This window comes from Phyllobates terribilis, unplaced genomic scaffold (assembly GCF_046119375.1).
Source record: "Phyllobates terribilis strain yellow unplaced genomic scaffold, ASM4611937v1 Scaffold_13__5_contigs__length_258822181, whole genome shotgun sequence".
Lineage (NCBI taxonomy): Eukaryota > Metazoa > Chordata > Amphibia > Anura > Dendrobatidae > Phyllobates > Phyllobates terribilis.
Genome location: NW_027362773.1, coordinates 110445648 through 110502440, shown reverse-complemented (window position 1 = coordinate 110502440; position 56793 = coordinate 110445648). Strand labels below are relative to the sequence as shown.

At 48.0% G+C, this 56793-nt stretch overlaps 1 protein-coding gene across 2 annotated transcripts; it reads right to left on the bottom strand.

Annotated features, from left to right (window-relative positions):
- Positions 1-1038: 1038 nt before the first annotated feature.
- Positions 1039-15454, bottom strand: FIBP (FGF1 intracellular binding protein). Of its 2 annotated transcripts, none has more exons than XM_073659488.1 (11): positions 15276-15346; positions 12472-12568; positions 8970-9168; positions 8339-8465; positions 8138-8238; positions 6439-6572; positions 6072-6177; positions 5341-5404; positions 5169-5255; positions 3119-3216; positions 1039-1223 (listed from the first exon to the last, which is right to left on the bottom strand). In XM_073659488.1, exons 2-11 carry the CDS (start codon positions 12554-12556, stop codon positions 1154-1156), a joined length of 1071 nt encoding a protein of 356 aa, XP_073515589.1. In that variant the 5' UTR covers positions 12557-12568; positions 15276-15346; the 3' UTR covers positions 1039-1153. The 2 variants fall into 2 exon arrangements, with proteins under 2 accessions (XP_073515589.1, XP_073515588.1); XM_073659487.1 differs by having other exon boundaries at positions 1044-1223; positions 15334-15454.
- Between the last annotated feature and the right edge of the window lie 41339 nt (positions 15455-56793).

Sequence of the window (56793 nt, the reverse complement as noted above, 5' to 3'; positions counted from 1 at the left end):
ACCTGAATTACGCTGCGATGTAGCAGCACAGAGCAATATTTGGCCGAGCGACACAGAGCTGAAGTCTGGAGAATTTTATGGTAATATTTAATAGAACTTCAGCATTGCTCCCATAAGTCGGTGACCATTTTCCACATACTGATCTACGTCAATTGAAAAAAAAAAAAAAAAAAACTAAAACTTTTCCATTAATATTTAATCTAAATATTACCATAAAATTATGCAGGCTCCAGCTCCGCAGACTCTTCTGTGACCATCTTTCTGCTTCAGGTGATAGCCCATATTAATACATGATATACAGACTGTTGATTGAATGAATGATAAATTCTACAGGAGCGTCCAGATCTGGTGATGATTAGTGATGAGCGATCGTGTTCGCCACTCGATCGTGTTCACGTAAGCTTCGAGTATCGCGGGTGCTCGAGTCCTCGCCCCGCATGTTTCTCGGCTGTTAGAGAGCCAATAAGCATGCAGGGATTGCCTGCCATACACGGTAATACTGTAGCCATATTTATTGACTAACAGCCACGAAACATGCGGGGCGAGGACTCGAGCACCCGCGATAGTTGATGCACGCTCGCTCATCACTAGTGATATCTGTGCACCACTATACCTGTTAGTACTCCCTATAGACATGTGTCTCGGCCAAACGTGCAGGTTTATTTCAGTGTAGATACAGAGACACGCTTCTGGAAGTAGATGGTCTCCAGGGAAAAAAAAAATGGATTAAGATGTTAAATATCCAACTTACTCAATCTTCATTTCTCCCACATCTCAAGGTGCAATCAGACGAATGTATTTTTGGTCTGTATGGAGAACGTACCCAATGTTCACATAGGCTATTATTCACATCGACCTCAGCAAAGCATGTACATAGTAGGTATTTACAAATTGCAGATGTGTCTGGTCCTTTAAATGCAGCGGACCATGTGAATTTAGAGCAAATAGTAGTCAGTGCCCACAGAGGTGAAGACTGATTGTGCACCAGTCAATTTTTTAATTATACACAGATGTAATAACTTTATTAGAAAGATGCTATCTTTATACACTCCATATGTACATATATACAGAAAGTATTGCAGGACGACGACCTCAGCGCTCTCATACATGACGCAGAGCGGCCTCCAGCTTGACCGTGCAATAGGGACAGCAATCAGTTGTGATACATTTTCAGTAGACAATTTCGTAAGGTGACCATGTATCTCTCCCAAAGAGACTGCTGCCTGTAAAGAAGCAGACAGTCAATATGGTCGCTTGTGATACCATGTATACATTTCAGAACGAGATTAAGCTTTGTAGATAAATCGGAGCGCTCTGATACGCTGATGAAACTCGGATCGGAAATCGAAACTGGCAAAATTCTTTTTCGGTTGTTTTGCATAAGTGAAAACTCACAAACATCTGAATGAGGCCGAACATGGCGGATGCGGAAAGCATACAAGGTAGCACAGCTCTGTGCAAAATACACATCAAATTGGATGGGAAGTCTTCCAGTGCGTTTGCCAGTGTTAGACACTTGCCTTGGTTGAAATAGAAGTTACTGGAGTGCGAATGTGATTTCATTTGTGTTTTTAATCGCATTTTTTCTTTTGCAGTTTTTGTCTCTTTTTGATATGTCATGTTTTAAATTACACTGCTTTGGTTTGGAAGCTTCCTGTTATTTCGCATTTATCTATAAAGTTTTATCAAAGTTATGTCCTGATTACATGTGTTTTTAGCGAGTTTCCACTGCAGAAACGTGCTGAAAACGCATATACTTTGTTTTCCTCATCTCCTTCAAGTCTAAGGGGAGAATTCGCAAATAAAATGCATATTCACAAATATGTATCACACATACACACACACTAGGGATGAGATTTCAATAAATTCCATCAATTTTACTGGAACTGCACGATGCGCAGTGAAAAAACGCAGCATCAAAATCTCACCAAATACTCATTGTGGGAACTTAGCCAAAGTCCAATTACAGACTGCAATGTCTGAACGGTACGCAGGTCTCCTGACCCAAACCCAACAACCCTTGTTGAGATTGTCAGGAGATCTGCGCCTGGTCCAAACACCACAGTCTGAACTCGGTTGCTGAAAGTCGGACACGTAAAACTGTCCCAAAGACCGGGGTCAGAACATATATAAAATCATTTGTTATTCTTTCAGAAAAGACAGATGATTTTTGTTAACCAAATGGTCATCTGTCTGCCAGCCGTATGCAGTCTGTATGTCCATTTTTTACATCGTATGGCATCAGATTTTATACATTAATCAAAAAATATTAGAAGCCAAAATACAGTTAAAAAGGGCTTTTTTGTGGGGTTATGTAAATAGGTTATACATGGGCACTGCCCTTGTAAGATCGGGAGACATACAGGATCCGTTAGACATTGATGCCATATGGATGGCTTCCATAGAACATTAATTTTTGTAATGCGCTTGTTGAGTTTAATAATAGGCTGATCGTGCTTCAAATGAGCACTGAACAATCAGTGATAGATCGTTCAGCCTATTTTCTCGACAGCACAGGTGCTGTTTGCGAATGACGATGTGCTGCCGAGAACGATGATCTTTTGTGCAAACCAATAGATCATTTTACCCGACAAACGAGAGTTTTGCTTATGTCAGATGATCGGCGGCCGGTTTAGACTGCATGATTAATTGGAAAATGAGCGTTTCTAGGATAATCATGCAGTGTAAATGAACTTTAATGTGTGACTTACCTCCAGGATTTCTTGCCTCTAAACCATAGCGTATCCTGTAAAGTTCATAGCATGTCCTCTGTGCTTCTGTGAAGCCCATAGAGCATGACTATGGATCTGATTTTTGGGATCCAGTCGCCTGGATTTGGCTTTATTTAGGAGATACTGCAGATGATTGCTGACTTGACTCACCATACCCACATTCACTACTTGAATAGTCCTATTAAATATGACCCATCAATGAAATGCGACGCAGGAAAATTGACGAGAATTTTCTACGTAATAAAGTCCAGGAATTTGCTGAAGAATTTAAGGGAAGGGAAGAAGCGATAGTAGGAAAGAGATGAAAATGTGCCGGAGGGTGAAATATGCTTAAGACAGGACAGGATGTGCTGCGGTTACATCAGCGAGACCTATAAAACACTCACTTGAAGGCATCGAGAGCGCGAGCAGATGCTGTGTACTGAGTGAGGAATAGTTGAACGTCCGAAGACGACCAGTTAGAAGCTTTACAAGGTTCTATAAACTGGAAGAGAAAAAAAAGAAATAAACGGCATCTGTTACTTATTACATGGCACCGTCATTAACGCCTTCCCATCCTAATAAAAGACAAATCCAAGTTTGATGTGTGACTATGATTTCATCGCTCTTGTGGTGGCCACGAGTCCAAAGATTTAGTCTCAACCCAAAAAAGAAAACCTGAACATGGAAACATCATTGGTAGGATCTGAAGGGATGCAGACACCCTAATATCCCTACAAGCCGCAGGTGCTTCTATTGCTGTCTGTACTCTATACCATGTCACATGGAGTTGAGCAAAAAGATTTGCATGATCCTGGTTCAGTGGTCACGTCAGTAGTCTGTGGCCACCGGAACAGAAGACTGCTAACCTTGTATTCGTTGCAGCATTATGTATCGTGCGGAAATAAAATGATGACATAGCAGCTTACTAATCAGAAGAGTATGTAATACGTAGGAGGCTCGCAGTGCTCTGGTCCGGGGGCCACGGAATACCAATGGGTCCGCTGGACCAGGGTCTGCAAATCTTTTTGCTCAACTCTATCAATAAGGAATATTCTTGAGCCTTTCTGTGGAAGGAGTTGTCAGCATCGTTGTGTTACTTAGAATTGCCAGTAATCACTAATTTAATTAAACCCTAAAATAGTTTTTGTCATGCGTCTGGGTTCGAACCCTTGAGTCTGTGCTTTGGGGTTGGCTCATCTGTCCGCCGAGCCACAGCAGATACACCTTTTCTCTGGCTGTTTAGTTTCGGTTAGCGTTGCTTCAGTTTTTTGAGGGTAACATGTGTTTTCATTTACTCATTTGTCTGCCCCATCACCTTTTGGGTGCGGCTGTATATACTGATGATGGTCTCATTTGGATGTCCAGCCATACTTCTGTAGTCAGTCAGTGAAAGACCAGCTAGGGTTTATCTCTCTGCTGTTTATGTTCTTTACCCTGCACCTATCTTCTGTTTCTTTGGGAAGTATGTGGCATATTCTCTAACAGTATATACTTAATCCTTTATTTTGTATTTCATGGTTTGCTTTACTCACTTTGGGATCTTTTTCTATTTCAGCACACTTTCCTTTCTGTAGGTAATTTACACTCTGCTCTGCCCTCTGGTTCTTTAGGAGGAACATGAAGCGCTCAACGGCCTTTCAGGCAGCATAGGTCCGAGTTGCCAATGCCTAGTCAGTGGTTAGGGCTATCTCAGTTCACGCAGGAACCACTAGGGACTGCGAGGTCAGGACCTTTAGGCTGTACGGGAACTGGCAAGGTCAGTTGCAGTTTTTAGTGTGTTATCTATTTTCCCGAGTGAGTTGCTACACAACCATAAAAGTTTTCTATAGATTTCCTGTTATTCAACATGCTTTAAGGGGTATGTTCACACTGCATCTTTTTCCGACCGTCAAAATCATCTGTTTTTCATGCAGAATCGCTTCTTTTCTCTTCAATTTTGTAAACCTGGAGCTTTTTTTTTTAAAATTCTGCCGGATGAAATAGGGCAGTGTGAACTGTGAAGTCTGCATATTTTATTTTTGCATTGGGATTATATGAGTGCAGTTGAAATGCAGGGAATGCCAAATTCAGGTCATTAATGGGGCTAATTCTGATAATACCATAAGATTAGGGGATCTGCTATGAAAGCAGATCTCTGGACCTTCACCTCCTGTCCCTGTAAGGTCCATCTCACATGTCCGATTCTTTCGTACACGTTACATGTCTTTCACATGTGCTACATGCATCCATTATAGTCTATGATGAGGCCGCTCACATGTTCCATTTTGTTTGTTGCTGACCAAGCAAACAAAATAAGGTCATGTCTGTTTTTGATCCTGGCCACGGATCAAACTCACCAATGCAAGTCTACTGATGGTAAAAACACTGATAGAAATGACTGGAAGTGTGAAATCGATCTAATAAATATAGAAGTCAGTAAATGACTGATTACAAACACTAAACAGGAATGAATACCTTTTCGACAAGATCGATGAAAAAGTCCCGCAAGTCTTTGTTATGGGTAAGGCTTGTTCCAATATTCACCAAGGCCCTAGAGAGTGTCTGTATGGAGGCAATAGTGTCTGTGAGCTCATATACAAGCGCAGGGTCATACATTTGTGCCATATAGATATAACATTGGACAAACCTTAAAATTAGCTTCCATCTCTTGGAACACAGCGATTTTTCCTCTAAGTGATGTACAGACCAAACTAGAAAAAGAAAAAACGCAACCACTTATCTAAAATAGCCTGACACTAAGAGGTCATTCAATGATTAAGGACGCAGCTCAGAAACGCGTTTACGACTTTTAACTCCTGCATGATTTATTCAGAGTTGTTTTACTGATCTACGATAAAGACATCGCAGTTTTAACAGAAAATTAATCCTACTACTGGATCTTATCTCTTCCTACGGTTTCCTTTGATCACGCTTCTGTCATAGATCATAGCAATCAAAGGGTTAACCGCCAGGTTCGGAGCCTTCTCCGATCCCAGATGTAGCGCGGAACTGTAGTAAAAGTTCATTTTTTAGAGCACAAACATTCGGGGAGCTGTGAACTCGCCCTCCTTCGGTGACACCAAAAAGACGTCACTAGAAATGGAGGATCAGTACCATCCGCCATCAAAAGATAGTGGGCAGTAATTTAGCGGTTAAGTATTTTCCCGGCCATTATGTCCAGCCCTATCAGTGACGCAGCACCTGAAGGTACAACATTTTGGAAGCAGTCAGCTCTGCAGCCAAAGGTGTGAATCATTACTGGAAGCGGTGATGGACCAGAACTATTGTACCAGCAAATCAACTGTAACCCATCAGTCCTGTTGAAGGATGACCGGCCATATGTACTCATCTCACATACAACAGGTTCACATTTCTCACCTCTTATGTTGGTCGAGAAGGTCTTTATCTGTTATCAGAATTTTCAGTTCCTTCAGATCCTGTAGGAATTCTTTATCCAAATCCATGTCCATGTCATCTGCTACATCTGCGGGAAACAGTCTTGGAAATAAGAACTGCCACGTGACTGAGGCCTTGTCCAACTGTAGATGGATATTATATTTTTTCTCCTTTATAATCCCATTCTCCTCCTTATTATTGAATGAATGCAGATGGTATCACCTGCGAGCCTGCTCTCTGACATCCATATGCCCATACAGGCAGGGCTTGTCCTCTCTGAGACAAGTGCATTAAATTTGTCATTCCTTTCATCACCTATGGTAGCACTGTATGTACCACGTCTACTCACCCACTGCCCCCAACGTCCAGTTCTGGATTAGATGTTCTGCACAAATTGCAAAATCCTCAAATGTCAAGTACTGGAGCTTCCTCTTGCCCGTTTCAAAGCGACTGTTTGCAAAAAAAACTATTGCAGCGTAATCTCTAAAATGCAAACACACAATAATTGTTTAGAAAATATGAAATAAGAAATGTACTTCGACCATATTCACTATGAAAAGGAGATTGTACAAGATAAGGAAAACATGTTTGCTGTCCACAGATTGTGCGTGGCAATAAAGGTGTTTCGATTTATTTTTTTATTTTGCTGGGTTTTTATATTTTCATAGATCAGACACTTACAGATGTGACAATACCAAAATATTACATTTTTTTTTATTTCATTGGAAAAAGGAGGGGGTAAAAAAATTCATATATATAAAAAAGAAATTTAAGTTAGGCTATGTGCCCACGATGCAGAAATTATGCAGAAATTTTCATGAGCGTTTAAGCATCTCCTTGGCAGAAAAAAAGTATGCGGATTTTACATGCGTTTTTCTGCCAGGGATAAGCGTTTTTGCATGCATTTTTCAAGCGCTTTTCCAAGCGATTTTCAGCATCACTTGGAAAAGTGCTTGACAAGTTGGTCACACAATATAAATCCATGCAACTGGCATAGATTTATATTGTGTGACCAACTAATGCTGCTTTAAATGCAGCATCAATAGTAAAAAAAAAGGAATTAAAAAATAAAAAAAAAACATTATACTTACCTCTCCGGTGGCCCCCGGTCTCCTCTCCGGTGGCGTGCTCTGTCCTCGGCGTCCTGCGGTGTTCTGAAAGGACCTGCGGTGACATCATTTAGTCAGCTGACAGGTCACGCAACCGCCGACGTCAGCGGTCGCGTGAACATCAGATGACTAAATGACGTCACCGCAGGTCCTTTCAGAACACCGCAGGACGCCGAGGACAGAGCACGCCACAATAATCCGCAGCGGAAATTTCCGCAACATGTGCACAGCACATGCGGATTATCATTGGGGAACATTACAGACCTTGCACCAAGCGTTTCCGCGGCAGAAATAATGCAGCAGAAATGCATAAAAACCGCATCGTGGGCACACAGCCTTAGGCTTTATTTTTTTTTGTGTCCCTAGACAATTTTAACCTGCGATTATTTGATCACTTATACTATATACTGTAACACTTCAGTATGGTAGTATATGGTAAAAATGACAATACTCTCTTATGGCAGCACAAAGATGGCAGCAAAAGTTACCCGCTGTCAAGGTAACCCATCGGCTCCTTGTGGGTGCTCAAACAGATTGCAACCATTTAGAAATAAATTGACAGCAGCAATCGGAGCTAGAAGCAGGAGTGAGTTGTGTAGCACCCGGCCTTTATGGAGTGAGTTTAGACATTCGGGCCATTCGTGCGAATCGGCCCACAGTGCACAGACTGGCCGGCAGCTCTCCCCCACCCGAGCACGACAGCATCAGACAAATACATGAAGCTTGGTCACACTTGGGTCAGCAAACCTGCGGCCAGTCCGTGCACTGCGGTCTGATCTCTGACAGATTTACACAGACGTCTGAATTCGCCCAGAAATTGCCCGCAGTACACAAAGCTATTTTATACGTTTTTTCATAGGAATGAACAAGAACTTTACAATCACTGAGTGATGGAATATATCACTTCTCCCTATTAACATATAAGGTTGGGGGACCTACCTGGCGAGTCTGTCTGACAGAAGGAAATTCTGCTGAATATTTTCAATGAGAGCGCCTCTCATTTCTTCTACTACCTTAAAGACTCGCTTAAAATTGTCAAACTGCAAGGAAGAAAAAAAACATAAAAAAGTGCCAAAAACAGAACATATAAATGAGAGGATGCAAGGTAATAGGACTAGGAAATACAGTACGGTCAGATACCTGTCTCCTGCAGCTCTTTAGGGTCACCCCAGTCTTTGCACTTATATCATCCAGATCTTTCTTAGTTCCTTTAGAGAGTTTCTTTCCAAGGACTTCCCGCACAAAAGCTTCATCAAAAGCATAGTACCTGGAGCAAGACATACCTTAAAGGGATTGTACGGACATGCAATATTGATTATGTATCCCCAGCATAGGTCACTAGTATCTGATCAATGAGGGTCTGACACCCGGCAACCCACCTATCAGGGTCTGTTAGCTCCAGAAGGATGTAAATGTTGAATATAGCTGAACAGCACAGATCTGTTCAATGTGTAGTGTCCGCTGCCGAAAAGAACAAATAATCATCTGTATAAGAAAATAGCAGCTGATCCGCAACGAAAATAGCAGCTGATCTGCCATACTCATACGTGGCTAATGCACATTTAACGGTGTTGTGTCGCTCAGCTCTATTCAATGTTTACGTCCAATAGACAAAGCTAATAGCAGCTGATCATTGAGTGGTGCCTACAAAACATGACTCAGATACCATACGTGCTAAACCTTACTGACCCCCGCACTCTCTCTCTATTTATATATATATATATATATGCCCATGTTGCATGCATATGCAGGATGATGTGAGTAGTAGTACCGCTCAATCAGCATGCTCTGCTTGTAAGGTGGGATCTGAAAAAGTAACTGCTGCACCAGCTTCGGTGGGTAATGGAGAAGCCTTTCGATCATTTGAAATGTTCTGTAATGGTCCATGGTGTCACTCTCCAGGACGTCAGCTCCAGCTCCGGTCTGATCTAATATGCCGCTCTTCAGACGCATATTCACTGCATCGCTCACTGCAAAAAAGCAACAAAATTCCGGGAGAACCCTTACATGAAGACATGAGTGTTTATACGCTTTGACTGATTGTTAGTGTGTATAAAAAAAAATAATAATAATAAAAAATATATATATATATATATATATATATATATATATATATATATTTACACACACACAGGCATTAAAACTATGAATTAACACATGTGAAATTATATACTTAACAAAAAAAAGTGTGAAACAACTGAAAATATGTCTTATATTCTAGGTTCTTCAAAGTAGCCACCTTTTGCTTTGATGACTGTTTTGCACACTCAGCATTCTCTTGATGAGCTTCAAGAGGTAGTCACCGGAAATGGTCTTCACTTCACAGGTGTGCCCTGTCAGGTTTAATAAGTGGGATTTCTTGCCTTATAAATGGGGTTGGGACCATCAGTTGTGTAGTGCAGAAGTCTGGTGGATACACAGCTGATAGTCCTACTGAATAGACTGTTAGAATTTGTATTATGGCAAGAAAAAAGCAGCTAAGTAAAGAAAAACGAGTGGCCATCATTACTTTAAGAAATGAAGGTCAGTCAGTGCGAAAAATTGGGCAAACTTTGAAAGTGTCCCCAAGTGCAGTTGCAAAAACCATCAAGCGCTACAAAGAAACTGGCTCACATGAGGACCGCCCCAGGAAAGGAAGACCAAGAGTCGCCTCTGCTTCTGAAGATAAGTTTATCCGAGTCACCAGCCTCAGAAATGGCAGGTTAACAGCAGCTCAGATTAGAGACCAGGTCAATGCCACACAGAGTTCTAGCAGCAGACACATCTCTACAACAACTGGTAAGAGGAGACTTTGTGCAGCAGGCCTTCATGGTAAAATAGCTGCTAGGAAACCACTGCTAAGGACAGGCAACAAGCAGAAGAGACTTGTTTGGGCTAAAGAACACAAGGAATGGACATTAGACCAGTGGAAATCTGTGCTTTGGTCTGACGAGTCCAAATTTGAGATCTTTGGTTCCAACCACCGTGTCTTTGTGCGACGCAGAAAAGGTGAACGGATGGACTCTGCATGCCTGGTTCCCACCGTGAAGCATGGAGGAGGAGGTGTGATAGTGTGGGGGTGCTTTGCTGGTGACACTGTTGGGGATTTATTCAAAATTGAAGACATACTGAACCAGCATGGCTACCACAGCATCTTGCAGCGGCATGCTATTCCATCCGGTTTGCGTTTAGTTGGACCATCATTTATTTTTCAACAGGACAATGACCCCAAACACACCTCCACGCTGTGTAAGGGCTATTTGACCAAGGAGGAGAGTGATGGGGTGCTACGCCAGATGACCTGGCCTCCACAGTCACCAGACCTGAACCCAATCGAGATGGTTTGGGGTGAGCTGGACCGCAGAGTGAAGGCAAAAGGGCCAACAAGTGCTAAGCATCTCTGGGAACTCCTTCAAGATCGTTGGAAGACCATTTCCGCTGACTACCACTTGAAGCTCATCAAGAGAATGCCAAGAGTGTACAAAGCAGTCATCAAAGCAAAAGGTGGCTACTTTGAAGAACCTAGAATATAAGACATATTTTCAGTTGTTTCACACTTTTTTGTTAAGTATATAATTCCACATGTGTTAATTCATAGTTTTGATGCCTTCAGTGTGAATGTACAATTTTCATAGTCTTGAAAATACAGAAAAATCTTTAAATGAGGTGTGTCCAAACTTTTGGTCTGTACTGTATGTATGTATGTATGTATGTATATATATATATATATATATATATATATATATATATATATATATATATATATATATATATATATATATATATATATATATATATATATATATATATATATATATATATAAGCATGCACCTGATTCTTCCTTTTTTCAGATCTGATTAGCCCATTAAAATTCAATGTGTGTGTTAAAGGAAAAAGATGCATGCAATCTATTTTTCAATGGTCCCATTGCAATTATTGACATAGGAAAGTGTATTTTCCCTTGTATAATTTTTTTTAAGTGATGAAGTATAAAAACAGGATGTCATATCATGATATATGGAGAAAAAAAACTTTTTTTTTCCTGGATGAAACCTGAATAATTGTACATATGCTCCTCTGAGCCCAGCCTGATTTAACTACATACTGATACGTTGCGCTGCGGCATTTCTTAGACAACTCACGCAACTAAAAAACATCGGTGCGACTTGCTGACGCACGATTATTTTAGATCTGCGATTTTGATGTAAAATAATGGCTGAATCGCAGATAAGTTGCACGCATGTTGCAGTCAGCTATGACTTGCAATGAACTCTATGGCAAAGGGAGTCCCGTTTGACAAGCAATCCAATAGTCGAGGAAGAAGGAGGAGGATGAAGGAGGAGGAAGAAGGAGGAGTTCGAGGAAGGAGGAGGAGGAGAAGGAGGTCGAGGGCGAAGGAGGTCGAGGAGGGAGGAGGAAGTCGAGGAAGAATGAGGAGGAGGAGGTCGAGGAAGAAGGAGGAGGAGGTCGAGGAAGAAGGAGGAGGAGGAGGTGGTCGAGGAAAAGGAGGAGGTGGTCGAGGAAGGAGGAGTAGGTCGAGGAAGGAGGAGTAGGTCGAGGAAGGAGGAGTAGGTCGAGGAAGGAGGAGTAGGTCGAGGAAGGAGGAGTAGGTCGAGGAAGGAGGAAGAAGGAGGAGGTCGAGGAAGGAGGAGGTCGTCGAGGAAGAATAAGGAGGAGGAGGTCGAGGAAGAGGAGGTCGAGGAAGAAGAAGGAGGAGGAGGTCGAGGAAGAAGAAGGAGGAGGAGGTCGAGGAAGAAGAAGGAGGAGGAGGTCGAGGAAGAAGAAGGAGGAGGAGGTCGAGGAAGAAGAAGAAGGAGGAGGTCGAGGAAGAAGAAGAAGGAGGAGGAGGTCGAGGAAGAAGAAGGAGGAGGAGGTCGAGGAAGAAGAAGGAGGAGGAGGTCGTTGAGGAAGAAGGAGGAGGAGGTCGTTGAGGAAGAAGGAGGAGGAGGTCGTTGAGGAAGAAGAAGAAGGAGGAGGAGGTCGTTGAGGAAGAAGGAGGAGGAGGTCGAGGAAGGAGGAGGAGGAGATCGAGGAAGAAATAAGTTGAGGAAGGGAACATTTGCGACTCGGTGGTGCAGGAGATTGCAAGTCAGAACGCAACACTGTAGGGAATCAATAGATGAGTTGTCACAAAGCAACAATGATTTTTGTGTCACATGTTGCCCTAAGGCTAACGACATCACATAAAGAAGATCTACTACGCTCATCCATCAGCCCCTTGTCTCGGCAATTTTTTTTTTCACCAAATAAACATGGATGACCGATGAAGGAGTTTTTCATGTGGAATTACTACCTGAATATCCATCTAGCCAGAGCTGATAAACCTCTTCATCGATCAGTGTGGTATTTCCAACAAACACATCCAGTTCATTGGCCATACTGATGGTTTCCTGTAAAAAGAGAACTGTGGATGAGAAATTCAGCTCTTTAAAATCTGATAGCAACAATACAGACATACGTGATACCGCACACTAACACCGCAGACAGGATTTCCCCCTATGCAATAGAAAAGGAGACATCAGCACCAAATCTGCTGCAAAATCTGCAAGTAACGCCTGTAGATATGCTGTGAACAAATCTGCACCAAATGGGCAAAGTATGAACCTGCCGCTTAGGATCACAGTGACAATATTGTGGTGGACTGTTATGAAAGTGAACATATCCCCTAAAGAGATATTCCAGCACAAACAAGTTGTCATTGAACCCACTGGACAGGCGCTGACTGTTAGATTGGTGCTAATGTCAGAACGGGGATGTGGCCACTTTCTTACATAGCCATAAGACCATGGAGTGGCTGGTTGCACATAATGAAGATAGTCGAACGCAGGGAAATATTTAATTGTAAGAACTTTGGAAAGAGGTAGCAGAGGTGGAAGACAGGAAAGATAAAAGCAGAGAATGAAATGAGGCTAAGGTCCTTAATTAAAGGTTATTCCCATTTTCATAGATGGATCTTGTCAGATCATCCTGGTAGATAAAAGCACTTTTGCAATTTACTGCTTTTTAAAATTTGTAGCCGTTCTTGAGATATCGACACTTGTTTACAGCTTGCTGCCTAGGAGACCGACCACCGCTGCTGTCTAGCTTATAAGCACAGCACTGAAGCTGACCGGGTTTAAGAGGAAACAGGGCGCTCCTGTGATCCTGCGCAGCTTCCAAGCTCAATAGAAAAGATCCAGTAAGTAGTGATGATCGAGTATGCCTCATTAACCAACCCTTCCGGAGAGCACACTCGGCTGTTCGCCGAACATTTTGGCGTGCTCGGCATTTCATTCATTGTCACCGCACCTGCAAGAGTCACGGCTGTTAGACAGCTGTGACACATGCACAGATTGCCTGTTCACCAGGCTATCTCTGCATGTGTCACAGCTGTCAAACAGCCGTGACTCTTGCAGGCGCGGCGACAATGAATGAAATGCCGAGCACACCAAAATACTTGATCATCACTACCATTAAGTTCTGCGCATGTTCTGCTGTCTGGCAGCAGTGGTCGGTCTCCAAGGCAATATGATGTAAACAAAAGAAAAATGTTAATATCTCAAGAACCAAATGAAGAACAAAGGAAGAAGGAGGAGGGCAGAGAACAGCAGAAGGAGGAGGAGGACAGAGGAAGAAGGAGGAGGACGAGGAAGAAGGAGTCAGAAGGGGGAAGAAAGAAGAGGGGAGAAAGAAGGGGAGGAAGTAGGCTGAAGGAGGAAGAAGGGGAGAGGAAGAAGGGGAGAGGAAGAAGGGGAGAGGAAGAAGAAGGGGGAAGAAGAAGAAAGGGGGAGGAGGAAGAAGAAGGGGGGAGGAAAAAGGGGGGAGGAAAAAGGGGGGAGGAAAAAGGGGGGAGGAAAAAGGGGGGAGGAAAAAGGGGGGAGGAAAAAGGGGGGAGGAAAAAGGGGGGAGGAAAAAGGGGGGAGGAAAAAGGGGGGAGGAAAAAGGGGGGAGGAAAAAGGGGGGGGAAGGAGGGGGAGGAAAAGGAGGGGGAAAGGGGGGAGGAAAAGGAGGGGAAAGGGGGGGGGAGGAGGGGGAAAGGAGGGGGAAAGGGGGGGGAAGGGGGGGAGGAAAAAGGGGGGGGGAAGGGGGGGAGGAAAAGGAGGGGGAGGAAAAGGAGGGGGAGGAAAAGGAGGGGGAGGAAAAGGAGGGGGAGGAAAAGGAGGGGGAAGGGGGGGGAGGAGGGGGAAAGGGGGGGGAGGGGGAAAGGAGGGGGAAAGGGGGGGGCGGGAGGAAAAAAGAGGGGGGAGGAGGAAGAACAAAGAGGAAGAAGGGGATGAAGTAGGTGGAAGAAGGGGGGAGGAAGAAGGAAGAAGGGGGAGGAGATCGAGTAAGAAAGAGGTCGAGGAAGAAGGAGGAGGAACAAGCAGCAGCTTACCCCTGGAATACGCCCTCATACAGCCCAGCAGAGATGATATCACGATCACTTGACCGCTGCAGACAATCAATGTGCTTAGCGGTCCTGTACTGCGATCGTGGTGTTACCACTGCAGCTTATCAACAAAGACCAGAGGCAGCGACAGATGAGTAGAACTCAGTTTCTTATGCTCACGTCTATTCTATAGAAATAGACACTTTCTGTATGGGGTGAGGGCAGCGCGCGGCACTTGCCATCCTGCTCAGAGCGGTGGGCGACGCGGAGTGTCACCACACAGCAAGGTGAGCGCCCGGCCTCATATCAGGGGCTCATGGCTCCCACATATGGAGGATAATGGGGTCCTTCTATATGGTGAAGATATCAATTTGGTGAAGCTGAAATGTGGAGGGTTAGTAGTTATTGGTGGTGGGCTACTAGTTATTGTTGGGGGGTTAGTAGTTATTTGTGGTGGGCTAGTAGTTATTGTTGGGGGGTTAGTAGTTATTGGTGGGTTAGTAGTTATTGGTGGGTTAGTAGTTATTGCTGGTGCTCCTACATAAATACAATTCACCACATCACTGAGAAATCCGCTGCACACCCCACATAGGGCTACAGGAAAATGGCCGCCAGCACTACATCGCAGGAAGACATTTTGAAATCCATAGTCACTGGTAAGCAGGACGGCGGCTCCGTGATACGGCAGGTACCGACGACTAACAAGGTCATGTATGGACGGTGAGGAAACCCGGAGCTTTCCCCTTCACCTCACAGCCGCGCACAGGGCGAACGTGCGCCGTCTCTGCTCCCTCTGCCGCCACTCACCTTCCCCGCTCTCGCAGCTCCGCTAAAGAAGAGGACCTTGGTGACGTCACCGTCACATGACCCGGCTGTCTATGGCACGTGACCGCTCATTGCGGCATCTAGTCTTGTAATGTGCGCAACTACTGCAAGGCCATGTGCACACGGAGTCATGGAGGCGGACACTTTTTTTAGAGAGTTTTCCTTTGGACTGCTTTTCTCATTATTTATTTCTTGTCTTTTTGCAGATTTCTGGTTGCACAGTGCCTTGTTTGGGACAGTTTCTTTCAAGATCTACTTCAAATAAGTGAAATTCACTATTTTTTTTTCTATCAGTTTTCCAAAAACTTTTCTAAGGGGAAAAAAATAGAAACTGGTGACAAACATTTTTTGTTTTACAAAGTTCTGATATTTTCTTTAAGCCACAATAATAATAATAATACAAATAATAATACAAATTAGACAAGTTTGGTATCACCGTCATCATCCTGACCTAAAGAATCATATTACCAGGTCATCGTTACCGCACAATGAACGCCGTAAAACAAAACCCCCCCAAAAAATGTTGGAATTGTGTTTATTTTTCACTAGTTCCTCCCAATTGGGAATTTTCCCCATTTTTTCAGCACATTATATGGCTCATTTAAAAAAAAAATGGCTCTAGGAGAAAGGGGTGGAGAAAAATGTAAAAGCTTAAAAATGAAAATTCCCTAGTCCTTAAGGGGTTAAAGACAATTTTTATTGTGACATCATAACAATATCATGCAGCCTATAATTTGAAGAAAAAAAAAGTATATATACAGTACAGACCAAAAGTTTGGACACACCTCATTTAAAGATTTTTCTGTATTTTCATGACTATGAAAATTGTGCATTCACACTGAAGGCATCAAAACTATGAATTAACACATGTGGAATTATATACTTAACAAAAAAGTGTGAAACAACTGAAAATATGTCTTATATTCTAGGTTGTTCAAAGTAGCCACCTTTTGCTTTGATGACTGCTTTGCACACCGTTGGCATTCTCTTGATGAGCTTCAAGAGGTAGTCACCGGAAATGGTTTTCACTTCACAGGTGTGCCCTGTCAGGTTTAATAAATGGGATTTCTTGCCTTATAAATGGGGTTGGGACCATCAGTTGTGTTGTGCAGAAGTCTGGTGGATACACAGCTGATAGTCCTACTGAATAGACTGTTAGAATTTGTATTATGGCAAGAAAAAAGCAGCTAAGTAAAGAAAAACGAGTGGCCATCGTTACTTTAAGAAATGAAGGTCAGTCAGTGCGAAAAATTGGGCAAACTTTGAAAGTGTCCCCAAGTGCAGTTGCAAAAACCATCAAGCGCTACAAAGAAACTGGCTCACATGAGGACCGCTCCAGGAAAGGAAGACCAAGAGTCACCTCTGCTTCTAAGGATAAGTTTATCCGAGTCACCAGCCTCAGAAATCGCAGGTTAACAGCAGCTCAGATTAGAGACCAGGTCAATGCCACACAGAGTTCTAGCAGCAGACACATCTCTTCAACAACTGTTAAGAGGAGACTTTGTGCAGCAGGCCTTCATGGTAAAATAGCTGCTAGGAAACCACTGCTAAGGACAGGCAACAAGCAGAAGAGACTTGTTTGGGCTAAAGAACACAAGGAATGGACATTAGACCAGTGGAAATCTGTGATTTGGTCTGATGAGTCCAAATTTGAGATCTTTGGTTCCAACCACCGTGTCTTTGTGTGGCGCAGAAAAGGTGAACGGATGGACTCTACATGCCTGGTTCCCACCGTGAAGCATGGAGGAGGAGGTGTGATGGTGTGGGGGTGCTTTGCTGGTGACACTGTTGGGTATTTATTCAAAATTGAAGTCATACTGAACCAGCATGGCTACCACAGCATCTTGCAGCTGCATGCTATTTCGTCTGGCTTGCGTTTAGTTGGACCATCATTTATTTTTCAACAGGACAATGACCCCAAACACACCTCCAGGCTGTGTAAGGGCTATTTGACCAAGAAGGAGAGTGATGGGGTGCTACGCCAGATGACCGGGCCTCCACAGTCACCAGACCTGAACCCAATCAAGATTGTTTGGGGTGAGCTGGACCGCAGAGTGAAGGCAAAAGGGCCAACAAGTGCTAAGCATCTCTGGGAACTCCTTCAAGATTGTTGGAAGACCATTTCCGGTGACTACCTCTTGAAGCTCATCAAGAGAATGCCAAGAGTGTGCAAAGCAGTCATCAAAGCAAAAGGTGGCTACTTTGAAGAAACTAGAATATAAGACATATTTTCAGTTGTTTCACACTTTTTTGTTAAGTATATAATTCCACATGTGTTAATTCATAGTTTTGATGCCTTCAGTGTGAATGTACAATTTTCATAGTCATGAAAATACAGAAAAATCTTTAAATGAAAAGGTGTGTCCAAACTTTTGGTCTGTACTGTATATATGACCGTAGAACACAGCCAGTAAATAAACACGATAATGCTTGGTAGTTGTAGGGAAACAGATATCCCACATATTCCATGAGTGTCCAGCAGGGGTAGTCTGTATAAGCATTTGAAGGATCTTGTGACTCCTCTTTTTTTAACATTGGCCTCATCCCATGACTAAATCTTCAACTTTCATCTTCCCTTTCCTGTGCACCTGTACGACCAGATGTGAAAAAGTGCTACTAATTCATTGTATCTGTTTTACAGTGGCTTAAATGTAAGCTGGTGAGTTTTTATGCGTGGCCCTTGACCACAAACACGACTCGCTACATGAGAGTGGCACGGGGACGGACACAAAAGCGGCAGTGTTGAACTCAAACAAGTATACACTGATGCCATGCATCATATAGATTACAGTCTCTCAAAGTTGACACAAACTTGACAGTTGTACACTAATAGCAGAGAACTTGATGGTTACACTAGTACTAAGGCACAGAATATGATGGTCACACAACAGCGTTGGTACAGTGCTTGGTGGTTACACTTCAGTACTAAGGCACAGAATATGATGGTCACAACAGTGTTGGTACAGTGCTTAGTGGTTACACTTCAGTACTGAGGCACAGAATATGATGGTCACACAACAGTGTTGGTACAGTACTTAGTGGTTACACTTCAGTACTGAGGCACAGAATATGATGGTCACACAACAGCGTTGGTAAAGTGCTTGGTGGTTACACATCAGTACTGAGGCACAGAATATGATGGTCACACAACAGCGTTGGTAAAGTGCTTGGTGGTTACACCAGTACTGAAGCACAGAATATGATGGTCACACAACAGTGTTGGTACAGAGCTTAGTGGTTACACTACAGTACTGAGGCACAGAATATGATGGTCACACAACAGCGTTGGTAAAGTGCTTGGTGGTTACACTTCAGTACTGAGGCACAGAATATGATGGTCACACAACACGTTGGTACAGTACTTGGTTACACTAGTACTAGTAATGAGGCACAGAATTTGATGGTCACACAACAGCGGTGGTACAGTGCTTGGTGGTTGCACTTCAGTACTAAGGCACAGAATATGATGGTCACACAACAGCGTTGGTACAGTGCTTGGTGGTTACACCAGTACTGAGGCACAGAATGTGATGGTCACACAACAGTGTTGGTACAGTGCTTGGTGGTTACACTAGTAATGAGGCACAGAATATGATGGTCACACAACAGCGTAGGTACAGTGCTTGGTGGTTTCACTTCAGTACTGAGGCACAGAATATGATGGTCACACAACAGCGTTGGTACAGTGCTTGGTGGTTACACTTCAGTACTGAGGCACAGAATATGATGGTCACACAACAGTGTTGGTACAGTGCTTAGTGGTTACACTTCAGTACTAAGGCACAGAATATGATGGTCACACAACAGCGTTGGTACAGTAAATTGGTGGTTACACATCAGTACTGAGATATCAGAACTTGATGGTTACACATAAATGATGATACAAGAGCTTGGCAGTGGCACAAAGCTTGGTGTTGCACTTCAGTACTGAGGCACAAAATGTGAATAATACACAAAAGCGTTGATACAGTGAATTGGAGGTTAAACTTCAGTACTGGGACACAGAGATTGATAGTTACACAACAGCGAAGATACAGAGCTTCGTGGTTCCACACTGTGTTGTGACACAGAGTTTGATGGTTACACAACAGTGTTAATCCAGAACATGGTGGTTATACTTTAGTACTGAGGCATATATATTGATGGTTATACAAAACGACGATACAGAGCATGATGGTTAGACACTGGATAGTGACACAGAGGTTGATGGTTACACAACAAGAATGATATAGTGCTTGGAAGTTACACTGAAGTACTGAGGCACAGAGCTTGATGGTTTACACAACAGTGTTGATATTGAGCTTGGTAGTTGCACATCAGTACTGAGACACAGAACGTGATGGTTACACAACAGTATTGATACAATGAGTTTGGGACTAAGGCACAGAGCTTGATGATTGCACAACAGTGATAATACACAGCTTGATTACACACTGGAAAGTGAAACACAGTTGGGTTACCCGAACAGCATTCGTTGATATAGAGCTTATAAGTTACACTCCAGTATCGAGGCATAGAGCTTGATGCCTAACAAATGATACAGAACTTGGCAGTTAAAAATATATACTGAAGCAATGAGCTTGGCAGTTACAGTAAACAGGAAAGGTCTCTAGCTACAGTAACAAACACAATCCATTAGCTTAGGGTTCAGGGCAATAAATCCCCTTCACAACTTTTATTTTATCACATTCAGAACAGTCCACAGTTTATCATGTGACAGTCTGTAGTGTTACTAATGCAGGTTACAGCAGCTTTCATTGTCTCAAGCTACAGCACCACTTAGCTGTTAACCAACTGTTTTGGCTTCCAGGCCAAGCTCCGCTCCCTTTCCCTATGGCCGCTGCCCTTTTCTGTGATCCACATTGGACTTTACAAATTGCCCAGTGTATCTCTGTCACATATCTCCCAAGGCCCGGTTGGACACACCCCTGGTCAGTTGTGTTTGGACTCTACAAACATCCAGTTTCTTGTGTTGCTGTTGCTTCCTCAGACTTTTGTGATTTCTCTTGTGGATTCTAGAACTTGCAGATGCTCTGGTTAACCCACCGTTTGCCATAAACCTCACAAACTGTACAGTTGGATCACGTTACTTCCATCTGCTGCGGTTTTACCTATTGTGTGCTGGGATCATTAATTATTAATAAAGGCTGTTCTCACTATGTTACTATCTCCTATGGATTTTAAAACTTACAAATGCTCTGGTTAACTCATTGTTTGCTGCTAGAGTCATAAACTATTATTAGAGAGTGTTCTCACAAGTTATTATCTGCTGTGGATTCCGTAACTTACATTTGCGCTGGTTACCTCATCGTTTGCTGTAAGCATCACAAACTGTTTGTTACACGTACGCCACTAGGTTCAGATAGGGCGCCACTAGGTTCAGATAGGGCGAGACAGGTTTCATGAATTCGTTGGAATCCTGGGGGAACCGTCACTCAGGGCGACCATAGGCTGCAGCTTCTCTCAGGCAGACGATACAGTGGATATGGAAAGTATTCAGACCCCTTTAAATTTTTCATGCTTTGTTTCATTGCAGCCATTTGGTAAATTCTAAAAAGTTCATTTTTTTCTCATTAAAGTACACTCTGCAAACCGTCTTGACTGAAAAAAACAGAAATGTAGAAATTTCTCCAAATTTATTATAAAAGAAAAACTGAAATATCACATGGTCATAAGTATTCATACCCTTTGCTCCAGACACTCATATTTAAGTCACATGCTGTCCATTTCCTTGTGATCCTCCTTGAGATGGTTCTACTCCTTCATTGGGGTCCAGCTGTGTTTAATTAAACTGATAGGACTTGATTTGGAAAGGCACACACTTGTCTATATAAGAACTCACAGCTGACAGTGCATGTCAGACCCAATGAGAATCATGAGCTCAAAGGAACTGCCCAAGGAGCTCAGAGACAGAATTGTGGCAAGGCAGAGATCTGGCCAAGGTTACAAAATAATTTCTGCATTACTCAAGGTTCCTAAGAGCACAGTGGCCTCCATAATCCTTAAATGGAAGAAGTTTGGGACCACCGGAAGTCTTCCTAGACCTGGCCGCCCAGCCAAACTGAGCATCGTGGGAGAACAGCCTTGGTGAGAGAGGTAAAGAAGAAACCCAAGATCACTGTGGCTGAGCTCCAGAGATGCAGTAGGGAGATGGGAGAGAGTTCCACAAAGTCAACTATCACTGCAGCCCTCCACCTGTCGGGCCTTTATGGCAGAGTGGCCAGACGGAACCTTCTCCTCAGTGCACGACATATGAAAGCCTGCATAGAGTTTGCTCAAAAAAACATGAATGACTCCAAGACTATGAGAATAAGATTCTCTGGTCTGATGAGACAAAGATAGAACTTTTTGGTGATAATTCTAAGCGGTATGTGTGGAGAAAACCAGGCACTGCTCATCACTTGCCCAATGTATACCTAACAGTAGAACATAGTGGTGGCAGCATCATGCTATGGGGGTGTTTTTCAGCTGCAGGGACAGGACGACTGGTTGCAATTGCAGGAAACACGAATGTGGCCAAGTACAAAGATATCCTGGATGAAAACCTCTCCCAGAGTGCTCTGGGACTCAGACTTGGCTGAAGGTTCATCTTCCAACAAGACAATGACCCTAAGCACACAGCTAAAATAACAAAGTAGTGGCTTCAGAACAACTCTGTGACCATTCTTGACTGGCCCAGCCAGAGCCCTGACCTAAACCCAATTGAGCATCTCTGGAGAGACCTGAAAATGGCTGTCCACCAACGTTCACCATCCAACCTGACGGAACTGGAGAGGATCTGCAAGGAAGAATGGCAGACGATCCCCAAATCCAGGTGTGAAAAACTTGTTGCATCATTCCCAAGAAGACTGATGACTGTACTAGCTCAAAAGGGTGCTTCTACTCAATACTGAGCAAAGGGTCTGAATACTTATGACCATGTGATATTTCAGTTTTTCTTTTTTAATAAATTAGCAAACATTTCAACACTTTTTTTTTTCAGTCAAGATAAGGTGCAGAGTGTACTTTAATGAGAAAAAAATGAACTTTTTAGAATTTACCAAATGGCTGCAATGAAACAAAGAGTGAAAAATTTAAAGGGGTCTGAATACTTTCCATACTCGCTGTAGATTCAGTTGCTGACCAGACACATCTGACAAGAGTCTTTTTTTTAACAGTTTAACAGTGGAATTTAATCTGAAGCACGGCCAGTGCAATTCAGGGATATTACAGCCACAATCTTCATTACAGTACAGGTTAATAAAGCAGGCACAGTAACGTCAGTCTCTTCAGTAGCATAATTCAGCACAGATTAGATCTCTTAGCAGCACACTTCTATGCATACACAACTACAGGCTTTTCCTTCACAATGACTCACTAGTACACAGCATTCTTTTTTCTGCATGGAGATGGAGGGGGAGAGTTTGATGAGGGAGAAGATCCCTATGACACCATTCCTCCCAGTCCTTATCTTTCTGCCCAATAATACTCCACACTGTTAGCTCAGGGAGTCTATCTGACCTGTGTTTAGCTTCCCTCCTGACCTGAATTCTGTTCCCTTGCCTTCTGTGATGTACAGATCACACACCACCTTTCTTTTGGGCTCCAGCCAGACAGTAAACAGCTTCCCACAATCCCCCTGGGACTCTGCTAAAACACTCCCTGTCTCCTGTGACTGTATTAACCCCTGTAGTTGCTGGATGCTTTTAGAGCACATCACTTCCTGTCCCCTGTGCTTGTGTTACTTCTAATAGTTGCTGGATGCTTTTGAAGCAACAGCACTACTTCTGCATGTCACATGTTATTACAGTCAGTTCACATTGCATTGCTACCTGATATGTAGTTGCTACCTACATCTGTGTCCTACTTCAGACTAGCCAATTTCCACTGCATATGCCCTTTTGGTTCAGTGGCTTCTGATGTGTCTCACTTTGCTTGTTTGTCTGCCGTCCAGCCTAGTCTGTCTATATCCTTGCTGTTCCACGTGTCCTGCTGTACCACCCTGACCTGTGGCTTTGTGAATCCATCTCACCATGTTAGCCTAACTTTAGTGTTACAAGCCACAGTCCCTTTTACTGTTTCAGGCCACTCTAAATTCAGCACAAACATTTGGAGGGCAGGATGGAGAGGTCAGTACCTGCAGGTTGCAATCGGGTGGAGCTCTGTACTTGCTCAGGGGTCATAGTTTTGGTCAGGGTATTTTTCTCTTGTTGTCGCCACACTGTCCGTGGTCCGTACCCACATGTAACATCCAGGGCCACTTCTATTTAATGGTGTTTCCTCTAGCAAGACAAGTTTACTCATTAATGTAGGGTATTTTCCGTGGTCTTGAACGACATTATTGGACCTAAGGGTCTCCGTTGTATCCAGCTTCGGGACTTCACCTCTAACTCCGGGATATGCACTACTTGGCTCATTTGCACTCTGTTGGACACATATTAACTGCTTCCTAATGAGCGCAGTGAGCAGTCTGCACAGTGCTCTAGAGTCCGCACATCTAATCTATGATCTTTGCCAGCCGTCATGTACACCGCTCACAATATGCATTTAAGATACAGCGTTTACATTGTGCATCATGGTATTTTACATACATTCACTGAAATAAAGAGTTTACAGAACACATTAAATAATACAGGGTGGTTTGTCTGGTTCACTACATTCATATGTAAAAAAGTAAACCTCAAAGAATACATATTAAATAAAGGATTTTTTTTTTATATAATATAATATATATATATATAAGTTTAGTAGAATCCAGAAACTGTTTTGAATACTCGTTTACCATCTGTTCAGATCCCAAGATCCATCTGCAGACAGCATGGAAGTTCACACCACAGTAAGAACACTGCATTATATTCTTCTTTTCAGACCGAATTGTGAAGACACCAGAACTCTGTCTTATTAATACAGAAAATGCTGCTTCAGATTTGCAATATATGATCAGTTCTGCTGTTTTAATTTCTGCTTCCATAATGCAAGTCAACGAGGCCTCCACATAAAACCTTCCTTCTTTAATGTCTCTAGCCCAGGGTTATAATCTTGGCACACGCTAGGTCAGGGATATCAAACTCAAACACGCAGAGGGCCAGAATTAAAAACTTGGACAAAATCGCTGGCCAACCAGTATACAGTATAATGGGCCCCACATAGTCCTCCATACAGTATAATGGCCCCACATAGTTCTCCATACAGTATAATGGGCCCCACATAGTCCTCTATAGAGAATAATGGCCTCACATAGTCCTCAATACAGAATAATGGGCCCCACATAGTCCTCCATACAGAATAATGGGCCCCACATAGTCTTCCATACAGAATAATTGGCCCCACATATTCCTCCATACAGAATAATTGGCCCCACATAGTCCCCCATACAGAATAATGGGCCCCACATAGTCCTCTATACAGAATAATGGCCCCACATAGTCCTCCATACAGTATAATGGCCCCACATAGTCCTCCATACAGTTTAATGGGCCCCACATAGTCCTCCATACAGTATAATGGCCCCACATAGTCCTCCATACAGTATAATGGGCCCCACATAGTCCTCTATACAGAATAATGGGCCCCATATAGTCCTTCATACAGAATAATGGGCCCCACATAGTCCTCCATACAGAATAATGGGCCCCACATAGTCCTCCATACAGAATAATGGGCCCCACATAGTCCTCCTTACAGAATAATGGGCCCCACATAGTCCTCCATACAGAATAATGGGCACCACATAGTTCTCCATACAGAATAATGGGCCCCACATAGTCCTCCATACAAAATAATGGGCCCCACATAGTCCTCCATACAGAATAATGGGCCCCACATAGTCCTCCATACAGGATAATGGCCCCACATAGTCCTCCATACAGTATAATGGGCCCCACATAGTCCTCCATACAGAATAATGGGCCCCACATAGTCCTCCATACAGAATAATGGGCCCCACATAGTCCTCCATACAGAATAATGGGCCCCACAAAGTCCTCCATACAGAATAATGGGCCCCACATAGTCCTCCATACAGAATAATGGGCCCCACATAGTCCTCCATACAGTTTAATGGCCCCACATAGTCCTCCATACAGTATAATGGCCCCACATAGTCCTCCATACAGAATAATGGGCCCCACATAGTCCTCCATACAGAATAATTGGCCCCACATAGTCCTCCATACAGAATAATGGGCCCCACATAGTCCTCCATACAGAATAATGGGCCCCACATAGTCCTCCATACAGAATAATGGGCCCCACATAGTCCTCCATACAGTATAATGGGCCCCACATAGTCCTCCATACAGAATAATGGGCCCCACATAGTCCACCATACAGAATAATGGGCCCCACATAGTCCTCCATACAGAATAATGGGCCCCACATAGTCCTCCATACAGAATAATGGGCCCCACATAGTCCTCCATACAGAATAATTGGCCCCACATAGTCCTCCATACAGAATAATTGGCCCCACATAGTCCTCCATACAGAATAATTGGCCCCACATAGTCCTCCATACAGAATAATGGGCCCCACATAGTCCTCCATACAGAATAATGGGCCCCACATAGTCCTCCATACAGTATAATGGGCCCCACATAGTCCTCCATACAGAATAATGGGCCCCACATAGTCCTCCATGCAGAATAATGGGCCCCACATAGTCCTCCATGCAGAATAATGGGCCCCACATAGTCCTCCATACAGAATAATGGGCCCCACATAGTCCTCCATACAGAATAATGGGCCCCACATAGTCCTCCACACAGAATAATTGGCCCCACATGGTCCTCCATACAGAATAATGGGCCCCACATGGTCCTCCATACAGAATAATGGGCCCCACATAGTCCTCCATACAGAATAATGGGCCCCACATAGTCCTCCATACAGAATAATGGGCCCCACATAGTCCTTCATACAGTATAATGGGCCCTACATAGTTCTCCATACAGAATAATGGCCCCACATAGTCCTCCATACAGAATATGGGCCCCACATAGTCCTCCATACAGAATAATGGGCCCCACATAGTCCTCCATACAGAATAATGGGCCCCACATAGTCCTCCATACAAAATAATGGGCCCCATATAGTCCTCCATACAGAATAATGGGCCCCACATAGTCCTCCATACAGAATAATGGGCCCCACATAGTCCTCCATACAGTGTAATGGGCCCCACATAGTCCTCCATACAGTGTAATGGGCCCCACATAGTCCTCCATACAGAATAATGGACCCCACATAGTCCTCCATACAGTATAATGGGCCCCACATAGTGCTCCATACAGTATAATGGGCACCACATAGTCCTCCATACAGAATAATGGCCCCACACAGGGATGGTGGTTCTGGTGTCGAGGGCCAAAAAAACCACCCTGCGAGCCAGATTTGGCCCACGTGCCGGAGTTTGACACGTGTGCGCTAGGTCATCAAGAAGTCAGCATAGCCATTGGCCTCAGCTCCTTCAAGATTTAACTGATTTTATGTTTGTTCTGTAAATGCCCTATACACATTAGACTAATTTCGGCTGAACTCGCCAATATCTACAGGTTCAGCCAACAGTCTAATGTGAATGGGGGTGCCGGCCAACTGATGGTCGGGAGAGATGTCAATCGCGCATGTCTGATTTCGGACATCCGATTGCATAATTTTCACTGAGATAAGCCGCCTGCCAATGCGACAACACAGGAGCTCGGCCAAGCGAGTGCTCTTGTGTCTGAGATGGCTGTCGGTTGAAGCATCCTCTGATCCATCTCATGTGTATGGTCAACCTTACTGCCTGAAACTGTAAACGGATGTCTCCACTGGTTCCTATGTATTCATAGACTTTCTTACTGATTTTGTGTCTGTGTCTACTACATGTATAGGACTGGGAAGTGACATTCTAATAAGGTGATTAGTTTGGAAATCTAGAGTAGCGGTGTTTCTTGCTAGTCACCTCTCCTGGCTCCATTGCAAGGCTCCCTGTCTTTCTCCTGCCAATGGCTGGCTCCATCTATTCATCTGCATGTTGGGTTGCTATAGTAAACAGGCACACTCCAGTGATGTCTCCCTACCTAGCCTTACAGGGCAGCTCAGGCGGCTGAATGATGACTGAGTATTCAGGTAGTTGGCATCCACGCTACTACATTTCATTCTGACTTCTGTGCCAGTGTCTGTCTTTCTTCTGCCACGCCTGTCTCCCTCTGTTTATCTGCACGTTAGATTAATATTGTAGCAAGGTGCGTTCCAGTGATTCTTGCTACCTAGCCTTATAGGCCACCTCAGGTGGCTGGATGTTGCCTGAGTATTCAGGTAGTTGTCATATATGCCACTACTATTCATGCTGTCGCCCAGATTCTGAGTCTCCTAATGAACTCATTTTAGTCTCTGCTCCACGAGCCAAACTCTGCTATATCTGTACTGTGAGTCTCTTTATCAACCCAGCTCTGCTCCATCTGCCAGGCTCTGCTATATCCATAATGAGAGTCCTCTGCAACTCGATCCTGCTGTATCGCTGGGCTCTGCTACATTGCTCTACTTTGCTCATCTTGTCTGCATTCCACCTCTGGTCTCATGCAAGTCTGCTACATTGCTTGCTTACTCTGCCCTGCTGCTTTCCCGACTCGGCCTTTTCAGTCTGCCTGGGCTAAGTCTCTGGCTTTCTAGTGGACTACTTCTCAATTCCTCCATTTACCATCCAGTCTCTTCAGCCTCCTTTGTTCCATCCGGGCCGCTCTGCTTCAGCAAGGTCATCTGTCTGTGCTTTACCACAACTGCTCAGTCAGGCAAAGGGTTTCAAGGATCCATGAGAGTCATAACACTTCTGAAGAGTTTTTTTTTACATGATGAAGTGACATGATGTCAGCCTTTTTCATAATCATATTCTCTAAATACTTAGTTTATCTGTCTGCGATGAGTTACTGGGTAAGCTTCCAGTAATGACCATTCCTCCTTTTTACATTAAGATGAACGCAGCATCACGATGCAATTATTTATGACTATAATGGGTTGGTGGAAAGGCCTTTTAGTGCATAAACCTTAGATATCTGAAGGATGATGAATTCATTCGAAGCACCACCTTCACACGTAGAGCTGAGCGTTTATAATGATCTGACACCATCTTTTGGGGAGACTCAAGAGACCACCAGACACATAAATGGTCGACTAGTCCCCATGGGTCGGCCAGTATGTAAATGTAGCACCCCGAGGACTTGGCTGCTACAGGGGTATTGCACCTCAAACCAGAGGTGTGGTATTCCACTCCCGGGTAAGGATGGAGTGTGGGACTGAGCTCAGATAGCTGCATGCACTACACTCACCCCATTTCCGGGGGACAGAACAACGGTACTCCCACCAAATAGCTGTGCAGGTACGACAGCGTCTGTCCCTGGCTGGAGTGGGGAGGGGGGAGGAACATCCCAGTAGTGTAGGGGCAGATAGGGGAGGGGCTCTGGGCATAGAGGTAGGAGCCCATTGGGTGCTGGTCACCTGGGCTCACACATAGAGGGAGTATATATGGTGGGCACCATCTAGAGACAGGGTGAGTTCTGAGAGAGAGTTCAGCCAGGAGGGCTGACAGGGAGCTGTGGCTCCGGCTGGGCCCAGCTCCAGGGCCAGGCCTGTAGTGGAGAGAAGGAGGAAGAGAGGCCCAGAGACACAAGACAAGAGGGAACCCTGAGATCCCAGAAGTAAACCAGAAGGGTGAAGGGTTGGCAGAAAAGGGTACCGGATCCCAAGCTGGTAGAGGCTAATCATCCTTAGCCAGGAACCGGAGGTCGTGGACAAGTTTTGGCGCGACCCCTCGCCATATCCACCAGGAAGGCAGACCACGAATAGGGTCAGGGAAGCCGGGACAGGTTTCGCCACCAAAAGGCCCGAGGGAGCCGGACATAGGTGGGTCCCTGGTGAGGACGGCCAGTAGGAAGGAAGAGAGGGGAGCTCAGGACCACGCTCTGGAACTGCCCGGGAGTTGGCCGAGTCCCGCACCTGGTGGACGCAGCACGGCTTGGGTGGTCACTCTTGGCCGAAGTGACCGGAGCAACACCTGTGAGTAAAAGCCTTGAAACTACACCACACGTCTCTGAGCTTCCTTGCTTCACCATCACCACCACTGTCATCTACATCTGCTGCCCTGAGGCCATACCCCTCCCGTTGGGGGTTATACCATCTACGCTGCACAATCCTATCACCGGCCTCAGCGGTCTGCCCTGCAGCGGCGGCCTCATAGCCGCAATCAACGGGTGGCGTAGTCGAACATTTTAACATCTACTGCAAAACAGTGCCGCTCAGTTTGACTCCCTGGGCACGGACCGGGTCACCGCCACGAGACTACTACTCCCATCGGATCCGGCTCCGGGTAAGCCCTCCCCCGTGCGCGCGATGCCGCGCAATGAAGGCCCAGGGGCGCGTCATATATGGCAAGTATTGAGAAAGTTAACACCACCAATACTCAAAAATGAAGCAAGTATGGTCCTACTATATTAAAAAGACTGTGTTTTGCTGCCAGATCCTATTGATGTTCAGGCGCTAAGCCTAGAAATGGGTAAGGCAAATCCAGAAAGCAACTACTCAACTTTCATGACACACAGAAACCTTGTTTCGGTCCTACTACTTGGCTGGGTAAAATGATAAGGTCTAGTAGGAATGGAAGACGACACCTTGTCAGTTACGTCAGTGACAAAGCACCTTGGCTCCATTCTTCTGCAGGTCAGGGGGTACTTCAAGCAATTGCATAAAAGGGTTAAGCTTGATCTTTAGTGCAGTGACTTTTTTCAAGGTTCTTAAGTGTATTAGCCCTTAGAGAGATGAGTGAAGAATGAGACAACATGGGCATCTCCTGGGACACAAACTGTCCATTTTTGTCCTAGTGGAAGAACAGGCCTGAGAGCCAAGGAGTGGTGCTAGACCAGGAGGCAGTAATACATGTTTTTATGCATCTAATTAATGAGTTGTCCAGTAGTAGACCGCCCCATTAACATAAGAGGAGTCTCACCATAACTGGCATATGTAGCTGTCTGCTGAACACTTACACTAGGTCTATCTCCAGCATTGGCTCAAATTGAAAAACCGTTGCTTACTCCCCTCTAAAGCAGTGATACACACCCTTTTCTGGTTTGAAGGCCACGATGTCAGATTGAACCAATCCCATTAGGCCATAATACAACTTAAAAGCATATTATCATCTGAGAAATGTATGGATTACTGAAATAATATGATGGCTGTGTAGCACCCTGAGGACTCGGTTGCTACAGGGGTATTGCACCTCGACCCAGAGGTGTGGTATTCCACTCCCGGGTAAGGATGGAGTGTGGGACTGAGCTCAGTAGGCTGCATGCACTACATACATCCCATTTCCGGGGGACAGAACTACGGTACTCCCACCAGATAAATGTGCAGGTACGACAGCGTCTGTCCCTGGCTGGAGTGGGAGGGGGGTGGAACATCCTAGTAGTGTAGGGGCAGATAGGGGAGGGGCTCTGGGCATAGAGATAGGAGCCCATTGGGTGCTAGTCACCTGGGCTCACACATAGAGGGAGTATATAAGGTGGGCACCATCTTAGATCAGGGTCAGTCAGTCAGAGAGTCCAGGAGAAGCAGAGCAGAGGAGCTCAGCCAGGAGGGCTGACAGGGAGCTGTGGCTCCTGCTGGGCCCAGCTCCAGGGCCAGGCTTGTAGTGGAGGAGGGAGAAGAAAGGCCCAGAGACGCAGAGCCAGAGGGAACCCTGAGATCCCAGAATTAAGCCAAAAGGGTGAAGGGTTGGCAGAAGAGGGCACCGGATCCCAAGCTGGCGGAGGCAAAAGTAACCCTTAGCCAGGAACCGGAGGTCGTGGTCAAGCTTTGCCACGACCCTCACCACATCCACCAGGAAGGTACACCAAGAGTAGGGTCAGGAAAGCCAGAGAAGGTTTTGCCACCAGGAGGCCCAAGGGAACCGGACAAAGGTGGATCCCTGGTGGGGACGGCCAGCAGAGAGGCACAAGAAGAGAAGGGAGCTCAGGACCACGCTCCGGAACTGCCTGGGGGTTAGCCGAGTCCCACACCTGGTGAATGCAGCACGGCTCGGGTGGTCACTCAAGGCCAGAGTGACTGAAAGAACTACTGTGAGTAAAAACCCTGAAACTGCATCTCACGCCTCTGACTCTCCTTTCTGCACTACCACTACCTCCATCATCCACACCAGCTGCCCTGAGGCCATACCCCTCCCGTTGGGGGTTATACCACCATCGCTGCACACATACTACCGGCCTCAGCGGACTGTTCTGCAGTGGCGGCCTTGTGACCGCAAATCAACGGGTGGCGTAGTCGACACTTAACAACATCTACAAAGACTGCCACACACTTAGTTTGATACCCTGGGCACGGACCGGGTCACCGCCACGAGGACTACTACCCCTGTCAGATCCGGCTCCGGGTATCCCCTGAACATGGCCCAGGGGGCGCGTCAACTTTGGCGTAGTCGGCAGGATCACGTGCCCGCAACTACCGGGTACTGCGTGCCTGAAGAAAAGTCTAAATGTACCGTAAAAAGAAGTCTCCCGCCAGATCCGGAGGGTCCCCGCCATCGGACGCCATCTCGGATCATTTCCCGCCATTTGCCCGTCATCTGCGGTCTTTTCCCGCCATCTGCAGTGTTTCCCGCCACTGGGAAGCGATTCCCGCCATCTAAGAAGATTTCCCGCCCTGGCAGAGCGGACGCCATTATGGGCGTGCCAGAGGGTGGCAAGAGACCACCTCCCATCGTGGGCCAGGTCCAAGAATGGCGCCAAAAGCGAAGACCGCCCCCACCAGCAGAGACTGCAATCATTGAGATGTCCATCAGTGTGAGAGAACTGCCCCTGGAGCTGACAATCACCAAGTTGCCCCGGAACCACCCTGAATGGGGGAGGAGAGAGGACAAAAGAGAGAAGATGGGAGCAGCTTGGAGGAGTCTAGAGAGATCGCACCCGGAGATGGAGGGAGAGTCAGGCAGCACCGACCCTGTGGTCAGGAGCCTGTTGCAGGCCGCCACTCCAGAAGGCCTGCTGGAGATCCTGGCGCAGCTCCCCGGAGATCGGGAGCGTGCACAGACCGCGCTGGAGGGCCTCGCACGGAAGATGGCCTGGGTACAGCAGGAAGCGCTGGTGGAGTGGAGCAAGGAGATGGCCCAGCAGGCTGGAACCCGCCAGCGAAGCACGCCACCCACGACAAGGAGCATGTCCGCCTCTGAGGAAGGTGCAGGAAGGACGATGGCCGGAGACGACGCCGCGGAGGGAGTTGAAGAAAAGGGAGCAGGTAATGGGGACGACAACACCCCGTGCCCGATGGTCGCAAGCCTGCCCCAGCTCCCCGTCGCAGAGCCCGAGACCCCACTCACCACTCACGTTGCTGCATCGTCACCGCTCCGAGCTAGGCCTCAGGCGGCAGGAGCCGCGGCCACGCCCCCTGCTACGTCATGCGCCTCGACTCAGAGCGCGGCCAAGCAAGAAGCGCCCCCGGCCTGGTCGCAAGGCCAAGTACCCCCGGGCGCCGCCGTCTTCACAGCGCCCTCTACCTCCATCATGCCACCGGTCTGGTCGCAAGGCCTGGTAGACGCGGGTGCCGCAGCCTTTAAAGCGCCCTTTGTATTCAGACTACCTTCGGCCTGGACGCAAGGCCAGGAGCCCCTGGGCGCCGCAAACACCACAGCGCCCTCTGCCTCCACAGCATCCCATCTGGGCGAAGACCGCTCCGCACAAAACACCACCCAGGACGGGCTGCTCTTCGTGTGGCCACCTGAATATATTCACCCTCGATTCCGGAGGGAACGGCCTCTGGATGAGCCTCTAATTCCGGCTCCTGCGGCCGCCAAACTCGATCCGCTTCCGTTGGAGGACGCCCAATTTGAGTGGGACCCTACCGGTGAGGACCTGATGGGATTCACCGAGGAGACCCGGGCAGCCGCAGCCCAGCGTACGGAGTGCTGCCGGCAACAATTGGAGGTTTTTGCTAAGGAGCGACGAGAGAGGCGGGTCCGCGAGGAGCGGCTCCAAGTCCAGAGCGCCGAGCAAAAGCGCCGGGCCCGCAGAAACCCCTGTACTGCCCACGGTCCCCGTGCCAGCGGGACTGTAATAAAATTCCAAATGGAGCACGGGTGGGGTTTTATACGGGACCACAGAACCCCCGGCGACGTCTTTGTCACCCGCAGAGACTTAGAAAGCCATCTGCCGGAGGGACACAGAGGTCGTGACCTTTACCTGGGAGATGAGGTCACCTTCACCCGGCACCAGTGTGCCAAAGGACCCTATGCCCTTCATGTACATCGCCTGACTGAGGAGGAGCTGCGGTGTGAGGAGGAACAAGAGGACCCGGACGGGTCTGAAGATTACCCTCAGGCAGGAGCAGGAGGACGTCGCCACTGATGTACAGTAGGAGCACTGTAAATAGTTACCCGTGAAGGTACAATAACTGTTGCCAGTAAGATATAGTCCCCGTTGGGACCAGTGAACTGTTCCAGTGTGTCCCATCTCCCCACAGGCTGAGGACTGTGAGCAGCCACTCCCTTATCCCCACTGGCCGAGGACTGAGAGCGGCCATATCCCTTGTAAATAGTTGCGCTTCTTAAAGCGCCCCCTACCGGTTTTATAGGGAACTGTTTTTTTACTACAAGAGACTGTGGCACTTACCTGGTCACAATTTGCACAAGTGGCCAGAGGTCAAAATTGTTTTATATGAAAAGTTTTATTATGCTGAAAGAGTTAATATTATTTTATGATGTGTCCGTAACATTTTAAAAGAGAAGTACCTCCCATAAAGGGACGGGTTGAAAGTTATATTTTATGTAAGTGCACTTTCAAAATTTGTATGTTTTATTTTGTTTTGCTCTTTTACAGCCCGAGGACGTGCTGTGATTTACCAGGGGGGAATGTAGCACCCTGAGGACTCGGTTGCTACAGGGGTATTGCACCTCGACCCAGAGGTGTGGTATTCCACTCCCGGGTAAGGATGGAGTGTGGGACTGAGCTCAGTAGGCTGCATGCACTACATACATCCCATTTCCGGGGGACAGAACTACGGTACTCCCACCAGATAAATGTGCAGGTACGACAGCGTCTGTCCCTGGCTGGAGTGGGAGGGGGGTGGAACATCCCAGTAGTGTAGGGGCAGATAGGGGAGGGGCTCTGGGCATAGAGATAGGAGCCCATTGGGTGCTAGTCACCTGGGCTCACACATAGAGGGAGTATATAAGGTGGGCACCATCTTAGATCAGAGTCAGTCAGTCAGAGAGTCCAGGAGAAGCAGAGCAGAGTTGCTCAGCCAGGAGCGCTGACAGGGAGCTGTGGCTCCTGCTGGGCCCAGCTCCAGGGCCAGGCTTGTAGTGGAGGAGGGAGAAGAAAGGCCCAGAGACGCAGAGCCAGAGGGAACCCTGAGATCCCAGAATTAAGCCAAAAGGGTGAAGGGTTGGCAGAAGAGGGCACCGGATCCCAAGTTGGCGGAGGCAAAAGTAACCCTTAGCCAGGAACCGGAGGTCGTGGTCAAGCTTTGCCACGACCCTCACCACATCCACCAGGAAGGTACACCAAGAGTAGGGTCAGGAAAGCCAGAGAAGGTTTTGCCACCAGGAGGCCCAAGGGAACCGGACAAAGGTGGATCCCTGGTGGGGACGGCCAGCAGAGAGGCACAAGAAGAGAAGGGAGCTCAGGACCACGCTCCGGAACTGCCTGGGGGTTAGCCGAGTCCCACACCTGGTGAATGCAGCACGGCTCGGGTGGTCACTCAAGGCCAGAGTGACTGAAAGAACTACTGTGAGTAAAAACCCTGAAACTGCATCTCACGCCTCTGACTCTCCTTTCTGCACTACCACTACCTCCATCATCCACACCAGCTGCCCTGAGGCCATACCCCTCCCGTTGGGGGTTATACTACCGGCCTCAGCGGACTGTTCTGCAGCGGCGGCCTTGTGACCGCAAATCAACGGGTGGCGTAGTCGACACTTAACAACATCTACAAAGACTGCCACACACTTAGTTTGATACCCTGGGCACGGACCGGGTCACCGCCACGAGGACTACTACCCCTGTCAGATCCGGCTCCGGGTATCCCCTGAAATATGGCCCAGGGGGCGCGTCAGCTGCTTGTTTCACTTTCAGGAAGGTGAAAGTCTGCTTTTTCCCTGTTAGCACCGCAGAAAGGAATCGATCACGTGTAACTCTGTCCATTGTAGCGTATGTGGGATGCTGAAGGGGATAAATGTTTTACTACTGCCATAGTAAGTAACTTCATCAAAGATGAAGAGGACAGGGACCCTAGTACCACCTATTGAAAGTAGTAATCCCAAAAGTCAATATCGACTCTTTAAAGGGTTCTTCCCACATGATTTAGGATAAGAAGTCGACCAGAAAACTCCATTTTCAGACATATGTTTCGAGGTGTTTGCCCCTCATCAGCACAAAGCACGATATCTGATTTAGCTGGGTTAGAGGCCTATGATCATAATTTTAAGGGGTAAAGGTTCTCTTTGTGAAGAGCGTTGGTGTAGGGAGACTTTTAGGCCATACAATGGCCATGGCCTCTCCCTACAACAGCTTGTCACTCTCCAAGTTCCTGTTCTTTTCCTCTTTTATGAGGCCTACTTGCATATTTAAATACCAAGTCTAGCATCGGCGTCTCTGCCCCCTGCCAGGCAGAGACGCCGTCCCTCTCACCTCCCCGCTCCCCGCGCGGTGTCCTCCCGCGCTCCTCTTCCTGCTGTTGTCGGCGCGCGCAGCTTCCCGGGCACTGTGCTTAGGGCGCGCGCGCTCCCTCTCTCTTAAAGGGGCCGCGCGCGCCGTCCTAAAGCGTCCCCGGCCAATTGCCGGAGGACCTCCCATATATAAGGCACCTCCTCCAAAATGGAGGTGCCCAAGCAAAAGTTGTTACACAGTATATTACCTCTGCTTCAGCCCTCAGGTCCCGTTGCCAGCCTGACTACTGTTCCAGTCCGCCAGCCTGACTACTCTCCAGCCCGACAGTCTGCCTGCCGCTCTACCCGCCAGTCTGTCTATGGGCAAGCCCGCCTGCTTACCAGGAAGCACCTGCCAGTTACCTGCCTTCTACCTGCCGTGCCTGCTAGCCTGCTCACCTGGGAGCACTCGCCTGTTACCTGCCTGTTACCAGCTAGCCTACCTGGAGGCTCCTGCTGTCCCTTGCCGTGACCACCCGTCGGCTAAACCTAGAGACTCCTGCCTGCTTGGCCGTCACTTGCCGTGACCACCTGATAGCCTACCTGGAGGCTCCTGCTGTCACTTGCCGTGACCACCCGTATGCTAACCTAGAGTCTTTAGCCTGCTCTGCCGTCACGTGCCGTGACCACCCGTCAGCTAACCCAGAGACTTCTACCTGCTTGTCGTGCCTACCCACTATACTGGTCAGTCCCAGTCATCTGACCCGTGGGAGCCACCTGCTCTCTTATAAGGTCGTCCCCAGAGTAGCACCTGGTCCCTCGGCTCGGTGCCTCCCTGGTCACGGAGTCGTTAGCCACCGTACGACCAGGGTCGGTCTGAGTTGATACTTAGTCACGCCCCGCTGGGTCCCTCCTTGCACGACGGCACAGAGGTTCCACCACCCGGACCCGTAACAGTTTGCTCGGGCCATGGAACCCGGTGGCACCCATGCTCCCTCGCTCTCTGACCTATTCCAGGAGGTGTCCTGTCAGAGATCCCAACAGGAGACCATCCTAAACTACCTGTGGAATGTCAACTCCCGCCTTGACACACTGAATGTTCCACCTGCGTCTGCTGTGAGTCGTACGACTCCCGCTCCGGCAGCGCCGCTGTCCACCCATACCATGGCATCCAACCCCGGTCCCCGGCTTTCTGCACCGCCACGTTTTGGTGGAGACCCCGCCTTGGCTCGAGGTTTCATAAACCAGTTCACCTTGCACTTTGAACTCTTGGCACATCAGTTTATCTCCGACCGGGCCAAAGTGGCATTCATCATGTCCCATCTCACTGGGGAGGCACTGGCTTGGCTAAATCCCCTGTGGGAGAGAGGGGATCCCCTGGTGTCCGACCTGTCATCTTTCCTCTCTGCTTTCCGGAAAGTCTTCGATGAACCGGGGCGAAAGACCTTATCAGCCTCCTCTCTGCTGCGTCTCCGCCAGGGAAGTCTCACCGTGGGCCAATATGCCATACGGTTCCGCACCCTCGCTTCTGAGCTTGCCTGGGATAATGAGGCCCTGGTGTCCGTCTTCTGGGAGGGTCTTTCTGATCGGATTAAAGACGAGTTAGCTGGTCGGGACATTCCTACCACCCTGGATTACCTGGTGTCACTAGCTACCCGGATTGACATCCGGTTCCAAGAACGCACCAAAGAGACCACCCGTGAGAGAAGGTTTCCCCGCCTTGCTCCCACTTTCCAGAGACCTGTCTCCTCATCTGTCACTCCCCGGGCGCACTCACCCGAGCCTATGCAGATCGACCAGACCAAGATGGTCAAATCTCGCCAAGAGTCATGCCGAGCCGAGGGGAGCTGTTTCTATTGTGGCAGTAAGGAGCACCTAATCCGTTTCTGCCCGGAGAGGCCGGGAAACTCCAGTGTCTAGGTCCGCTCGGAGAGGTCGCCCTAGACAAAAGTAAGCCCTCTCCATCCCTGACTTTGTCTGTCTCTATCTCCTGGGGAGAGAACCGTCACTTTGAACTTGCCCACCTGGATTCTGGAGCTGCTGGAAACCTCATCTCCCAGTCCCTGGTTGAGAAATACCGTATTCCCACCAAATCTCTGGCTGAACCATTGTCAGTCGCCTCCGTGGATGGAAGACTCCTTCCGGTGACCATCCTGCTCATCACGGAACCCATAACCCTGCAGGTGGGAATGCTGAACTCTGAGAAAATCTCCTTCCATGTGCTACCCGGACTCTCTCACTCCCTATTGCTAGGCCTACCTTGGCTCCAGACACATGAACCCGCGTTGAACTGGCACTCCGTACTCCGGTGGAGGCCGGACTGCCATAAGACCTGCCTGGTTCCGGTTCGTCCACCACCTACCCCAGCTAATTTACCCGGTCTTCTGGCTCCTTACTGGCCCTATGCAGACGTCTTCAGTAAAAAGGAAGCAGAGACATTGCCACCTCATAGGCCATATGATTGCCCGATCGACCTGGTACCTGGCGCCACTCCTCCCCGTGGGCGTATTTACCCGTTGTCTGCGGCCGAAACCCGGGCCATGTCTGAGTACATTGAAGAGAATCTGGCTAGGGCATTCATCCAGAAGTCTACCTCCCCGGCTGGAGCCGGATTCTTCTTTGTCAAAAAAAACGACTGCTCGCTACGCCCCTGTATTGACTATAGAGGACTCAATCAGATCACGGTAAAAAATAAATACCCCCTGCCACTCATCTCCGAGTTGTTTGACCGCCTTAAAGGTGCCAGGATCTTTTCCAAGCTGGATCTACGTGGAGCATGTAACCTGGTCCGTATCCGTCAAGGAGACGAGTGGAAGACGGCATTCAATACCCGGGACGGTCACTATGAGTACCGTGTGATGCCCTTCGGTCTCTGCAATGCTCCCGCCGTCTTCCAGGAACTGGTCAACGACCTCTTCCGTGATCTTCTTTACTCCTGCGTGGTGGTATACCTGGACGATATCTTGGTCTTCTCTCCGGATCTTCCCACACACCGGAGGGATGTTTGTCAGGTCCTGCTTAGGCTCAGGCAGAACCACCTCTATGCTAAATACGAGAAGTGCCTCTTCGAGCAGACCTCTCTTCCATTTCTGGGTTATGTTATCTCCCAGACAGGCTTGCGGATGGACCCCGAGAAACTCTCTGCTGTCCTAAAGTGGCCCTGCCCGGAGGGGTTGAAGGCGATACAGCGATTCCTGGGCTTCGCCCATTACTATCGTCTCTTCATTCCACACTTCTCGTCCCGGACTGCTTCCATATCTGCGCTCACCCGTAAGGGGGCAAATCCCAAGGTATGGTCGCCCGAAGCCGAGGAGGCCTTCCTTTCCTTAAAGCAAGCCTTCTCCTCTGCCCCAGTACTGCACCGTCCGGACTGCAATAAACAATTCTACCTGGAGGTTGATGCTTCCTCCTCCAGAGCGGTGCTCACCCAAAAATCTTCTTCCGGGAGAATGGTAACCTGCGGCTTCTTCTCTAAAATCTTCTCCTCATCTGAGCGCAACTACTCCATAGGAGACCGAGAATTGCTAGCCGTCAAATTGGCGCTGGAGGAGTGGCGCTACCTGCTTGAAGGGGCTCTATACCTGGTGATCATCTATACGGATCACAAAAATCTGGCATAACTCCAGAACGCCCAAAGACTCAATCCGCGTCAGGCCCAGTGGTCTTTGTTCTTTGCCCGCTTCGACTTCATCCTACATTTCCGGCCGGCGGACAAGAATGTCAAAGTCGATGCCTTGTCCCGATCCTTCCTGTCCTCCGATGAAGAGGAGGAGCCTGTGCACATCATCGACCCCTCCAAGGTGATGAATGTGGCCCCCTTGGATGTGACTCGTCTTCCACCCGGTAAGACGTTTGTAGCGGTTCCAGACCGTGAGAGGGTTCTTCGCTGGGGTCATTCTTCTAAACTAGCTGGCCATGCTGGCCAAACGAAGACCTTCCTGCTCATTACCCGGCATTACTGGTGGCCTACCCTGCGTAAGGATGTGGCAGACTTCGTCTCAGCTTGTTCATCTTGTGCCCGCAACAAAGTTCCCAGACATTTACCAGCCAGTCATCTCCTGCCTCTTCCCGTACCTGCGGCCCCGTGGCAACACATTGCTATGGACTTTATTACCGATCTCCCTGTTTCTGCCGGTTGTACAGTCATTTGGGTGGTCGCGGACCGCTTTTCTAAAATGGCCCACTTCATTCCTCTGCCTGGTCTCCCGTCTGCATCAGAGCTAGCTAAGGACTTCTTTCACCGTATCTTTCGTCTCCATGGCCTACCCCTCCACATCGTGTCGGATCGAGGGGATCAGTTCACCTCACGCTTCTGGAGAGCTACCTGTAAACTGCTGGATGTCACCCTGGATTTCTCCTCCGCTTACCATCCACAGTTCAATGGTCAAGTAGAGCGGATCAACCAGATCCTTACCAGCTACCTCCGGCACTTTGTCAATGCCCACCATACTGATTGGGTGAACCTCCTACCATGGGCCGAGTTCTCTTATAACAATCATAAGAGCGAATCCACTTCCAAGTCGCCGTTCTTTATAGTCTATGGCCAACACCTCCGGATTCCGTTTCCCGTCTCCGCTTCTGTGGACAACCCTGCTGCGGAGTCCCTGGTCAGTGATTTTTTTCCACCATTTGGGAGAATACTAGGTCCGCACTTCTTCAGTCTTCCGAGCGGATGAAGAGATTTGCTGACAAAAGACGTCTGGATCCGCCTCAATTCCGTCCGGGAGACAAGGTTTGGCTCTCCTCCAAACATGTGCGGCTCAAGATACCCTCCTACAAGCTGGGCCCTCGGTTCATCGGTCCATTTGAGGTCCTTAAACAGATCAATATAGTGGCCTACAAGTTGAAGCTTCCACCCACCTTACGCATTCCCAACTCCTTCCACGTATCTCTCCTCAAACCTGCTGTCTTTAACTCTTTCTCCAATAATTCAGGTACTCCTCCTGCTCCGGTTTCTTATGAAGACGTTTTTGAGGTAGAGAATATTCTGGCCACCAAGAGGGTAAGAGGGAGAACCTTTTTTCTGGTGGATTGGAAGGGGTTTGGCCCAGGGGAGAGAACTTGGGAACACAGGGAGAACATCCATGCCCCGCTTCTCCTAGAAAATTTTTTGTCTGGCCTAAAAAAGAGGGGGCGTAAAGGGGGGGGTACTGTAGCATCGGCGTCTCTGCCCCCTGCCAGGCAGAGACACCATCCCTCTCACCTCCCCGCTCCCCGCGCGGCGTCCTCCCGCGCTCCTCTTCCTGCTGCTGTTGGCGCGCGCAGCTTCCCGGGCACTGTGCTTAGGGCGTGCTCGCTCCCTCTCTCTTAAAGGGGCTATGCGCGCCGTCCTAAGGAGTCCCCGGCCAATTGCCGGAGGACCTCCCATATATAAGGCACCTCCTCCAAAATGGAGGTGCCCAAGCAAAAGTTGTTGCACAGTATATTACCTCTGCTTCAGCCCTCAGGTCCCGTTGCCAGCCTGACTACTGTTCCAGTCCGCCAGCCTGACTACTCTCCAGCCCGACAGTCTGCCTGCCGCTCTACCCGCCAGTCTTTCTATGGGCAAGCCCGCCTGCTTACCAGGAAGCACCTGCCAGTTACCTGCCTGCTACCTGCCGTGCCTGCTAGCCTGCTCACCTGGGAGCACTCGCCTGTTACCCGCCTGTTACCAGCTAGCCTACCTGGAGGCTCCTGCTGTCACTTGCCATGACCACCCGTCGGCTAAACCTAGTGACTCCTACCTGCTTGGCCATCACTTGCCGTGACCACCTGATAGCCTACCTGGAGGCTCCTGCTGTCACTTGCCGTGACCACCCGTCTGCTAACCTAGAGTCTTTAGCCTGCTCTGCCGTCACGTGCCGTGACCACCCGTCAGCTAACCCAGAGACTTCTACCTGCTTGTCGTGCCTACCCGGTCAGTCCCAGTCATCTGACTCGTGGGAGCCACCTGCTCTCTTACAAGGTCGTCCCCAGAGTAGCACCTGGTCCCTCAGCTCGGTCCCTCCCTGGTCACGGAGTCGTTAGCCGCCGTACGACCAGGGTCGGTCTGAGTTGATACTTAGTCACACCCCTCTGGGTCCCTCCTTGCACCACGGCACAGAGGTTCCACCACCCGGACCCGTAACACCAAGGGCATCATTGCATGGCCTATAAGTCTCCCCATGATAGAGATGGCTCATTGCACCATTAGTATTTACCTGTTCCTGCTCCTGCCTACATGTCGCTCCTCTCTTTTTTAAAATCAGATAATTTTTATTGAATATTTTTCAACATAATACAAATGTTTTAACGTATTCCCAATCCCTGAAACCCATCCTAACTCCAAACTAAGACTGAAGTGAAAGTCCTGCAAAATATTGTTCTAGTTGAATCCAGAAAGGTATGTATCCTCTTCATTGTAGATGAGTTCAAGGAAATATTATTATTATTATTTATTATTATAGCGCCATTTATTCCATGGCGCTTTACATTTGAAAAAAGGGTATACATAGCTAAAACAATTACAATAATCTTGAACACAATGTGACGACGACTGGTACAGGAGGAGCGAGGACCCTGCCCGCGAGGGCTCACAATCTACAAGGGATGGGTGAGGATACAGTAGGTGAGGGCAGAGCTGGTCGTGCAGCGGTATGGTGGAGCGGTGGTTACTGCAGGTTGTACTCTTGTCGGAAGAGGTGGGTCTTCAGGTTCCTTTTGAAGGTTTCCACGGTCGACGAGAGTCTGATGTGTTGGGGTAGAGAGTTCCAGAGTAGGGGGGAAGCATGGGAGAAATCTTGTATGCGATTGTGGGAGGAGGAGATAAGAGGGGAGTAGAGAAGGAGATCTTGTGAGGATCGGAGATTGCGTGCGGGTATGTATCGGGAGACTAGGTCACAGATATATATAAATATCCATAGTTTCCTCGCCCTTTTCGTCATTCAACCACCCATCAGCCTGTGAGTATGGCAGATAAGTCTGAGTATGTATATAAACAGTATAGTCAGTATTTAATAGTAGATCTTAATACATACATAGATCCTTACACCATTATCAATATACAGCCACCTTTTCTAGGTATACATCTTTTTGATATTGATATCCAACCATCCATCTGTAGCTTTCACAAAGCCTCTTGTAATACCAGCACTCCTGCATGCGTCCGCCCCTCCCCCGGCAAGGACGCCGACTTACTTATCGGCCAGGCCCGCTCTGCTACGTCTCCTATTCCAGCATTGCTGATCAAAATTCCTGAAGTTTGGGGTAGCTCCCATTACTTAATAAAAGTCAAGCCATACATCATCTGAAATTGAGCCCACATCTGGCTCCTCTTTAGACTTTTAGGTATACTCTAAAGACCTGATCCATCAGACATGTAATGGAGTGAGATAATCCCTCGTGTGGAGCCTTAATAATGTTATCTGAGAATGCAGATCCCTTAATTTGAGTGAATGAGGTTCATGTCGCTCCTCATTGACATGGAGCAGCCAAGCAGGTCAGTATCCAGATGGTTGAGGGTTTCGCAGAGTGGCATCTGGGGCCGCACGTGGCCCCCGGAGCAAAGGCTATTGTTATCACACTCTCTTTTCCGATATACAGTACTTCCAGAATAGAACAGAGGTTTTAACCTGAGAGCAAATATCTCTTCATAACTTCCAAAAATGTAACTTTGGGTTGTAGGAAATGCCTTTCATGTACCTTCCGAACTAAAATGTTAGTGTACTTTTTTTGTTCACCTTCCCGGCCTCGTAGAATACCATTATATTTTATCTTTTTGAGCCTGATTTCTTCACTTTGCCCTCCTGGCCTCGTAGAATACCATTATATTTTACCTTTTTGAGCCTCATTTCTTCACTGGCCTTGTAGGATACCATTATATTTTACTTTTTCAGTCTGATTTCTTCAGCTCGCACCTTGAATTCCTGGTTCCAAATGGAAAGGTCAGCTTTCTTCTTGCACATAGGGAAAACTTCTAATGTACTCGTATATCCTTCGTTTTACAAAAAAAAATTGTCAGCCGACATCGCTGCCTTAATTTTGCCACAATTCATCAGAATTCGCACTCTGTTACTATAGTAACCGCACAAAGGGTTTTGATTAATTGCATACAGTCAGCGTATGAAGCTTTAACAGGCTTACCTTTCTATAATTTATGCCATGCCACAGGCGGGGAATTGTCTGCCATGCACAGCGTATGACAAAAGCAAACAAAAGCCAAGTGAATACCATGCAAACGTAATGCCCCCGTCCAAGCAGGCTAGGCTTGTTTCTGTATTAATATATTTTTGTGACGGTTACAATGGAGGAGATATTGATACAAAATTTCACATTTTCTGCTCAAAATCCCTTTATTTGCCCTCTTAGTGTCAAGTTCAAGAGCCATAATATTAAAAAGGACCAGGGACGTTCATTTCCAAAGGGCCACGCTCTGTTAAGGGAATCTGTCAGTAGGTTTTTTATATTTAATCTAAGAGCAGCATAATATATAGAGCAAGAGATACTGATTCCGGGAATGTGTCACTTATTAGTGCTTTATCAGCAGGAGATTATCACTGCCTGACTAGGTCTCACATGAAGGCCAGTCATCTGTGTAACCCCACCCTCACCACTGATTGGTAGCTTGCTGACAATGTACACAGGAAGCTGCCAATCAGAGGTGTGGGCGGGGTTATACACTGCTCAGCATTCAGAGAACTGCTACATCTGCGGCAGAGAAAACAGGGATTCCATCAAAACTACAGCAGGCAGCCCAGTAAGTGATATATCATTGGAATCAGGATCTCTGCCCCTACATCATGCTGTTCTCATATTACACAGAATAAACCTGTAGCAAATTAGTTCAGGCAATAAAAATATAATTATAAAATGAACTCTATAAATAATTGTCATGGGCTTGTGTCTTTATTGAAATCTAAGTACTGAATAGTACCTGTACATTCAATGTCTCGCTTTCTCCTGACATCCACAGCAGAGATTGGTAATTATCCCTCATCTCTGGGGTTTCTTTAACCCCTTAACAACATCTGACGTACTAATACGCGTCTGTGCCCTGGGACTTAAGAGCCAGACCCGTATTAGTACGTCATGGCGATCGCGCGCGCACACAGGCTGTGCGGGCGCGATCGCCGCCGGGTGTCAGCTGATTGTCACAGCTGACACCGGATACTATGTGCAGGGAGCGGTCCTGCACCGCTCCCAGCACATTAACCCCCGCGATGCTGCGATCGAAGTCGATCGAAGTCGATCGCAGCATTGCGGGGGCAAGGGGAGGTGATCGCAGATACTCACCTCCTCTTCCGGCTTCCAGCACTGTCTGCAAAGGCTTCCCGGGTGTTGCCATGACGACCCGATGTCGTCATGACAACATCCGGGTCACCAGACAGCAGGAAGATTGTTTGGACATGCGCAGTTTGTTTATTCTGCCTCCCAAAAATCGGAATAGAAAGCGATCAAAAAATGTCACGTGCCTGAAAATGGCACCAATAACAACGTCAACTCATCCCGCAAAAAACGAGCTGTCACATGACTGTCTGCCAAAATCTGGAAAAATTATAGCTCTCAAAATATGGCGATGCAAAAACTAGATTTACAAAAAATGCGTCTTTTAGTGTGTGACAGCTGTCAGTCATAAAAACCCCATATGATTCTGGTATTGCTGTAATCACACCGACCCGAAGAATAAAGTCGTCTAATCACTTATACCGCACGAGGAACAGCGTCAAAAATAAACTCTTGGGTTAGGATTGGGCTAGGGTTAGGGCTGGGTTTGGGGTTGGGGTTGTGCTAGGGTTAGGGTTGTGCTACCGTTAGGGTTGTGCTACCGTTAGGGCTGGGGTTGGGGTTGGGGTTAGGGTTGTGATGGGGTTGGGATTTTTTTCAAAAGTAAGAAAAAAAGATGACGATATGGCGACTAGTGTTGAGCGCAAGTGCTCGCTACTTGAGTTTGCATCGGGTGCTCTGGTATGCATTGAGTATCGTGGGTATTTGAGTGACATGCTCGAGTCTCTGCCCCATATGCTTCGCGGCCAAAAAACTTTACGGGGATTGCCTGCCATGCCATTTCATAAAAATGAAAAAGTGTTTTTTTTTTCACTTTTTCATTTTTATGAATCAATTTGTGAAGCACCTGGGGGTTCCAAGTGCTCACTATGCATCTAGATAGGTGCCTTGGGGGGTCTAGTTTCCAAAATGGGGTCACTTGTGGGGGAGCTCCAATGTTTGGGCACACAGGGGCTCTCCAAACACAACATGGCGTCCGCTAATTATTCAAGCAAATTTTACAATCAAAAAGTCAAATGGCGCTCCTTCCCTTCCGAGCCCTGCCGTGCGCCCAAACAGTGTTTTTTCCCCACATATTGGGTATCTGTTTGCCCAGGGGAAATTGCACAACAAATTTTGGGGTCCATTTTTTCTTGTTACCCCTGTGAAAATAAAAAAAATTGGGTCTAAAGTAACATTTTTGTGAAAAAAGTTAAATGTTAATTTTTTTCTTCCACATTCAAAAAATTCCTGTGAAGCACCTGAAGGGTTAATAAAGTTCTTGAATGTGGTTTTGAGCACCTTGAGGGGTGCAGTTTTTAGAATGGTGTCACTTTTGGGTATTTTCTGTCATAAAGACCTCTCAAAGTGACTTCAAATGTGATGCGGTCCCTAAAAAAATGGTTTTGGAAATTTTGTTGGAAAAATGAGAAATCGCTGGTCAACTTTTAACCCTTATAGCTCCCTAACAGAAAAAAATTTTGGTTCCAAAATTGTGCTGATGTAAAGTAGACATGTGGGAAATGTTATTTATTAACTCTTTTGTGTGACATATCTCTCTGATTTAAGGGCATAAAAATTAAAATTTTGAAAATTGCAAAATTTTCTAAATTTTCGCCAAATTTCCATTTTTTTCACAAATAAACGCAAGTGATATCGAAGAAATTTTACCACAATCATGAAGTACAATATTTCACGAAAAAACAATCTCAGAATCAGGGGGATCCGTTGAAGCGTTCCAGAGTAATTACCTCATAAAGTGACAGTGGTCAGAATTGTAAAAATTGGCCTGGTCATTAACGTGCAAACCACCCTCGGGGCTTAAGGGGTTAATAAGCTTGTCCAGCAAAAAAAAATAAAAATAAAGATAAATTGGCCACAAAAAATAAAATTGCGTAACTTTATAATATACTTCAGCTATGCCTGGTGCTTGATCGTCAGCACTGATGTACACACATAGGCGGATTATAATGAGGGCAATCTGGACTACCGCCCGGGGCTCCGGGGGGTCCATGGCCAGATTGCCCTCATTATAATATGTGTAGCGCCGCGGCACATACTGGCAGACAGTGGCGGGGGAGCCCCCAGACCGCTCCTCCAGCAATGGCGCACGGCCGCGTCACTGCCGTGTCTGCCCATGTGACATCATTCAGTGCGCGCCCGGCCTGCACTGCTGCATCGGAGAGAAGCTGGACGACTGGAGTCGAGCCGGGGGATGGTGAGTGTGTGAGTGAGTGTGTGTGTGCAGGCAGATATCATTGTGTGATGTCTGTTTATATGTATTTTTGTGTTTCAAATGTGTTTATGCGTGTATGTATATGTCTGTATATGTGTGTGTGCGTGACTGCGTGCGGCCACCCGCTGTCTCTTGGGAGGGGAGGGCGCCGTGCGGCCTCCTGCTGTGTATAGATGGCGCCGTGCGGCCTCCTCCTGTGTATAGATGGCGCCATGTGGCCTCCCGCTGTGTATAGATGGCGCCGTGCGGCCTCCCACTGTGTATAGATGGCGCCGTGCGGCCTCCCGCTGTATGTGGGGGGTGCCGTGTGGCCTCCCACTGTGTATAGATGGCTACGTGCGGCCTCCCGCTGTGTATAGATGGCTACGGGCGGCCTCCAGCTGTGTATAGATGGCTACGGGCGGCCTCCAGCTGTGTATAGATGGCTACGTGCGGCCTCCAGCAGTGTATAGATGGCGCCGTGCAGCCTCTAGCAGTGTATAGATGGCTACGTGCAGCCTCCTGCTGTGTATAGATGGCTACGTGGGGCCTCCAGCCATGTATAGATGGCTACGTGCGGCCTCCCGCTGTGTATAGATGGCGCCATGTGGCCTCCCGCTCTGTATAGATGGCTACGTGCGGCCTCCTGCTGTGTATAGATGGCTACGTGCGGCCTACAGCTGTGTATAGATGGCTACGTGCGGCCTCCAGCTGTGTATGGATGGCTACGTGCGGCCTCCAGCTGTGTATGGATGGCTACGTGCGGCCTCCAGCTGTGTATGGATGGCTACGTGCGGCCTCCCGCTGTGTATGGATGGCTACGTGCGGCCTCCCGCTGTGTATAGATGGCTACGTGCGGCCTCCTGCTGTGTATAGATGGCTACATGCGGCCTCCTGCTGTGTATAGATGGCACCGTGCGGCCTCCTGCTGTGTATAGATGGCTACGTGTGTCCTCCTGCTGTGTATAGATGGCTACGTGCGTCCTCCTGCTGTGTATAGATGGCGCAGTGCGGCCTCCCGCTGTGTATAGATAGCTACGTGCGGCCTCCCGCTGTGTATAGAAGACTACGTGCGGCCTACCGCTGTGTATAGATGGCTACGTGCGGCCTCCTGCTGTGTATAGATGGCACCGTGCGGCCTCCTGCTGTGTATAGATGGCTACGTGCGTCCTCCCGCTGTGTATAGATGGCTACGTGCGGCCTCCTGCTGTGTATAGATGGCGCAGTGCGGCCTCCCGCTGTGTATAGATGGTGCAGTGCGGCCTCCCGCTGTGTATAGATGGCTACGTGCGGCCTCCCGCTGTGTATAGATGGCACCGTGCGGCCTCCTGCTGTGGATGGATGGCTACATGCGGCCTCCTGCTGTGTATAGAAGACTATGTGTGGCCTCCTGCTGTGTATAGATGGCTACGTGCGGCCTCCAGCTGTGTATAGATGCCTACGTGTGTCCTCCCGCTGTGTATAGATGGCTACGTGCGGCCTCCTGCCGTGTCTGCCCATGTGACGTCATTCAGTGCGCGCCCGGCCTGCACTGCTGCATCGGAGAGAAGCTGGACGACTGGAGTCGAGCCGGGGGATGGTGAGTGTGTGAGTGAGTGTGTGTGTGCAGGCAGATATCATTGTGTGATGTCTGTTTATATGTATTTTTGTGTTTCAAATGTGTTTATGCGTGTATGTATATGTCTGTATATGTGTGTGTGCGTGACTGCGTGCGGCCACCCGCTGTCTCTTGGGGGGGAGGGCGCCGTGCGGCCTCCTGCTGTGTATAGATGGCGCCGTGCGGCCTCCTGCTGTGAATAGATGGCTACGTGCGGCCTCCAGCTGTGTATAGATGGCTACGTGCGGCCTCCAGCTGTGTATGGATGGCTACGTGCGGCCTCCCGCTGTGTATGGATGGCTACGTGCAGCCTCCCGCTGTGTATAGATGGCTACGTGCGGCCTCCTGCTGTGTATAGATGGCTACATGCGGCCTCCTGCTGTGTATAGATAGCACCGTGCGGCCTCCTGCTGTGTATAGATGGCTACGTGCGTCCTCCTGCTGTGTATAGATGGCTACGTGCGTCCTCCTGCTGTGTATAGATGGCTACGTGCGTCCTCCTGCTGTGTATAGATGGCTACGTGCGTCCTCCTGCTGTGTATAGATGGCGCAGTGCGGCCTCCCGCTGTGTATAGATGGCGCAGTGCGGCCTCCCGCTGTGTATAGATAGCTACGTGCGGCCTCCCGCTGTGTATAGAAGACTACGTGCGGCCTACCGCTGTGTATAGATGGCTACGTGCGGCCTCCTGCTGTGTATAGATGGCACCGTGCGGCCTCCTGCTGTGTATAGATGGCTACGTGCGTCCTCCCGCTGTGTATAGATGGCTACGTGCGGCCTCCTGCTGTGTATAGGTGGCGCAGTGCGGCCTCCCGCTGTGTATAGATGGTGCAGTGCGGCCTCCCGCTGTGTATAGATAGCTACGTGCGGCCTCCCGCTGTGTATAGACTATGTGCGGCCTACCGCTGTGTATAGATGGCTACGTGCGGCCTCCCGCTGTGTATAGATGGCACCGTGCGGCCTCCTGCTGTGGATGGATGGCTACATGCGGCCTCCTGCTGTGTATAGAAGACTATGTGTGGCCTCCTGCTGTGTATAGATGGCTACGTGCGGCCTCCAGCTGTGTATAGATGCCTACGTGTGTCCTCCCGCTGTGTATAGATGGCTACGTGCGGCCTCCTGCTGTGTATAGATGGCGCCGTGCGGCCTCTCGCTGTGTATAGATGGCGCCGTGCGGCCTCCTGCTGTGTATGGATGGCTACGTGTGCTCAATATTAAGCCATACAATTAATATAAGGCTATGTGCCCACGATGCAGAAATGCTCCGGATTTTTTCCTAAGCGTTTCTGCTCTCCCTGGCAGAAAAAATGCATGCGGATTGTACATGCGGATTGTACATGCGTTTTTCCTGCCAGGGACATGCGGAAGTGAAGCGTTCTTCACAAGCATTTCTGCATGCGGGTTGTCAAGCGCTTTCCAAGCGATTTTAGCATCACTTGGAAAGTGCTTGACACACTATATACTGTAAATCCATGCAACCAACATGGATTTATATATTGTGACCTTAAAGAATGGTAAAAAATAAATATATACTTACCTTCTGATGGCCTGCCGACGTCAGCGGTCGCGTGAGCCGTCACATGACTAAATGATGTCACCACAGGTCCTTTAGTCTACCGCAAGCAACCCGCAAGCCAGGACGCATCGGATAAAGACATCGGGGGCCATCAGAAGGTAAGTATAATATTTATTTTTTATTTTATTCTTTTTTTTTACAGGTACTATGGTACCCAGGTCCGGAGGAGAGTCTCCTCTTCTCCACACATTGAGCCGCATGATATCCGCATGTGCACATGAAGTGATGCGGATATTATGCGTTCCAATGCAAGTCAATGGCGGCAAAAACGCTGCGTGTCCGCAAAATAATTGGTAGTGCTGCAGATTTTTCCGCAATGATAATCCGCAGCGGAAATTTCTGCAGCATGTGCACAGCACATGCGGATTATCATTGTGGAACATGGCAGGCGCCTTCTACCATGCGTTTTTTAAGCGTTTCTGCAGCGGAATTGCTGCTGCGGAAACGCTTAAAAAACGCATAATGGGCACACAGCCTAAAAAAAATTATTATAATGAATATATTAATATTGTGCCAAATTAATTTCACGTGAACTATCACATGATCTATCACAGGGGATTATGTGACATGTGATACATCAGGTGTGTTTGTGGGGGGGGGGCCACGCCTTCTAAACTGCCCGGGGCCCTTGCTACTCTTAATCCACCCCTGCGTACACATACAGAGAAGGGCCCCTGTGCAAGAACTGTGTATGGGCCCTTTGCAGTCCAATAGCTCATCAAAATGCAAAATTCCACCCATTTTGGAGTTGGATGTGGGCCCCATTATCTCTTGGGCCCCTATGCAGTTGCACCGATGTTATGTCCCCCCTGATCGCCAGATATCCCCTGAGGTCCCGGATTCAGAAGCTCCAATTCAAGTCTTTCTTGTGCTCAGATCTATGAGCGAAAGGGCGGCTGACTGCTTATTTCTGTAGCTAAGCCAGCCCCCTTCTCTGTCTATGTATTTGGCTGGGACTGACTTAGCTATGTTAGGGAGCTAGCTATGTTATGCAATGGAGCTGAGCTGGAATACTAGACACAGCCATTCAGCCATGGACATGTTTTAAAAATAGCAGCCGTGTTTTACTAATCTTGCACAGCTCTTTTAACACTGGAGGTAGACCTCTTTAGCTGCCATGTCCACCAACCTGGTTTTTACGTCCATATGGGTAACCTCAAACTAGCTGTTGAATTTGCATAGAAGTTACATTTTCAAAGAGGAAATGAACAGGGTCTACCCTGCTACCTATTGGACCTACTGAAAATCAATATTGACCCCTTTAAAGAAAAACTAAAAAATGTATTTTATTCACCAATCCTGCAGCCAAATCATGAAATTTTGTAGTACAATTCATCAGCTTATTTTGCTTCCCTCTCCGAAACACTATGCTGCAGTGATGTTTCACATGGCCACTTCATGTTTCTTTAGAATCTGCTTTCACCTGCTGCTTAGCAAAGATCTCTACACTATTTACAAATAATCAGAGTAGTGGAATTTCCTTCTCTGAGCCTGTCCAGTCCCTTTACTCAGACGGGGGAATTACTGTGCTGTACTGTGTTTGTAAATAGGGTACATCTCTGCTGAGCAGCAGCTGAAAGCAGCTTCTAAAGAAGCAGGAACTGACGATGTGAAACATCACTGCATCGTAGTGTAGGAAACAAAATAAGCTAATGGAGTATATTACAAAAATGTATAACTTTGCAATGCCTGGTGGATAATTAAAAACAAAAAGTTTTTTTTTAGAGAGCCTTTTCGAATGACTTAACATATAAAGGCTATACCCAGTGTACAGTTTACAAAACGACCTACATTCTCAGATAAATATTACACCGCTGAAACTAGCATGCGTGTCATATATGGTGCATAACTCGCTGCTCCTTGTCATTGTTTGTTGATAGACCTGCAGTGGTGATGCAAATTTTTTGGTCTTTACCAAGGGGGCGTTGCTCACAATATAGCCTAAATATACGCCCCCAAGGAATCCTGCTAGCAACACCTCCTTAGTCAACACCATAAAAACTTGCATATTTGGAGTAATGAATTAAAAGGCCCATATCTCTGTACCGTAGGGAGGATATAAAAGAATAAAGCGGAATACTCGTTAACAGTGGAAAATAGAACAACAGCAAGAACTGGCCACTTTTGACATGTCCTCTTTAAAGCTCTCAAACACATTAGATAATTGTCGAAACCTGCTAATTTCAGTGGGATCACCCGACCATTTTATTTGTATGGAGACTTCCCAAGTCTCCCCCAACAGATGTCAGGGAAGAGAAGGATTCAGCTTTTAAAAATTTGAATGGCCGATCTTTTTGTTTGGTGCAGAGATATTTTGCATCCAGAGGAATCTCACAGCTGGAGAACATAGGAGCGCCCTTACGTATTGGGCAATTGGCAGAGATGGCTATTGGCCAAACGATAGTGACGCGCCCCTGGGCCTGCTGTGTCGCGCAGCGTCTCGCGCACGGGGGCTTACCCGGAACCGGATCAGATGAGGGTTGTAGTCTCCGAGTGGCGGGGACCCGGTCCGTGCCCAGGGAGTCAAACTCCGTGTGTGGCAGTCTTGATAGATGTTATTTGAGTGTCGACTACGCCACCCGTTGATTTGCAGCTATGGAGCTGCCGCTGCAGGGCAGACCGCTGAGGCCGGTGTAGAATTGTGCAGCGTGATAGTATAACCCCCAACGGGAGGGGTATGGCCTCAGGGCAGCCGACGTGGAAGATGGGGGTAGCAGGAACCACTCAGAGACGGTGCGGTGTAATTCAGGGTCTTTACTGGTAACAACGATAGACCCTCCCGGAGTACTTGCTAGCGAACGGGGCCTGGTCAGTCCTTGAGCAGATGGGATCTCCCCTGGCCAGGCGGAGTTGTAGGCCTCCCAAACTGACTGTACTCTTCTGGCTACCTTGCTAGAAGCGGATATAAGTAGCCCACGTCCCTGAGTGTACCGTGTGGTGCTCACCCGTATGGCCGGTGACTCAGGGCCTTCTATTGGCTTCCGCTCCACGATGGCGGTGCTGGTCCCACACGTGTGACCGTGCCTTCGGGTTTCTGGGCCTGAGGACCTGAAATCCCCTGCTGGTCGGCTTCTGCTGCTGGGTAAGAGTTAGTCCCCACAGCCTCGGACGCCGGGTCCGGTAAGAAAGCTTCTCAGTCAGGGCGAGCTCTGCAGCTGCCAGCCCCTGACTCGTAGTAGTATTGCTCCCACTGAGCTCCAGCTGTTTCTTCCTATGACTGTTTCTTGTCTCTACTCTCCTTGACTCCTAACCCTGCTTCAGCCCCGGGTTTATATAGGGGAAGTTCTTCCCCTCCCAAGACTGGGCAGGAGGTGTGGCATGCACAGGATCCCTGACCAAAGGACCTCCCACCTGCTCTCAGACATAACATCTCTATCACTGTGGCAACCAGACCCCTGGGGTGTCACATTCCCCCCTAGTGAAATTTAGTACTCCGGGACTAAACATATTTTAGAAAAACATAACAAGATAAAAACAATAATAATACAATAAGAAAAACATATAAAGATGGTTACGGCATGTCCGTAACCGGGTGCAGTCTTTGAAGAAAAGCAAGGTGTCCATTTCACCAAAACAGGGAGACGTAACCAGGTAGGGGGTCTGTCCTACCCCGAGTCCTTAACAGTCTTTAGTCCGTCCTGGGTTACGCTCCAACTATGTACACAGGATTCCCGGTAAATCCACCAAGGACTCCTACAAATAACTAGAAACACAAAATTATACACAAGCAACAATACACAGGTAAACATAAATAAAACAATTTATACACTTCAAATCCTCCACCGTGCGGGTAACTGGCCTCTAGTGGCCCTAGTGGACCTACGGAGCTGACTGCCTAGCCCTGAACTACAGGGTGTAGGAGCTGTCAAGGGTAAACTGGGCAGCTGTCTACCGGCTCTTTGGCTCACTAGGGATATGGCAGGCTCACTGCAAGCAGAGGGTTGATCCTCCTGGTCTGCGGGTGTGGGGTCTTCTGCCTCCTGGACCGGCTGTTCTTCCAGCTCTACCTGTTGCTCCGTAGGTGCTTGGGATGCTGGTTGGAGGAAGGTGAGTACGGGTACCACAACTGCACCATTGACTTGAGTCCAAGACCGAGGGAAGTCCCCGAGCACAGTACTAACCATATCTTCCCTTTCCTCTACGGGTCGATGGTCTTCTTGTTCCTCTTCAGGGTTCCTCAGTTGTTCGGGACACTTCTTCAGGTGGTCCCGGGATACAATAGCTGTGGTTTCCCCTCCGTCTTTACTGATAGTACAAACCTTCGGGTTCTCGTGGCTTGAGGGCAGTACGGTGTACGGGTCCTTTTCCCACTGGTCGTCCAACTTGTGGAGCCGTCTCTTCCTCTTCAAGACCTGCTCTCCGGGTACCAGGGGAACAGCGGGAGCATACTGGTTGTAAGTTTTCTCTTGTCTTTCCCTAGCCTGACAGAGACTTCGCTCCACGCTCTCCTGTATTCTCCGGTACTGCTGCTGCCTCTCTGTGTCCCAGTCTGTTTCTGGTGAAGTGTCCTCGGGTGTCAGGACTCCCATTTCCAGGTCAACAGGTAACTTACCAGGTCTTGCCCTCATTAGGTAAGCCGGGGTACAGTTGGTGGAACCTACCGGGATGTGGTTGTATAGGTCCACCAGATCGGGCAACTTCTCAGGCCACAGACTGCGTTCTTCCAGGGGCAACGTTTTTAAAAGATCCATTACCACCTGGTTCATTTTCTCACAAAGTCCATTAGTTTGCGGATGGTAGGGTGTCGTCCTTATCTTCCGGCAGCCATACAGATTGCAGAATTCCTGGAAGACCTCCGCTTCAAAGGCAGGTCCCTGGTCCGTCAGCACTTGGTCCGGGTACCCGTGTGGACGGCAAAAGTGCTGCTGGAAGGCTCTAGCTGCTGTTTGAGCCGTTAAGTCCTTGACGGGGACGACAACCAAGAACCGGGAGTAATGATCCACGATGGTTAACGCGTAGACGTAGCCACTTCTGCTTGGGGTCAGTTTTACATGATCCAAGGCTACCAGTTCCAACGGTTGCCGGGTGACGATGGACTGCAGGGGAGTCTTCTGGCTGGCACGGTCCTTCCTTCTCAGGTTGCACGGGCCACAGTCTCTGCACCACTTCTCAATGGTTCCCCTCATGCCTACCCAGTGGAATCGCTCGCGCAGCAGGAACTCCAGCTTCTTCCACCCGAAGTGTCCAGCTCCGTCGTGGTATGCCTCTATCACCATGGCTGCGTCTCTTCGTGGCACCACTACTTGCCAGAGTAGTTCATGCGTCCGGGAGTTAACCATTCTGCGGCACAACTTCCCCTTGTAAAGGAACAGTCGACTCTTCTCTGCCCATAGTTGTTTGGCTTCCTCCGGAGCGTCTGGTTCAAGGCAAGCCTCCGGGCGAGTCAGCATCTCCTTCACCAGTCGGACGGCAGGGTCGCTGTCTTGCGTTTCCGCCCAGTTGTAGTGAGGTAAGGGGTTCAACGTAGCAGCCTGCTTACTCCTTACCCGGTGGGAATACTGGATAGTCCCATGACGGTGGAACGCAGGGAGTTCAACTTCTTCCAGTCCCTCCGGATCTTCTCCTTCGTCCGGCAGGTTGGGCATCCTGGACAGGGCATCCGCGTTGGTATTGGAGCGTCCGGCTCGGTATTTGATTGTGAACTCGTAGTTGGACAGACGGGCCATCCACCTCTGCTCCAGGGCACCGAGTCTTGCCATGTCCAGGTGTGTCAACGGGTTGTTATCCGTGTACACGGTGAACCGGGAAGAAGCGAGGTAATGCTTAAAGCGCTCGGTGACTGCCCATACTACGGCCAGGAACTCTAGCTTAAATGAGCTGTAATTCTCGGGGTTCCTTTCGGTGGGTCGCAGTTTTCGGCTGGCGTAGGCGATTACTCGTTCCTTCCCCTGCTGGATCTGGGACAGTACGGCTCCTAGCCCGATGTTACTGGCGTCGGTGTAGAGGATAAAGGGCTGGCTATAATCCGGGTACGCCAGGATTTCGTCCCCCGTGAGGGCCATCTTCAGCTGGCGGAAGGACTCTTCTTCCAGCTCCTCCCATTTGAAGGGCGGCTTCTGGTTCTTGGCCTTCCGGGACTGGCCTATCAGGAGGTCCTGCATAGGTGCTGCCTTTTTGGTGAAACCGGGAATAAACCTTCGGTAGTAGCCTACCAACCCGAGGAACTGCCGCACTTCTTTTACGCTGGAGGGGCTTGGCCATTCCTTAATTGCGGTGATCTTATCAGGGTCGGGAGCCACTCCGTCAGCGCTCACCA

Coding starts and splice junctions, on each gene's coding strand:
- FIBP (XM_073659487.1), bottom strand. CDS start 12,556: ATGGCCAATGAACTGGATGTGTTTGTTGGAAATACCACACTGATCGAT. Junction 9,169..12,471: donor CTGGCTAGATGGATATTCAG/GTAGTAATTCCA, acceptor GCTTTTTTGCAG/TGAGCGATGCAGTGAATATG. Junction 6,573..8,137: donor CTGTCAGACAGACTCGCCAG/GTAGGTCCCCCA, acceptor TTTGCATTTTAG/AGATTACGCTGCAATAGTTT.